Genomic DNA, 71,154 nt, shown 5'->3' with positions numbered 1-71,154 from the left:
GTTGATTTCTCTGCTTCATCTGAAAACAAGTAGTAAAATTTCTTTGCCCAACCTGATGCACTTGCTTATGGAAAGGTACATATTGAATGGCTGGAACAAAGTTTTGTGTATACACTGTTTCGCATAGTTTCTTGCTATCCTTGCTGCAACTGACTACTTGTTTTCAGACTCCTGAAGAGCTGCTGAGGGGTTGTTTGAATACGATCGTTGGATCCGGAGGGGGTTTCTGCAAATACTGCAGGATTGACTTGATCCTGAAGGGTTTGGTACTTTGGTAAGACGGTCACCAACCACTCCCACTTTACATCTTCTCTGCTATCCGCTATCTCCAGTAGCTCTCATGTCACGTCTCTAACATTATTTTTTATTTCAAACTTTGTTTTATAAGCAATGATATCTACAATGTAGAATTAGTATTTTATATTATCTGTTGAAAAAAAACCTTAGACAGTATGCTGGAACTCTCTTATTTCAGGTTATAGCTGGAATGGAAAAATGGTGGAAGCAGAGGGGCTCTTCAATAAGATGCCTGCAAGGAATTCAGTTTCATGGAATACAATGATTTCTGGCTATGCAGAAAATCGACGATTTGGTGATGCACTAAATTATTTTTATGCAATGTTGGCTTCAGGACATATTCCAGGGGAAATCACCTTGTCAAGTGTTCTGCTTGCATGTGCAAACTTGTGCTCTTTAGAGATGGGCAGGATGGTTCATGCTGAGATTGTCAAGCTTGGAATCGAAGATAACATCTTTATGGGGACTGCTCTCTGTGACATGTTGTGACACTACAAAAATCATTAAATAAAATAATACATTTGGTTATTAATGAAATAAAAATTTTCTTTTAAGTGTTTGTTATTTATGTGCATTTGGAATGATTTTTGAGATGCTCATTTTAAGTATCATTTCTTGTTAAAAGAAAAGTTCACATAAATAATATAATAAATATTAGCCCAAGAATAAATATTATGTTTATAAATAATTTTTGGATTAATTATTATGATTTTTAAGGTTATTTAAAAATGAATTTCGAATTTAGAAAAAAAAAAACCTAAAGAAACCCTAGCCACCATTTGGCCCAACAGCCGCGCGCCCCCTAACCCTAAGCAGCCGCACCCCTGGCTCCTCCTCTCTCTCTTCCAGCCGCCGCTTCCTCCCAGGCCGCCGTCGGCCTCTGCTTCTCCCTCCACTCCCTCTCCTTCCTCAGCCACCGCCGCCTCTTTCCTGCTCTTCCACGCGCGCCGCCAAGCTCTCCCCTCCCCTGTCTTTCTCTCTCCTCTTTCTTCTTGCTCTTCGCAGCCCGCGCCCAGGCGCTTCACCGAGCAGCGGCCGAGCCCAACCAGGCGCCGCGACCCTGCACCGACCGGTGCCCAGGCGATCCCGACCGAAGAACGGAGCCCGACGCGACCCGGCAGCCGCGCCCTGCAGCCGCCCCGGCCTCGCGCAGGACCGCGCCATGCGCGCCCGACCCGACTGATGAGCCGCCCAGCCGCGACACCGCCCGACCAGGACCTAGACCGACGCTCGACCGTCCGTTTCCCCTTCGCTAATGGAGTTTATTGCCGCCATTACCTCCCTATGATGAATGCCATAAATGATCGATTGAAGACACCGTCGTGCCACTCCCTCCCCTCGGCGCCCCTCTCTCTCCCTCCCATCATCTATAAAAGCCGACGCCGAGTTTCTCCCTTCTCCCTCCCACAGTCGAGTCCTTCTTTCTCCCTACCCCAAGCTCGCCCCCTCTCTCCCCTTCGCTCGCGCTCGCCGGAGTCGACGCCACCAAGCCGTCGCTCTGCTCACGCACACCCGCTGTCAAAACCCTGCCCGCGCGCAGTAGCACCACCGCTCATCATCGTGAAGTTCGTCGCCGGACCATCGGCGCCCGTTTGTCGTTCTACGGAGCTCTGCCCGTGCCTACGCTCGCCGGAGCAGCGCCCTGCTCGCTATCGTGCCTCGTCGGAGACGTGTCCAAACCCCGTCAAACCTCGTCGTTTCCTGCCCGTCGAGCCGTTCACCGTCATCCGTTTATCCCAAGGTTGATGACAAACTCAAAACATTAATTTATTTTCTAAAGCATGTGTTGAATTTATAAATTTGTGAATTATTATTGTAATATTATGAGGATGCGATTTGGCGATTCGGGCATGATTTTAGAGATTCCGATGTATACGTGTAACCAAAATCGAATCCCGCGATAATATTTTAAAATGCGTATGATTTTATAATTCTAAAAATGAGCACGATCACTATTCACTACTTTTGCGATTTTCATACTAGAATTGTTTACAGATTTGTTTTTGCTTTAGTGTGTGAAGCGACAATTGGTTAGTAATGATATAAGTATAATTTTAGTGATATGAGAAATTGAAATAGGAACTAAGCCACGTATTTTCGGACGAATGAAAAATGTATAGATTTTACTATTCATAATTAATGTATTCATAAGTATAGCACTTAATTACGTAGAATAGTAAAATACTCCTTTATGTCATAATAACCATAATTATGTTATTAAAAGTCTCATTTAGTAATTTACAATCAATTCTTAGAATATTAATGTTATAAGAATTAAGTAAACAATTTTAGCCACGCGTATAGTTTCTATTTAAGAAAGAAAGGAAAAAACTGAAATAATAGAATTTTATTAGGCACTTATACTTTCCTAATAAAGAAAATGATAATATGTTGATAAATATAGGTTTCTTACTAAAGAATTAGAGAATTTATTTCTAACTGTAAAACGACCTTTTAATAGACATCATGATTTTGATTTAATAAGATTCGTTATAGATGTTTAAGTATAGCCGAACTAAATGGTAATATGTCATATAACTTTTCTAATAATGATATAATGGCTTAATTAAGTACTCACATAGTCATAACTAAAACAATAGTTAATAACATACCAATGAATATAATATTCATTTTAAATATCTAAGTCATTTGTTTCTAAACTAAATGTAAAGATAGATAATAGAGTAATTATGTTCTCTCATAACCTAGTTAATTAGATTTATATTTGTTTACAACTGGTTATATAGGCTTAGTTAATCATTTAATCAAAATTAGTTCATATTATTTATATATGTGTCACTTAGTTTTTCCTAAAGAATAAACTAAGGAAATTAGTATTCATGTTCTTTAATAATAATGTTAGTTTGTATACTGTTTCGTATATAGCTTTCTTAATAAAATATAGGACATGTACTTTCTAATAAAAATAAAATATAATTGTTTGTTCATTGTCTTTTACATAAAAGTTCATTAGTGCATATATATCATAACTTTTCATAAAATAGGTATTTAATAATAATGATCTTTTCATATAAAACCTATTTATACTAATATCTTAATTTGTCATAAGTGATTGGTTAACAGTTATAATATGCTCCATAATGCTTCTAAAATTAATAATGTGATTAGTAGTCCATTAACCCTAGATATATAACTTATATCTATTCTAAAGGTTAAAAAAATGTTTAATATCGTTATAACGTGTTTTATCGTTTTATAAATCCTTTATCTTAGACGTATCACATATGACGTTTTATAAAAGATTAATTTGGTGAACCTAATATTTGTATAGTTTAATTAAGACATTTTAAGCTCATGTCTTGTTTTATAAAGTATAGATCACACATTATTAAAAGAATACCCTCTTATTATAACCATGACTTGCGACGTATTTGAAAAGCGAACGCTCTTTTCGTTAGGCTTTCTTTTAGCTTTACATATGGTGAATGTTGTATGTTATTGAGTGGTGTTTGTTCTTGTTTGTTTGTGTGATATTCAGTGGTTGATCTAGTAGTTAAGAATCAAGATCTATTCCTATCCACGGAAGAACCTCAAGTTTTCAATAAGCAAGGCAAGTGGACTTCTCCCTCTGCATACTCTGTTTGATCCCAAATAATACATTTAATAAAGTTTATTATTTTGGATATATATGCATAATTTGACGGGTTACCTATTTAGATAACCTTTCCAACCTTATTCCTTGATCAAACCTGGGAATTATACTTTACCTTCGTAGCTATGCTATTGCTACAACTTAACTTTATGCAGTCACTCCTGTTTATGATATTAATGTTCCAAATGGTAAGTTTACATTATTGTTGTTAACCCGATGGTTAAACAAGATTATTGCATATTAATTGGAACATGGAGTGACCACCCGGGAAAACAGTGCTACCATGAGAACTATCATGGCTCTGGTCTTGGCTAAATAACTAGGGAAGTCTTATGTTGGGTGCTGGTCGTGGTCGACCGGAACGGGGGCATCTGGCAAGCGCTTATAGTTCCGGCTCAGGCAGATTGGATACGGGCATAGTTCCTAAAGCTTTACCCTGTAGTCTGGACTATAAGTTGGTTACGGTAGGTGTGCCTTATGCAGTTTGACCATTTCCAGCATTTGCGTAATGAGGACTCTAGGGAGAAGCCTCGTAGTGAGACCCTGGCCATTCACCTCGGAAGTGAATACGGGTCTAGCTAACCCGGGCAAGAAGGGAATCGCGACTCATGGGTAAAGATGCGCCACCTCTGCAGAGTGTAAAACTGATATATCAGCCGTGCTCACGGTTAAGAGCAGCCTGGACTCCTCACATGATAATTGAACTTGAAGATGGAAATAAATCGAGATCCGATGATCTACCAATGGTTTGCTTAAGTGGTTTCACTTAAGTGTTTTTGACACTCTCATACTTTTGTTTAATGGGAATACGTGGGATTCACACTTATTAGTAAGACAGGTGTTGTTAATAAAATATTGACCAACTAAAATGCTTACTGCTCAACCTTAGCCTCACCTTGTTAAACCTGCATTAGTTTTTCCCCCACTTGCTGAGCCCCGACCATAAGTGAGCTCACCCTTGCTTAATTTTGATCAGAAGTTTGCAGATGAAGATATGATGCTGAACTCCATGGATGCTAGTCTAGTGATACCCCCGGTCATCTTCCTGTGGATGGATGTCCTTGTTTCGCTGTACTTTGATGAATAAAGGTTAAGACATTATGCCTGTTCGAAGTGTAATATGTTAATATAATCGTTATTTACGCTTTTATGCATTGTTCTTTTGATATATTACACTTGTGACGTCAACATATGTGTGGAAATAGATCCTGGCACACATATGCTATGCACCCGGCTCTGTCCTTTGGAATCGGGTGTGACAGAAGTGGTATCAGAGGAATGTGACCGTAGGTCGCTAGATTAGTTAGAAATGGAAAGCCCAGTCAGTCATTCAAAACTTGACTTAATTGTCTCCATAAAAACTTACTTTATACAAAAACTCGTCTCTTTTATATTCAACCCTTCTTGTCTGATTTTTGGTCTATTCGAAGGTTCTAATGAGAAGCATTGCAAGATGATCAAGCTAGGATTGCGAAACTTGAAGCGAAGTTTGCCAGAAGAAACCTTTTCGAAGCTATCAACGATGCCCTATTCCCTGTCTTATCCTCACTCCGCAAGAAGTTTTGTTAAGGATCCTTTGGATCTATTACCAGACTTCTTGGTTAGGTTGATAGGATTGTTCTTATAGTATTAAGATTTTCGACTAGATCGGTAATGGCGATAATATATTATATTATAAGTGGTTTTCTAATCCCTAATATTGCTATATAACCCTTGACTTCTTATACTTTTGTTTTCTTGCCATTGTATTGTCATCCTTGGACAATATCTACCTTGATATATTAAACTTTGCCTCTCTACTTTTCTCCTTGATAATGCTTTCTCCCTATTGAATTATTATACTTTTGCTTTTGTGCCATTGTATTGCCACCCTTGCGCAATATCTACCTTGATATATTAAACCTTTGCCTCTCTACTTTTCTCCTTGATAACGTTTTCTCCCTAACTCACTTCATATCCTTGGTTGTATCATATATCCTGACTTTAATAGTTTGTGATTATCTTATTTCACTATTGGCCACCAACAAATATGTCTTGTCTAACTCCTTGATAATTCTTACCCAACTCCTTGATGTTATAATATCTTTCTTATTCCAAACCTCGTCTCACCTTTTGTTTTGGTTGAATGAGTAGAATTGGATTGTGTTGTGCTGGTATGCTTGAGTTCATTGTCCTTTGTGTTCATGTTTGATTTGCTTCTTTGAAATGATTGTTGGTGTATTGTGTGACTTTTGTCCACAATGGCATCAATTAGCTAGAAAAAAAACCTTAGATAAATGGGTTTTCTCTGCTCTCTATAATCTGTCTTTACTCAACCCTTTCGTCCCTTCCATTTTCCCATACCCATACAGATGTCAGACCCTGGAATGTCAACTACAAGTGATGTCATTAAGTGCAAAGAATGCGGTGTGTTGGCAAGTCAAAACAGCACTATAAATGAAACAGCTGATGAACAAACCTTCAAGACACAAAAGGATGAACAACCAAACCAAAAGACAAGTGACCTTGGAACATGTTGTTGTTGTGAGTACTATGGAATTCCTTGTCGCCAGATCAGTACAAACGAAAGTGAAACTACAAAACAGAAGAACCAGATTTTGTTTTCTGGTATAAAAAGACAATGGTCTCCCCAAGAACAACTAATAGCAGATGCACTATCAGACGATGAACTGTCAGGTATTCCGAAAAGGAAACATCACAAGGATGCCCAGCCCCTAGAAGAAACACAAGAGTATTACATTGATGGATGGACTATTACTTGCACACAGTTTCAGCCTCGTCGTCGCATCAGATCCAAGAAACAAAAAGGGAAACATGGAAAAAGCCAAGAAATAACTTCAAGAAAAGCTTGCTATCAATGTGGACGTGAAGGTCATTACTTCCGTAACTGTCCTGAGAAAAGTTCACTACAGATCACCTCCGAGATGAAGTTATCTCAGTCTCCAGACAAAGAATATGAACAAAAATGCACAGAAACTTCTATCGATATCATGAAGACAACTCGATCAAGTAACTTATCAAGTCGTGCTTGCTTTGGCTGTGGTGATATCGGCCATCTTGTTAATGGTTGTCCTAAGAAGGATGTGGAGATCAATAAGGTCCAAAAGAAAAGACAACACCCTCAAACCCATGCATCAACGAAGAATAAACAACGGGAAGATACCATAGGAAAGATAAGTTATGCAGTGACAGGAACCATTCCATATGATGATGCAGTAATTTTTGGAACACTAGTCATTCACACAACCATCGCCACCGTGTTGTATGATCCTTGTACAACACATTCTCTTATCAGTGCCCAGTTTGCAACAAAGTACGGTATCTTTAAGTGCCCCTTGAGATCAAGCAAGACCATCAGTGCACCCGAAGGAAAAATGCTAGTAAACTACATATGTCCAAAAGTAAGTGTTAAAATCAACGGGATAGATTTTCCAGCTGATCTCCTAGTGATAGAACCAATGAGAAAGGATGTGATTCTTGGAAAGAATTGGTTACAAAGAACTAAGGCAGTAATCCAACATACTGAGAGAACCATGTGTTTGGAAACCCCATCCGGAGAAATAATAGTAGTTGAAGACAATCGACCTCCAGTCCTGAAGATTGGTACATCTGACAAGGAAGAATAATATATCATTTAGCTAGAAGGAGTATGTCTCACAAAAAAATGTCAAGGTGTTGCCCCTTTCAAGATTTGTAATAGTGCTAAGTGATATATGAATAAATTTGGAGAATCTTTCACACCTACGGTGTTTTGCCTCTTTATAAGGAAATAAAGTATGTTGTCATCTGCTGTATGCAAACATTGTGATGCTCTATTCTAGTTACCCTAAAGTCCCGCTCAAGTCTTTGTCTCAATTTGTGCTCAAAGAAATACTGTTGGATCAAAAAGATGATTTGGATATCATGCTCTGTAATTTATAAGGTTCAAAAGGATCTATGTTAAGGATTATAACACATTGTACGCTCTTGTGGTATGACGAAGCTAGGAGAAATATGAAACCACCCTTGTTCCTTAACTAATCTTATCTTGGAAATCAAAAAGTTGTGTTCGCCCTTTATCTTCATATCGTACAAGCCTCTTATGTAATCTTGTCTCACTATCTCTTTTACTCTCTAACCAGATGATGAACCTCAATGGAAATGAAGTAAATGATGTCAACAACAATATTCCTACCTTAACAACTATGAACGAGAAAAATGAGTCACAGAGGTATTCGATGAATGGAATGAAGAACAACAAAAGGAATAGAAAAATGTTTGGATACATGATTAGTCCACCTCAAGCGAAAGCCACGAAACATATGGATACCCAAACAGAAGAATCAAGTCAGGCTCAGCTACATGAGATACAGACACCCAATGAACCCTCACCCCCTGTTGGTCAAGCAAAGTTGACTCGTAAAGAACTCAAAGCAAGAGGTGCTTGCTACTACTGCAAAAATGAAGGACATATTATTCGTGAATGCCCCAAGAAGCGTCTAGACCGACTAGAGAAGAAAGCTGCCAAGCATGATCTAAGCAATAGTTCAGAAGACCAACCATTTTATAAGTACGATGATGAAGGTCGCTTGATTAGTATACATTTTGGAGCAAAGAAGTAAGAAGGTTCCTTAAGTTTGGAGGAGTTGAATGAGAACTAAGAACCTACAAATAAACCATGTATCTCCTTTGCTTTCGTGCTAGCCTTTCTTAATCTCGAGGACGAGATTCTTTTTAAGAGGGGTAGATTTGTGACACTACAAAAATCATTAAATAAAATAATACATTTGGTTATTAATGAAATAAAAATTTTCTTTTAAGTGTTTGTTATTTATGTGCATTTGGAATGATTTTTGAGATGCTCATTTTAAGTATCATTTCTTGTTAAAAGAAAAGTTCACATAAATAATATAATAAATATTAGCCCAAGAATAAATATTATGTTTATAAATAATTTTTGGATTAATTATTATGATTTTTAAGGTTATTTAAAAATGAATTTCGAATTTAGAAAAAAAAAACCTAAAGAAACCCTAGCCACCATTTGGCCCAAAAGGCCCAACAGCCGCGCGCCCCCTAACCCTAAGCAGCCGCACCCCTGGCTCCTCCTCTCTCTCTTCCAGCCGCCGCTTCCTCCCAGGCCGCCGTCGGCCTCTGCTTCTCCCTCCACTCCCTCTCCTTCCTCAGCCACCGCCGCCTCTTTCCTGCTCTTCCACGCGCGCCGCCAAGCTCTCCCCTCCCCTGTCTTTCTCTCTCCTCTTTCTTCTTGCTCTTCACAGCCCGCGCCCAGGCGCTTCACCGAGCAGCGGCCGAGCCCAGCCAGGCGCCGCGACCCTGCACCGACCGGTGCCCAGGCGATCCCGACCGAAGAACGGAGCCCGACGCGACCCGGCAGCCGCGCCCTGCAGCCGCCCCGGCCTCGCGCAGGACCGCGCCATGCGCGCCCGACCCGACTGACGAGCCGCCCAGCCGCGACACCGCCCGACCAGGACCCAGACCGACGCTCGACCGTCCGTTTCCCCTTCGCTAATGGAGTTTATTGCCGCCATTACCTCCCTATGATGAATGCCATAAATGATCGATTGAAGACACCGTCGTGCCACTCCCTCCCCTCGGCGCCCCTCTCTCTCCCTCCCATCATCTATAAAAGCCGACGCCGAGTTTCTCCCTTCTCCCTCCCACAGTCGAGTCCTTCTTTCTCCCTACCCCAAGCTCGCCCCCTCTCTCCCCTTCGCTCGCGCTCGCCGGAGTCGACGCCACCAAGCCGTCGCTCTGCTCACGCACACCCGCTGTCAAAACCCTGCCCGCGCGCAGTAGCACCACCGATCGTCATCGTGAAGTTCGTCGCCGGACCATCGGCGCCCGTTTGTCGTTCTACGGAGCTCTGCCCGTGCCTACGCTCGCCGGAGCAGCGCCCTGCTCGCTATCGTGCCTCGTCGGAGACGTGTCCAAACCCCGTCAAACCTCGTTGTTTCCTGCCCGTCGAGCCGTTCACCGTCATCCGTTTATCCCAAGGTTGATGACAAACTCAAAACATTAATTTATTTTCTAAAGCATGTGTTGAATTTATAAATTTGTGAATTATTATTGTAATATTATGAGGATGCGATTTGGCGATTCGGGTATGATTTTAGAGATTCCGATGTATACGTGTAACCAAAATCGAATCCCGCGATAATATTTTAAAATGCGTATGATTTTATAATTCTAAAAATGAGCACGATCACTATTCACTACTTTTGCGATTTTCATACTAGAATTGTTTACAGATTTGTTTTTGCTTTAGTGTGTGAAGCGACAATTGGTTAGTAATGATATAAGTATAATTTTAGTGATATAAGAAATTGAAATAGGAACTAAGCCACGTATTTTCGGACGAATGAAAAATGTATAGATTTTACTATTCATAATTAATGTATTCATAAGTATAGCACTTAATTACGTAGAATAGTAAAATACTCCTTTATGTCATAATAACCATAATTATGTTATTAAAAGTCTCATTTAGTAATTTACAATCAATTCTTAGAATATTAATGTTATAAGAATTAAGTAAACAATTTTAGCCACGCGTATAGTTTCTATTTAAGAAAGAAAGGAGAAAACTGAAATAATAGAATTTTATTAGGCACTTATACTTTCCTAATAAAGAAAATGATAATATGTTGATAAATATAGGTTTCTTACTAAAGAATTAGAGAATTTATTTCTAACTGTAAAACGACCTTTTAATAGACATCATGATTTTGATTTAATAAGATTCGTTATAGATGTTTAAGTATAGCCGAACTAAATGGTAATATGTCATATAACTTTTCTAATAATGATATAATGGCTTAATTAAGTACTCACATAGTCATAACTAAAACAATAGTTAATAACATACCAATGAATATAATATTCATTTTAAATATCTAAGTCATTTGTTTCTAAACTAAATGTAAAGATAGATAATAGAGTAATTATGTTCTCTCATAACCTAGTTAATTAGATTTATATTTGTTTACAACTGGTTATATAGGCTTAGTTAATCATTTAATCAAAATTAGTTCATATTATTTATATATGTGTCACTTAGTTTTTCCTAAAGAATAAACTAAGGAAATTAGTATTCATGTTCTTTAATAATAATGTTAGTTTGTATACTGTTTCGTATATAGCTTTCTTAATAAAATATAGGACATGTACTTTCTAATAAAAATAAAATATAATTGTTTGTTCATTGTCTTTTACATAAAAGTTCATTAGTGCATATATATCATAACTTTTCATAAAATAGGTATTTAATAATAATGATCTTTTCATATAAAACCTATTTATACTAATATCTTAATTTGTCATAAGTGATTGGTTAACAGTTATAATATGCTCCATAATGCTTCTAAAATTAATAATGTGATTAGTAGTCCATTAACCCTAGATATATAACTTATATCTATTCTAAAGGTTAAAAAAATGTTTAATATCGTTATAACGTGTTTTATCGTTTTATAAATCCTTTATCTTAGACGTATCACATATGACGTTTTATAAAAGATTAATTTGGTGAACCTAATATTTGTATAGTTTAATTAAGACATTTTAAGCTCATGTCTTGTTTTATAAAGTATAGATCACACATTATTAAAAGAATACCCTCTTATTATAACCATGACTTGCGACGTATTTGAAAAGCGAACGCTCTTTTCGTTAGGCTTTCTTTTAGCTTTACATATGGTGAATGTTGTATGTTATTGAGTGGTGTTTGTTCTTGTTTGTTTGTGTGATATTCAGTGGTTGATCTAGTAGTTAAGAATCAAGATCTATTCCTATCCACGGAAGAACCTCAAGTTTTCAATAAGCAAGGCAAGTGGACTTCTCCCTCTGCATACTCTGTTTGATCCCAAATAATACATTTAATAAAGTTTATTCTTTTGGATATATATGCATAATTTGACGGGTTACCTATTTAGATAACCTTTCCAACCTTATTCCTTGATCAAACCTGGGAATTATACTTTACCTTCGTAGCTATGCTATTGCTACAACTTAACTTTATGCAGTCACTCCTGTTTATGATATTAATGTTCCAAATGGTAAGTTTACATTATTGTTGTTAACCCGATGGTTAAACAAGATTATTGCATATTAATTGGAACATGGAGTGACCACCCGGGAAAACAGTGCTACCATGAGAACTATCATGGCTCTGGTCTTGGCTAAATAACTAGGGAAGTCTTATGTTGGGTGCTGGTCGTGGTCGACCGGAACGGAGGCATCTGGCAAGCGCTTATAGTTCCGGCTCAGGCAGATTGGATACGGGCATAGTTCCTAAAGCTTTACCCTGTAGTCTGGACTATAAGTTGGTTACGGTAGGTGTGCCTTATGCAGTTTGACCATTTCCAGCATTTGCGTAATGAGGACTCTAGGGAGAAGCCTCGTAGTGAGACCCTGGCCATTCACCTCGGAAGTGAATACGGGTCTAGCTAACCCGGGCAAGAAGGGAATCGCGACTCATGGGTAAAGATGCGCCACCTCTGCAGAGTGTAAAACTGATATATCAGCCGTGCTCACGGTTAAGAGCAGCCTGGACTCCTCACATGATAATTGAACTTGAAGATGGAAATAAATCGAGATCCGATGATCTACCAATGGTTTGCTTAAGTGGTTTCACTTAAGTGTTTTTGACACTCTCATACTTTTGTTTAATGGGAATACGTGGGATTCACACTTATTAGTAAGACAGGTGTTGTTAATAAAATATTGACCAACTAAAATGCTTACTGCTCAACCTTAGCCTCACCTTGTTAAACCTGCATTAGTTTTTCCCCCACTTGCTGAGCCCCGACCATAAGTGAGCTCACCCTTGCTTAATTTTGATCAGAAGTTTGCAGATGAAGATATGATGCTGAACTCCATGGATGCTAGTCTAGTGATACCCCCGGTCATCTTCCTGTGGATGGATGTCCTTGTTTCGCTGTACTTTGATGAATAAAGGTTAAGACATTATGCCTGTTCGAAGTGTAATATGTTAATATAATCGTTATTTACGCTTTTATGCATTGTTCTTTTGATATATTACACTTGTGACGTCAACATATGTGTGGAAATAGATCCTGGCACACATATGCTATGCACCCGGCTCTATCCTTTGGAATCGGGTGTGACACATGTATGCCAAGTCAGGGGATTTGGATAGCTCCAGGAGGGTGTTCTATCAAATGCCTGAGAAAAATAATATCACATGGACTGCCATGGTTCAGGGACTTGCAGAAAATGGCTTTGCTGAAGAGTCTATTTCGTTGTTTGAGGATATGATTGTCGGGGACCATAATTAGGGGTACCCTCAAGACGCCTAATTCTCAGCTGGTAACCCCCATCAGCATAAAGCTGCAAAGGCCTGATGGGTACGATTAAGTCAGGGGTCAGTCCACACGAGTGACTCGATCACGCTTCACCCGAGCCTAGCCTCGGCCAAAGGCAGCCGACCTCGAGAGACTTCCGTCTCGCCCGAGGCCCCCCTTTTTTATGGCGGACACATCACCGGCTCGCCCGAGGCCTTGGCTTCGCTCAGAAGCAACCTTGACTAAATCGCCACACCGACTGACCAAATTGCAGGGGCATTTAACGCAAAGGGGGCCTGACACCTCTATCCTGACACGCGCCCCCGGCAGAGCCGAAGTGACCGCCGTCACTCCACCGCTCCACTGGCCAGACTGACAGAAGGACAGCGCCGCCTGCGCCACTCCGACTGCAGTGCCACTCGACAGAGTGAGTCTGACAGGCAGTCAGGCCTTGCCAAAGGCGCCACAGCGAACTCCGCTCCGCCCGACCCCAGGGCTCGGACTCGGGCTAAGACCCGGAAGACGGCGAACTCCGCTCCGCCCGACCCCAGGGCTCGGACTCGGGCTAAGACCCGGAAGACGGTGAACTCTGCTCCGCCCGACCCCAGGGCTCGGACTCGGGCTAAGACCCGGAAGACGGTGAACTCCGCTCCGCCCGACCCCAGGGCTCGGACTCGGGCTAAGACCCGGAAGACGGCGAACTCCGCTTCGCCCGACCCCAGGGCTCGGACTCGGGCTAAGACCCGGAAGACGGTGAACTCCGCTCCGCCCGACCCTAGGGCTCGGACTCGGGCTAAGACCCGGAAGACGGCGAACTCCGCTCCGCCCGACCCCAGGGCTCGGACTCGGGCTAAGACCCGGAAGACGGCGAACTCCGCTCCGCCCGACCCCAGGGCTCGGACTCGGGCTAAGACCCGGAAGACGACAAAACTCCGCCTCGCCCGACCCCAGGGCTCGGACTCCGCCCTGGCCTCGGCCGAACGACTTCCGTCTCGCCCGACCCCTTGGATCGGGCTCGGCCACGGCAACAAAAGGCAGACTCAACCTCGGCTTCGGAGGAACCCCCACGTCGCCCTGTCTAGGGCACAGACCGCCACGTCGACAGGAGGCGCCATCATCATCCCACCCCGAACCGACTCGGGTCACGGAGAACAAGACCGGCGTCTCATCCGGCCAGCTCCGCCAGAGGGGCAATGATGGCGCTCCACAAGCTCTATGACGACGGCGGCCCCCAGCTCTCTTACGGAAGCAGGACGACGTCAGCAGGGACTCGACCGCTCCAACAGCTGTCCCTCCATCAGGCTCCGCCGCACCTCCGACGGCCACGACATCACGCCAGCAGGATGCCCAGATCTCTCCGGCTGCCACATTGGCATGTACCTAGGACGCTAGCTTTCCCTCCGCTAGACACGTAGCACTCTGCTACATCCCCATTGTACACCTGGATCCTCTCCTTACGACTATAAAAGGGAGGACCAGGGCCTTCTCAGAGAAGGTTGGCCGCGCGGGACCGAGGACGGGACAGGCGCTCTCTTGGGGCCACTCGCTTCCCTCACCCGCGTGGACGCTTGTAACCCCCCTACTGCAAGCGCACCCGACCTGGGCGCGGGACGAACACGAAGGCCGCGGGACTTCCACCTCTCTCACGCTCGACTCCGGCCACCTCGCCTCTCCCCCCTTCGCGCTCGCCCACGCGCTCGACCCATCTGGGCTGGGGCACGCAGCACACTCACTCGTCGGCTTAGGGACCCCCCTGTCTCGAAACGCCGACAGTTGGCGCGCCAGGTAGGGGCACGCTGCGTGCTGACGAACAGCTCCCCGTCAAGCTCCAGATGGGCAGTCTCCAGCAACCTCTCCGGCCCGGGACGGTGCTTCGTTTCGGGACTCTCGAGTTCATGTCCTTCGACGGCAGCTACGACATGACACTTCTTCCACCGCCGCGCGACTACGACAATGGCGGCCGACAACCCGCCCGCCGGCGGCGGAATCGACGACATCTTCGCCGCGTGGTGGAAGAGCAACATTCGGGCTCGCTCCGTTTTCTCCCCCGCCAACGGAGGAGGAGGCGGAGCCGTCAAGGCCAGGCGGGAGGCCGCGCTTTGTCGGCCGTCGAGCGAATCGACGCCCCCGACGCCCCGACGGAAGGCACGCCGAACGTCGACCTCGCGTTCGAGACGGAGGCAAGCGTCGTCCCCCCGCGGCACGCTGACCTTGAGCAAGAAGACGACGCCGGCGCGCTCGCGGAAAGCCTGCAGGACGTCGCCCTCGAACCAGAGATGACGGCGCAACCAGTCCCCGATGTGACTACGTCGCTCCTCGTCGACCAAAAGGTAACGACTAACTCCCATCTTGCGTCATTTCGACTCGGCCTCAACCCGCCAAACGACCTCGTTTTGGCGGGCGCTCTCATTGAGGCGAGTGCAACCCCACTGAGGTTCTGTATGCGGTCGCCTTGGGACCGACTGACGGACGTCTCGACCTACGGGCCCTCTGGGTCCGAGGAAGATGACGATCCCAGCATCGGTTGGGATTTCTCCGGACTTGGCAACCCCAGTGCCGTGCGGGACTTCATGACCGCATGTGACTACTGCCTATCCGACTGTTCCGATGGAAGCCGCAGCCTTGGCGACGAGAGCTGCGGCCCAAGCCGCGAATGTTTCCACATCGAGCTAGGGGATCCCACCGGAGGCAACCATCTTGGCATGCCGGAAGATGGTGATCTCCCTAGGCCGGTGCCTCGCGCCGACATCCCACGGGAGCTAGCTGTGGTCCCCGCTCCGGCGGGGGGTTACGACCCACAACTCGAGCAAGTCCGCGAGGCGCAGGCCAGGCTCAACGAGGGAACAGGAGCGCTTGAGCCGATCCGTCGGGACGCCGGACAGGCATGGGTGGGCCAACCCCTGGCCGGAGAAATACGTCATCTGCCCCAAGGTCTCCAGCACCGCGTCGCCAACGATGTCAGGATCAGGCCGCCGCCCACATCCAGCGGGGTCGGTCAGAACCTGGCAACCGCAGCAATGCTCATCCGCGCGATGCCGGAGCCGTCAACCACCGAGGGTCGGCGAATCCAGGGAGAACTCAAGAATCTCCTGGAAGGCGCTGCGGCCCGGCGGGCCGAGAGCACTGCATCCCGGAGGCAAGGATATCCCTCGGAACCTCATGTCGCGACTTCTCGATTCATGCGGGAAGCCTCGGTCTACACCGGGCGCACGCGCAACACCGCGCCTGCGGCCCCGGGCCACCTCGGCAACAAGCACCATCGACGCGACCGTCGGGCTCACCTCGACGAAAGGGTGCGCCGAGGCTACCACCCCAGGCATGGGGGGCGCTACGACAGCGGGGAGGATCGGAGTCCCTCGCCCGAACCACCCGGTCCGCAGGCCTTCAGTCGGGCCATCCGACGGGCGCCATTCCCGACCCGGTTCCGACCCCCGACTACTATCACGAAGTACTCGGGGGAAACGAGACCGGAACTGTGGCTCGCGGACTACCGCCTTGCCTGCCAACTGGGTGGAACGGACGACGACAACCTCATCATCCGCAACCTCCCCCTGTTCCTCTCCGACACTGCTCGCGCCTGGTTGGAGCACCTGCCTCCGGGGCAGATTTCCAACTGGGACGACTTGGTCCAAGCCTTCACTGGCAATTTCCAGGGCACATACGTGCGCCCCGGGAATTCCTGGGACCTTCGAAGCTGCCGGCAACAGCCGGGGGAGTCGCTCCGGGACTACATCCGGCGATTCTCGAAGCAGCGCACCGAGCTGCCCAACAGCACCGACTCGGATGTCATCGGCGCGTTCCTCGCCGGCACCACTTGCCGCGACCTGGTGAGCAAGCTGGGTCGCAAAACCCCCACCAGGGCGAGCGAGCTGATGGACATCGCCACCAAGTTCGCCTCTGGCCAGGAGGCGGTCGAGGCTATCTTCCGAAAGGACAAGCAGCCCCAGGGCCGCCCATCGGAAGAGGCTCCCGAGGCGTCTGCTCCGCGCGGCGCCAAGAAGAAAGGCAAGAAGAAGTCGCAATCGAAACGCGACGCCGCCGACGCGGACCTTGTCGCCGCCGCCGAGTATAAGAACCCTCGGAAGCCCCCCGGAGGTGCAAACCTCTTCGACAAGATGCTCAAGGAGCCGTGCCCCTACCATCAGGGGCCCGTCAAGCACACCCTCGAGGAGTGCGTTATGCTTCGGCGTCATTTCCACAGGGCCGGGCCACCCGCCGAGGGTGGCAGGGCCCGCGACGACGACAAGAACGAAGATCACCCAGCAGGGGAGTTCCCCGAGGTCCGCGACTGCTTCATGATCTATGGAGGGCATGCGGCGAATACCTCGGCTCGGCACCGCAAGCAAGAGCGCCGGGAGGTCTGCTCAGTGAAGGTGGCGGCGCCAGTCTACCTAGACTGGTCCGACAAGCCCATCACTTTCAACCGGGCCGACCACCCCGACCATGTGCCGAGCCCGGGGAAATACCCGCTCGTCGTCGACCCCGTTGTCGGCGATGTCAGGCTCACCAAGGTCCTGATGGACGGGGGCAGCTGCCTCAACATCATCTACGCCGAGACCCTCAAGCTCCTGCGCGTCGATCCGTCCTCCGTCCGAGCAGACGCTGCGCCCTTCCACGGGATCGTCCCTGGGAAGCGCGTCCAGCCCCTCGGGCGACTCGACCTCCCAGTCTGCTTCGGGACGCCCTCCAACTTCCGAAGGGAGACCCTGACGTTCGAAGTGGTCGGGTTCCGAGGAACCTACCACGCCGTGCTAGGGAGGCCATGCTACGCGAAGTTCATGGCCGTCCCCAACTACACCTACCTGAAGCTCAAGATGCCGGGCCCCAACGGGGTCATCACCGTCGGCCCCACGTACAAACACGCGTTCGAATGCGACGTGGAGTGCGTGGAGTACGCCGAGGCCCTCGCCGAGTCCGAGGCCCTCATCGCCGACCTGGAGAACCTCTCCAAGGAGGTTCCGGACGTGAAGCGCCATGCCGGCAACTTCGAGCCAGCGGAGACGGTCAAGGCCGTCCCCCTCGACCCCAGTGGCGACACCACCAAGCAGATCCGGATCGGTTCCGGGCTCGACCCCAAATAGGAAGCAGTGCTCGTCGACTTTCTCCGCGCAAACGTCGACGTCTTTGCGTGGAGTCCCTCGGACATGCCCGGCATACCGAGGGATGTCGCCGAGCACTCGCTGGATATTCGGGCCGGAGCCCGACCCGTCAGGCAGCCCCTGCGCCGATTCGACGAGGAGAAGCGCAGAGCGATCGGCGAAGAGATCCACAAGCTAATGGCGGCAGGGTTCATCAAAGAGGTATTCCATCCCGAATGGCTTGCCAACCCTGTGCTTGTGAGGAAGAAAGGGGGGAAATGGCGGATGTGTGTAGACTACACTGGTCTCAATAAAGCATGTCCGAAGGTTCCCTACCCTCTGCCTCGCATCGACCAAATCGTGGATTCCACTGCTGGGTGCGAAACCCTGTCCTTCCTCGATGCCTACTCAGGGTATCACCAGATCCGGATGAAAGAGTCCGACCAGCTCGCGACTTCTTTCATCACGCCGTTCGGCATGTACTGCTATGTCACCATGCCGTTCGGCTTGAGGAATGCAGGCGCAACGTACCAGCGGTGCATGAACCATGTGTTCGGCGAACACATCGGTCGCACAGTCGAGGCCTACGTCGATGACATCGTAGTCAAGACACGGAAGGCTTCCGACCTCCTCTCCGACCTTGAAGTGACATTCCGGTGTCTCAAGGCGAAATGAGTCAAGCTTAACCCTGAGAAGTGTGTCTTCGGGGTGCCCCGAGGCATGCTCCTAGGGTTCATCGTCTCCGAGCGAGGCATCGAAGCCAACCCGGAGAAGATTGCGGCCATCACCAGCATGGGACCCATCAAGGACTTAAAAGGGGTACAGAGGGTCATGGGATGCCTCGCGGCCCTGAGCCGCTTCATCTCACGCCTCGGCGAAAGAGGTCTGCCTCTGTACCGCCTCTTAAGGAAGGCCGAATGTTTCGCTTGGACCCCCGAGGCCGAAGAAGCCCTCGGCAACCTGAAGGCGCTCCTTACAAAGGCGCCTGTCTTGGTGCCGCCGGCGGACGGAGAAGCCCTCTTGGTCTACGTCGCCGCGACCTCTCAGGTGGTCAGCGCCGCGATTGTGGTCGAAAGGCAGGAGGAAGGGCATACATTGCCCGTTCAGAGGCCGGTCTACTTCATCAGCGAAGTGCTGTCCGAGACCAAGATCCGCTACCCACAAGTTCAAAAGCTGCTGTATGCTGTGATCCTGACAAGGCGGAAGCTACGACACTACTTCGAGTCCCATCCGGTAACTGTGGTGTCATCCTTCCCCCTGGGGGAGATCATCCAGTGCCGAGAGGCCTCGGGCAGGATCGCAAAGTGGGCGGTGGAGATCATGGGCGAAACGATCTCGTTCGCCCCTCGGAAGGCCATCAAGTCCCAAGTGTTGGCGGACTTCGTGGCCGAATGGGTCGACACCCAACTGCCAACGACTCCGATCCAACCGGAGCTCTGGACCATGTTTTTCGACGGGTCGCTGATGAAGACGGGGGCCGGCGCGGGCCTGCTCTTCATCTCGCCCCTCGGAAAGCACTTGCGCTACGTGCTGCGCCTCCACTTCCCGGCGTCCAACAATGTGGCCGAGTACGAAGCTTTGGTCAACGGATTGCAGATCGCCATCGAGCTAGGGGTTAGACGCCTCGACGCTCGCGGTGATTCGCAGCTCGTCATCGACCAAGTCATGAAGAACTCCCACTGCCGCGACCCGAAGATGGAGGCCTACTGCGACGAGGTTCGGCGCCTGGAAGACAAGTTCTTCGGGCTCGAGCTCAACCACATCGCTCGGCGCTACAACGAAACCGCAGACGAGCTGGCTAAGATAGCCTCGGGGCGAACGACAGTCCCTCCGGACGTCTTCTCCCGGGATCTGCATCAACCCTCCGTCAAGCTCGACAACGCGCCCGAGCCCGAGGTACCCTCGGCTCAGCCCGAGGTACCCTCGGCTCAGCCCGAGGCACCCTCGGCCCAGCCCGAGGTACCCTCGGCCCCCGAGGGCGGGGCACTGAACGTCGAGGAAGGGCAGAGCGGGGCCACGCCAGACCAAGATTGGCAGGCCCCGTACCTGCAATATCTCCGTCGAGGAGAGCTACCCCTCGACCAGGTCGAGGCTCGGCGGGTAGCGCGACGCGCCAAGTCATTCGTCTTGCTGGGCGACGAAGAGGAGCTCTACCATCGCAGCCCCTTGGGCATCCTCCAGCGATGCGTCTCCATCGCCGAAGGTCGGGAACTGCTGCAAGAAGTACACTCGGGGGCTTGCGGCCACCACGCGGCACCCCGAGCCCTTGTCGGAAATGCTTTCCGGCAAGGCTTCTACTGGCCAACGGCGGTGGCTGACGCCACTAGAATTGTCCGCACCTGCGAAGGGTGCCAATTCTATGCGAAGCGGACACACCTGCCCGCTCAGGCTCTGCAGACAATACCCATCACCTGGCCCTTCGCTGTATGGGGTCTGGACCTCGTCGGTCCCTTGCAGAAGGCGCCCGGGGGCTACACGCACCTGCTGGTCGCCATCGACAAATTCTCCAAGTGGATCGAGGTCCGACCTCTGAACAGCATCAGGTCCGAACAGGCGGTGGCATTCTTCACCAACATCATCCATCGCTTCGGGGTCCCGAACTCCATCATCACCGACAACGGCACCCAGTTCACCGGCAAAAAATTCTTGGATTTTTGCGAGGATCACCATATCCGGGTGGACTGGGCCGCCGTGGCTCATCCCATGTCGAATGGGCAAGTAGAGCGTGCCAATGGCATGATTCTACAAGGGCTCAAGCCTCGGATCTACAACGACCTCAACAAGTTCGGCAAGCGATGGATGAAGGAACTCCCCTCGGTGGTCTGGAGCCTAAGGACGACGCCGAGTCGTGCCACGGGCTTCACGCCGTTTTTCCTGGTCTACGGGGCTGAAGCTATCTTGCCCACTGACCTGGAATACGGCTCCCCGAGGGCGAGGGCCTACAACGAACAAAGCAACCAAGCTAGCCGAGAGGAATCGCTGGACCAGCTGGAGGAAGCTCGGGACAGGGCCTTGCTACACTCGGCGCGGTACCAACAGTCCCTGCGACGCTACCACGCCCGAGGGGTCCGGTCCCGAGAACTCCAGGTGGGCGACCTGGTGCTTCGGCTGCGACAAGACGCTCGAGGGAGGCACAAGCTCACGCCCCCCTGGGAAGGGCCATTCGTCATCGCCAAAGTTCTGAAGCCCGGAACATACAAGCTGGCCAACAATCAAGGCGAGATCTACGGCAACGCTTGGAACATTAAACAGCTACGTCGCTTCTACCCTTAAGATGTTTTCAAGTTGTTCATATACCTCGCACCTACGCAAAGTTTAGTCGTCAAGGAAGGGTCGGCCTAGCCTCGGCAAAGCCCGACCCTCCCTCGGGGGCTAAAAGGGGGGAGACCCCCTCTACGTCAAATTTTTCCTCGAAAAAGGATCTCTTTTTAGCAGGATTTCTTTCGTGCTTCTTGACTACTTCGGAAAGCGGATCCTGGAAACGACGAGGTACACGTAAGCAGCCAAGGCTGACCGAGCCGAGGGACTCCTACGCCTCCGGGATACGGATACCTCACTCGTCCCTTTCTGCGATAAGTAACTTGCGCTCGGATAAAGCGACTCCGTGGACCGAACGAGTCATCACGTTCGGAAGCTCTCCTGCCGAAGCAGTCCTTCAAGCTCTCTCGACTAAGTCGGGGACAGGGCCTCATGGACGGGTGAAAGTACGCATAAGCGGCAAGGCCGACCGAGCCGAGGGACTCCCACGCCTCTGGGATACGGATACCTCACTCGTCCCTTCCGCGAAAAGCAACTCTCGCTCACACAAACATCCCTGTTACCGACAGAGTCCAGATGCTCGAGACAGGAGGAAAAAAGACGCAGCTTCGCAAGCGCAGCGAGGGTGTGTTCTTCTGGCCTCGGCGGCCGCAGAAAGCACACGCTACAAGATGATCGGGTCCTGCAGGCTCGAGTCTTCACGCCGAAGGAAGCCGTAGCACCCTCGGCATCGACGACGTCTTCAGCAAAGCCCGACCCAGCCTCGGGCAGCGCCGCGGTCCAGGGACTCCTCCGGGAATCCGGCCCGAGCAGGCGGCTCAACCGGTTACCCCTGGGGCCTCGGTCAACCGGCTTCCAAGGGCGCCAGCCCGACCCGAGGCCTCGGCTGATCGACTTTGGCGTCGGCTCCGCTAACGGGCGACGTGGCTAGGCTCCGGCCAACCAGGTTCCCATTCTCGAGCCAACTCCGCCTCTGTTCATACTGGTATCACTACCCCTGGCCTCGGTCCACCGAAGGGCAGCCGAGGGGTCTCTTTAACTAAGCTAGAGGAGCCCCAGACAACAAGGCCGAACGGGCCGAGGGATTCCTACGCCTCCGGGATACGGATACCTCACCCGTCACCTTGACACGGGGCAACTCATGCTTGGTAAAGCGGTTCAGATAATCAACAGGCGAGACTTAGTGCTCGAGAATGAGGAAAAAACACGGCTCCGTGCCAAAACTATATACACGTTCAGGCCTCGACAGCCGCAATGAACGAAGCACACTGGCATCCAAGGTGCCATCACCAACGGGACTCCGGTTCCGTCCCCGAGGGTACGAGCGACCTCGGGCCTGCGGGGCGACGACCTCTGCGGCGGCAGCCATGGCCCCAGGTGAACGCAGTCACCGGAAGGCTCTTGTTCGCGGTCCCACTCCAGGGATGCGAACAAGCCATCAAAGCCAAAGAGCGGGCCGCTCCCAAGCACTCCGGTAGATCCTCGCTGCCGTCCTCGCCCCGAATGCGAGGGGGAAGACGGAACGTTGCATCCTAGCTGGACAGCAACAGTTCGCCTTCCCCGGCATGACTGGAGGACGACTCCGTCGCAGCGCGGGAGGACGATTGGCACCACCAGAAGCTAGAAGAGGAGGTGGTTCGCCGACCCGCACGCGAGGTAGAGCCCCGGCTCGCCTCGGCCCCCGCCCCAGCGAGGATGACGAACACACCCGATGCTGAGGGCGGGATCACAGCCTGGTCTGCCTCTCCCCATCCAGGAGCTGGAGGTCACCGTCTTGGGTGGCCACCGGCGGAAGGGAGCAACCAGGCTGCCTGATGAAAATCCTTGAAGCCGAACGATGGCTGAAAGGTACCAACTCCCATGGAGTTACGTTCCTCCAACGAGGAGGCGGAAAGGCGGCGGATACCCCCCATCCGGGGGCTTGGAAGATGGGAAGACACGACGCTTAAGGGAGGAAGAAGACATGGTTGCCTTACGAAAGGAGTCTCCCTCCTTTTAAAGGCAACTCTCCCTACGTGCGCCCCCAGGCGCCGCGGGCTGAGACTTCTCCAGCACGCTCCAAGGCCCTCCTCTGTGACTCGGGGGCTGGGTCCCGCATGTCATGCAAACCGGCTCAGGGCAGAAGAAGCCAAACCGCCGCGCGTGGTGCGCACGACCGTCCAGCGGTTACAGGCGACCCCCCATTTTCGCCCAGACCAACGGGCAGAAGGGGCGGGCAGCCATGCAGGCGGCATGCAACCGCGCCAGATGGACGCGCTTCTCCGACTTCTGACACGCCAGCTTGGGAACCTAGGCCCACGCGTCGAGCAACCGGCGCGCCAGTTGCTGCATGCAAGCAACCGCACCGCCACTTGTGCCACCATCGCGCCTCTTCGGTTGCGAAGCCTATGCCACGACTCGAGGCGACCCAACAGCGCCAGACTGGCGCGTCGGTCAAAGCGACCGAAAGTGGGCCGGCAGTAATGGCGGTGGCAGGCGGGCGGGCGCAGCGGTCACGTCGTCAGCCAGGCTCACGTCCCATCCTGAGACAGCAAGAGAGCCTCCTCTCACGGCGTGAAGACGGTGCACCCGTGACCCGTTCCTCGAACGGATCGCACGCGTGCAACGGCCGCCCCGCCAACCACTCGCCCCGTCGCATTAACTCCGCGGCGAAACACGCGGCGCCCCTGAAGGGAGGAGCGCGCGACGCTTCACCTTCGCCGTAATAACCGCGTCAGAAAAGGTACGCCACGTCGTCCGATTTCGTATCCTTTTCCGTTTTCCTCTTTCTCTATCTCTTGCAACAGGGACCGGGAAAGGGGGACACCCCGAAAGGGATCCTTCTCCGCGAAGGAACCGGGCTCCGAGCCCCCCATTACTGATCAGGGGTTCGAAGGCTGGCCCCCCAAGGGTTCAACAGTCGCCTCAGGTCGCGTGGGCCCGACACCCACTACTGGTCAGGGGTTCGAAGGCCGGCCCCCCGAAGGGCTCCATGGCCGCCTCAGGCTACTCGGGCTCCGCGCCCATTACTGATCAGGGGTTCGAAGGCTGGCCCCCGAAGGGTTCACAGTCGCCTCAGACACCGAGCGAGGGATGACCAGGGGTACGTTCGATACATAACTGAGGCTCGGGCTGCGCTCCCGAGGTACCCTAGGACATTTCCGAGACCAGCGGGAACGATCTTGTAACGGAATCCCATCGGAGGGAGGCATCGAGCCCTCGGACCCCGTCGCCAGGGGACCGGGTCCGGCAAATCACCCGCAGGTACTTTTGGGCGTGCCTCTGGGCCCCTAGCCGACCCCCAACGAACGGGGCACGGACGTCCACTCGGATTACCCGCCTGCAGCTCACCGGAGACACCATGTTCGGTGCCCATCGAGGGTAACATGGCGCACTCCCCCCCTCCTCCTTGCGGAAAGGCGACGTAGGGGCGTATGTAAAAAGTCGAGTCTGTCCCTGATCGTCCTCTCGCCCTGTGCAGAGGCTCGGGGGCTGCTCTCGCAAAAACCGGCTCCGGCCAAATCGTTGACAGCGTCAACATACCAGCCCGAGAGCTTGGGCCCCGACCGTGCACCCGGGCTACGGCCAGTTCGCATGAGGGAACGACCAGACCAGCCGAAGCGTTAAGCGAAGCATTAAGACCTCGAAGGAGTGTAACCACTCCTCCGAGGCCTCGGGGGCTACACCCGGCGGGTGCGCTCGCGCGCACCCACCGGAACGAAATGCAACCGAGAAAGGCTGGTCCCCTTGCAAAAAAGTGCGACAAAAGCCTCCAAGCGAGTGCTAACACTCCCTTCGAGGCTCGGGGGCTACTGTCGGGGACCATAATTAGGGGTACCCTCAAGACGCCTAATTCTCAGCTGGTAACCCCCATCAGCATAAAGCTGCAAAGGCCTGATGGGTACGATTAAGTCAGGGGTCAGTCCACACGAGTGACTCGATCACGCTTCACCCGAGCCTAGCCTCGGCCAAAGGCAGCCGACCTCGAGAGACTTCCGTCTCGCCCGAGGCCCCCCTTTTTTATGGCGGACACATCACCGGCTCGCCCGAGGCCTTGGCTTCGCTCAGAAGCAACCTTGACTAAATCGCCACACCGACTGACCAAATTGCAGGGGCATTTAACGCAAAGGGGGCCTGACACCTCTATCCTGACACTCGCCCCCGGCAGAGCCGAAGTGACCGCCGTCACTCCACCGCTCCACTGGCCAGACTGACAGAAGGACAGCGCCGCCTGCGCCACTCCGACTGCAGTGCCACTCGACAGAGTGAGTCTGACAGGCAGTCAGGCCTTGCCAAAGGCGCCACAGCGAACTCCGCTCCGCCCGACCCCAGGGCTCGGACTCGGGCTAAGACCCGGAAGACGGCGAACTCCGCTCCGCCCGACCCCAGGGCTCGGACTCGGGCTAAGACCCGGAAGACAGTGAACTCCGCTCCGCCCGACCCCAGGGCTCGGACTCGGGCTAAGACCCGGAAGACGGTGAACTCCGCTCCGCCCGACCCCAGGGCTCGGACTCGGGCTAAGACCCGGAAGACGGCGAACTCCGCTCCGCCCGACCCCAGGGCTCGGACTCGAGCTAAGACCCGGAAGACGGTGAACTCCGCTCCGCCCGACCCCAGGGCTCGGACTCGGGCTAAGACCCGGAAGACGGCGAACTCCGCTCCGCCCGACCCCAGGGCTCGGACTCGGGCTAAGACCCGGAAGACGGCGAACTCCGCTCCGCCCGACCCCAGGGCTCGGACTCGGGCTAAGACCCGGAAGACGACAAAACTCCGCCTCGCTCGACCCCAGGGCTCGGACTCCGCCCTGGCCTCGGCCGAACGACTTCCGCCTCGCCCGACCCCTTGGATCGGGCTCGGCCACGGCAACAAAAGGCAGACTCAACCTCGGCTTCGGAGGAACCCCCACGTCGCCCTGTCTAGGGCACAGACCGCCACGTCGACAGGAGGCGCCATCATCATCCCACCCCGAACCGACTCGGGTCACGGAGAACAAGACCGGCGTCTCATCCGGCCAGCTCCGCCAGAGGGGCAATGATGGCGCTCCACAAGCTCTATGACGACGGCGGCCCCCAGCTCTCTTACGGAAGCAGGACGACGTCAGCAGGGACTCGACCGCTCCAACAGCTGTCCCTCCATCAGGCTCCGCCGCACCTCCGACGGCCACGACATCACGCCAGCAGGATGCCCAGATCTCTCCGGCTGCCACATTGGCATGTACCTAGGACGCTAGCTTTCCCTCCGCTAGACACGTAGCACTCTGCTACATCCCCATTGTACACCTGGATCCTCTCCTTACGACTATAAAAGGGAGGACCAGGGCCTTCTCAGAGAAGGTTGGCCGCGCGGGACCGAGGACGGGACAGGCGCTCTCTTGGGGCCACTCGCTTCCCTCACCCGCGTGGACGCTTGTAACCCCCCTACTGCAAGCGCACCCGACCTGGGCGCGGGACGAACACGAAGGCCGCGGGACTTCCACCTCTCTCACGCTCGACTCCGGCCACCTCGCCTCTCCCCCCTTCACGCTCGCCCACGCGCTCGACCCATCTGGGCTGGGGCACGCAGCACACTCACTCGTCGGCTTAGGGACCCCCCTGTCTCGAAACGCCGACAATGATAGAAAATGGAATAGCACCAAACGAACATACATTTCTAGCTATTCTATTTGCTTGTTCCCACTGTGGTTTGGTGGAGCAAGCCATACATTATTTTGAAACAATGCAGGAACATGGCATCCCACCTAAAAGTAAACACTACACTTGCATGGTTGATGTCCTAGCTAGAGCTGGCTGTTTGCCAGAAGCCGAAGAGCTTCTCATGAAGGTTTCAAGTGAATTAGACACAAGTTCATGGTCATCTCTTCTGAGTGCTTGCAGCACTTACAGGAACAAAGAGATTGGTGAGAGGGCAGCAAAGAAACTTCATGAGTTGGAAAAGGATAATACAGCAGGCTATGTGCTACTCTCAAACATGTATGCATCTGTGGTAAATGGAAAGATGCTGCTGAGACGAGGATACTGATGCAAGGGGCTAGCCTTAAGAAAGATGCTGGGTGCAGCTGGTTGCAATTAAGGGGACAATATCATGCCTTCTTTTCTTGGAAAGAGAAGCATCCTTTATCATTGGAAATTTATGAGATCTTGGATTTGCCGATGTTGGAACTTACTACTTGAATTTATTGTGATGGTTAGTTAGCAGTGGGACAGTTCTGACTTCTGAGCATATGAGGACTATTGCATCTTCTCAGTTTTCAGGAAGGTAAAGTAGCAGAACAGAGTTGATGGACAATTAATTTCTTGAATGTGGGTTCTCCTGATGCAGTGGCTTGCACAACATTCAACGATATCTCCTCCAAACAAAAGCAATCAACAGATTATGTTGGTAGGTCATGAATGCTTTCATGCTGGAGCATTGTGCTCTGAAGTTCTGCAATTAGAGTACACTTATTTTGAACATTATTGTCATGATGCTTTATTTTACCCAGTCCCTGAAATTTCTGGCAACACAGAACTTTATGTAAACCAGCTTTAGAAGAACATTTGAGATACTACAGCTTCTATTTCCAAAAGTTTGAATCTGTCTACACACAAAGTGAAGATTACAGTTGTGATGATTCAGAGGATGTAAATATACAAAATGGGCTGGTTTCACTGACACACGATCATATGACCCTGGTTTGGTGCTATGGTTCTCTTTTGAGTTGAGTTCCAAAAAATCTTATCCCTCATCCGGTTGTGACTGCTCACTTATTACTTCAATTAAACTGGTGTGTAAGTATTACACTTAAAGATATATATATGTGTGTGTGTCTTCTGATTGAGCCCCCTCGGTTATCCTTATGAACAGACTTTTAAGGGCAACCGGCCATCACTAAGTTTGCTTCTGCCTACACTATCCGCATATGAGGTTGGACATGTTAGCCACAACTCAAGAGGACATTATCAATACATCATTTATGCAAGTCGTTCAATCCTCAACAGGATTTTGTGCTCATTTGGGGAATTAACAGTAACTATACTCTTCAGCTTTTATCCATCTATGAGCACCGGATTGCAGTTCAGGGCTTCATATGGGGAATTAACTCATTTGATCAGTGGGGAGTGGAGCTAGGGAAGGTATGTGCATGATGTTCGTCTTGTTCAGTTACATGAACTGGGCCACCATTCTGCAAGTTCTAATGAAAGAACTTATATTGTGCCTTCATCCCCACACATCATCGTCAAGTTCTAATGAAAGAACCCTGAACCTACCTTTTTAAGCTTTTTTGTAAAAAAAATCAGTGGTGGGAAAGGAACACTTGAAGTTTCTGAAACGTATAGCTTTAACCAACATTTAATATAAGAAGTTAAGATGGACCCTTTCGGATAATCTGCGCTGTTTATATGCTAGATTCACAGATGCGGCTCTTACTTGGTCGTGTTATTTGACTTTTGCCGATTTGTTTTGTTATCATTGTTGCAGCCTGTAAAGAGTACTGTTACTATATGTGGTGATATTCATGGACAATTTCATGATCTTGCTGAACTCTTCCGAATTGCTCAGAATCAATCAAAACAGTACATGATATACAATTTAAAAATGGATCCTCGCTAACTGAGTACATGGTATACAATTTAAAAATACCTCAGCTGCAAGCATACCTTGGTCGCCGCAGCAGCCGGTTGAGCAATAGCAGTTCCTATCCGTCGGCGGGGCAAACAAATTCACCTTCGTCCTTCCTCTCCAGCGGCACAATGTCGGGGCAATGAAGTGGCGCGGGGCTTGATGGCGGCGGATGTCTGCGGCTTATTCGTGGCCGCGAGGGGTATTGAGATAGGGGGCGAATCGCGCGCGTGCGTAGCGAGGGGTATTGAGATTGGGGGCGGATGGTTGCGGCTGGGGTGTGGTTAGTGAGGGCACGGCGCACAGGTTGTTCCGCGGGCGTAGGGAAGTGGCTGTTCCACGCCATGGATGGCGACGTGGGTGCGAAATCCGCGGTGGTCGTGGGGATTCCCAGCAAAATCGCGACGGTCGTGGGGGATCCGAGGCGGTTAGGTGCCAAGATGCGATGCGCGGGATGCGCGGGAGGGGGATTTCGCGGCGGCTGCGGCGGCGCGCGGGCTTGTGGGAGGCAGTTGCGGGAGGGCGTTGCGGTCGATGGAGAGGGACTTCGCGGCGGCAGCTGCGACCAGCGGGCGTGCGGGAGGCCGTGGCAGGCGCTGGCGGGAGTGCGGGAGTGGGCAGCTGCCGCGGGCGTGGGGTGCGTGAGTTGCGGGCGTGCGTTGCGGTCGCTGGAGAGGGACTTCGCGGCGGCAGCTGTGGCCAGCGGGCGTGCGGGAGGCCGTGGCACGGGTCGCTGGCGCGTGCGGGAGCGGGCGCTGCCGCGGGCGTGCGTTGCAAGAGTGGGAGCAGTCTACACTGTCCCCCTTAATAGTTAGTAGAGATTCTATTGTACTTGTTGTTAACATCACCGATCTTCGACTCCGTTCATGGCATCCACAGCATCTATCGACTCTCAACTCATGCAAGCGCTCGAATCCCAGACACGGGCGCTGTTGTCCGAACTGGACAAGCGTCTTCGCGCCATCGATTCCAAGTGGGAATCTCGTGTTGCAGTCCTCGAAGTCCAGGTTGCAGACTCCATGCGTCGCCTGGACTCGCTCCCCAAGGAGATCCGCGATGGGGTGGATTCGCAGCTGGCGACGGCCGACAAAGCTGTGGATGACCGGATCCGCCATCTTAAGGCAACCACCCTCACTCGTGTCGCGGCGTTAGCGTCGAGGACCCACGTCTTCGAGCTGTGACGACTACGGATCGAGTCCTCGATCGGCGGGATCTACACGGACATGGAGGTCATTTGTTCCGAGATCGAGTAGATCGGGGTCCAGGTGTCGTCTTGCCTTCATCCCAGCGATGGCGGCACGCCTGGCATCCTCGGTACACCCGGATAGGTGATGGGTCGCTCTCCTGTTATCTTCAACAACACTGATGGCTCACGTTTTGGGCCTAGCCCTGGGATCTTCAACCGGGACAGTGGTAATGGGTATAATCCACCCAATTTCTGCTGCTCGGTCACGGGTGCGTGGAACAGTCCCTCTCCTCCTTCCTTTGCTTTTCCTGCTACTAGTGATCCTCATGCTCATGGAGACCTAAACTGACATCTGGGGGGATTACCAAAACTTTCGTTTCCAAAATTTGATGGTACCAGTCCCAAGTTGTGGCAAAAGCGGTGTGAGGACTAGGACTATTTTGAGATGTATGCCACAGAACCAGTTGTTTGGGTTAAGGTAGCATCAATGAACTTTGAAGGAGTAGCTAAGCTCTGGTTTCAGTCCATTGAACCACGAATCTCTTCCTGGTCATGGTGACTGTTTTGTCAGGCTGTACACGAACGCTTTGGGCGTGAACAACGTGAACTGGTGATACGCAAGCTTTTCCACATCCGTCAGACCACCTCTGTCCAGGACTATGTAGATCGTTTCTGTGAATTGGTTGACGTACTTGTGACTTATGAACACACTACCGACCCATTATATTACATTATGAAGCTTATTGATGGCCTGCGCGATGATATTAAATATGTTATCCTAGTACAACATCCTGGATATCTGGATACTACCTGCGCTTTGGCTTTGTTGCAGGAGGAGGCTGATACGTCCAGGCGTCGTGATTTTCGCAGCTCGGATGGTGCTCTGGTTGGGCGTTCATATCCGAAGCTTCCTATTCCTATCACTGTTCCCAGGTGGGACAAATCATTGGGAGGGGAGACTAGTGTTGTTAAATCTGCAATCCACACTGGTTCTTCGTCTGACAGTAATGTAGCTTTTTTTTTGAGAGAACAGGAGGGGGGAGCCCCTACTGAAAATTTTATTATAACTAGAAAAAAGCAGTGTTTAGAACATACAGGTAGACATATTACAGAAGGTTAGGGTGAGTTACTACTGCCATTGCTGAAGCCAGTCAGGGATGACGCAATCAAATCTACTCTGAGCTCTATGAGTGACCGACAGTAATGTAGCTTCCCTCCGCGCTTACCGTCGTGCCCGAGGTCTATGCCAGTATTGTGCTGAAAATGGAAGAAGGGCCACAAATGTGCTCAGACTGTACAGCTACATGCTATCCAAGAATTGTGGGACATGTTAGCACCTGAAGTTCCTGAATCAGAAGGAGAAATTGAGGATTCCACTGAGCAATTCATGATGTTACTTTCCCAAGAAGCATTTTCTGAAAAGGCTACAACATCTACATTCCGACTTCAAGGTTGTATTCAAGGCCTACCATTGTTGATTCATCTGGATTTTGGAAGCTCTCACTCATTTTTGAATGCTGCTCTCAGTTCTTCCTTGCATGGTGTTTCTTCCCTGCATCAACCACTGTCTGTTCGGGTTGCTAATGGTAATATTTTACACTGTACGAGTCAGCTATCTAAGGCAGTCTGGTCTGTCCAGAATATGCAGTTCTAGTCGGATCTCAAGCTTCTCCATCTTTCTTGCTATGATTTGATCATGGGTATGGATTGGCTTGCACTACACAGTCCCATGCATGTTGATTGGAAACATAAATGGTTGTCTCTCTCATATCAGGATCAGCCAATTGTTATATATGGTCTGCAACCTTTGGCCCCTTCTAGCTCTCTGTTGGAGATCACGCAACAGGAAACTCTAACAGTTACATCACCACAACTGTGTACTCTGTCCGAAGCTGAAGTACTTCTGGTAGCGGTTCACCAGATTTTGTGCACATTTTAGTCACTGTTTGAGGAACCGACCAGTCTTTTACCAAGCAGGTTTTGTGACCACACTATTCCCTTAATTGCAGGTGCCCGCCCTGTTAATATCTGGCCCTACCGGTTCTCTCCTGCCATGAAGGATGAAGTGGAAACTCAAGTATACGATATGTTACGCAGTGGGCTCATACAACCAAGCTCCAGTGCATTTTGTTCTCCAGTCATCTTAGTCAAAAAGAAGGATCAGACTTGGCGCTTCTATGTTGACTATAGACATTTAAATGCACTCACTGTTAAGCCAAGTACCCAGTTCCTGTTATCGATGAGCTATTGGATTAATTGTTTGGAGCTTCCTGGTTTTCCATATTGGATTTGCGAGCAAGATTCCATCAGATACTGCTCAAGTTGGAGGAAGAACATAAGACTGCATACCAAACGCACATGGGACACTACGAATTCTGTGTCATGGCATTTGCTCACTAGTGCTCTAGGCACGTTTCAAAGGGCCATGAATCATACACTAGCTCCGCTCTTACGCAAGTGTGTTCTGGTGTTCTTCGACAACATTTTGATTTATAGTGTCAATTGGGAGGATCACCTTCGTGTCACACCCGGATTTAAGGGGCAAACCCGGGCGCGAATCAAATATGTTGGGATCAAGTCTCACACATATGATGACTCATGGTACAGAAACGAATATCACATCTTTAATATATAATGGAGTTCTGTACAAAAATAGTTAAATAATTACATCATACGAAGACAACGATCCAACAACCAAAGTTGACTTGGAGACGACGGTCTAAACCTCTCACAAACTCATTGCGACATCCTTCATGTTCCTCATCTTGTAGTATCTGTCCTTGACCTACGGGGATGTGAGTACAACAAGGGTGAGCTCACATACGTTCATCGCTCAATAAGTTGTAGGGGAATAATATGCATGAGTATACTTGGAGGGGCTCATGTGAAGTGTAAGGCTTACCAAAGAAAATGGTTAAAGCTGAGCATTGTTTTTAAAGTTGGCCAAAGTTTTATTAGCAGTTACTAAGTATAAGTAGATACCAACCCAATTAAATAAGAGATCATAATTAATAATAAAACCCACAATGCCAATGCATATGGCAGATTAAGTTTAGTTTCATAAGTTAATCATGCGAGAGTCCTGAGTCGCTCTTGACCGTGAGCAGGACTGATATACCAGTTTTACACTTTGCAGAGGCTGCACATCTTTACCTACAAAACGTGTTTCCCGATTAGTCAGGGTTAGCTAGACCCTTAGACACTTCCAAGGTGAATGGCTAGGGATCCACTGCGAGGTCATTCGAAAGTTCCATTATTAGTTCGAGAATACCCGTTACAGATTCAAGAAGAAGGAAGCATAGGAATCTCTCGTCCGAAAAGCCATCGCAGTAGTTCGACCCGAGGACCTCCCTATACTCTGCAGTGACGCCTCCTCGCTTGCCCCTTTCGGGTAAGCTAATCTCTCCCTAGTTTTCCTAATTACTTGGCCAAGGGTGTCCCATTCTACCCTTGTGGTAGCACTGTTATCTCAAGTTAAGCTCCATGTTCCAATTAACACAATAATCTTGTCATAAACAATAATTAAAACAACAGCAAAATTGGAACATGATAATAATTCATATGTAACTTTAATCTCAAAACCAGGTAGAGCAATAGCAAGTCTACCCAATAGTTCATTTGTCTGCAAGGTGTGGGGTAAACAAAACTAGTGAAACCTATTGGGTCCCATCAAATTAACCTAAGCATGTCGATTATCCGAGAACATTATTAGGTAAAGAAGAGTGATCAAGGGCATGAAAGTCGCCTCGAGGGGGTGAATAGGCGAAACCTAAAAATTATATCTTTAAACCCGGAATTGATCCCTCGATTAGTGGTTAGAACAAGATGAACAATTATCAGAGTATAAAACTAAGTCCTTTGCTTGCAAAGAGTATTGCTTTCAAAGAATGTGGAATTAACAAAAGGCAACTCAACTAAAATGTTTATGGAGAATGAAGCAAGAGGGCTTAGATAAGAAGAGGAAATTCGCAAGTTCTTTCTTGCAAGGTGTTGCATCTATATATGAGAATTTAACCCGAAGCAATACAAAGCAGTAACAACAAAGAATAGTGCAAGAGAACTTAGAGAGGGAGAAGACAAACAAATCACAAGCAATAAACACAAGTGACCCGGGTGATTTGTTTTACCGAGATTCGGTTCACCAAGAACCTAATCCCTGTTGAGGAGTCCACTAAGGACGGGTCTTTTTCAACCCTTTCCCTCTCTCCAATGGTTATCAAGACCGACGAGTGTTCCTTCTTCTTTGTCAACAAAAGACCGAAGTCTCCGCAAGGCCAACCGCAAAGATAAGGGGCTCTTGCTAGCTTTACAATAAATGGGAGTCGAAACTCCACGCTCAAATGATCACAAGTGGTAGCACACACTTTCTCTCAATGATTCTCACAAGCCACTATCACTAAACACACGAGTAGCTCTTTCTTGCTTGATCTCTCTTTTGTGGCACTTGTGAGGCTTTGATGTGTATGGAATACCCAACTCTTGTGTATGAGATAGATCAATGAATGGAGGCGGTTGGGATGGCTTGGATATGTCTACTATATGCCTTGATATGTTGCTTAGGCTCCCACACCTTGAAATGACCGGTTGGCATGGTATTTATAGGCCCCAACCTCATTTCTAGCGGTTGGACAGAAAACAGTAGCTTTCTATCGACAGACGCACCAGACAGTCCGGTGCACACCAGATAGAGCACTGTTCACTGTTCGGTGTCTGCCACATCAGCCGACCGTTGGGGTCTGTAGCAGTCGATCGTTGGATCTGACCGTTACCCAGGCTGTCCGGTGCACATCGAACAGTCTGGTGCTACAGCCTGAGGTTCCTGTCTATGGGCCCCTCTGCGCAGACTGTCTGGTTATCCCACCGGACAGTCTGGTGCACACCGGATATGCACTATTCGCTGCCCGGTGCCCAAGCCACGTTAGTCGACCGTTGAGGTCTGCGGCAGTCGACCGTTGGATCCAACCGTTGCTAGATTGTTTGGTGCACACCGGACAGTTCGGTGCCACAACCTGAAAGCCCCCGTTGTGGGCCTCTCTGCGCAGAATACCCGGTGTCCCATCGGATAGTTCGGTGCGCACCGGACATGTTGTTGTTCACTGTCCGGTGCACCACCAGTGTGCTGGTTGACTGCCTTTTTTCTTGGATTTCTTCGCTGATTCTTTTGGGCTTCTTTTGTTCTTGAGTCTTGGACTTCTCTGTTTCTTTTTATGTCTTCTTTTGAAGTGTTGCATCCCTATTACCTTATTCCAACCATCTTTGCATCCTGTGAACCCTATTTGATTGAAACTGAGCTAATTGTGACTTAGAAACTAAATTGTTGATCTTATGAACCTGTGAATCAGAGACTAGGCAAACTAATTAGTCTGAATGGTTGTGAAGGTCATCAAGCACTAGAATGTAAGAAATGGTTTAAGGTCATTTCCCTTTCAGAGCACAACTTGCCTTATACTTGTGATAACCTTTTAGTCCAAATGCTACACCAAAAGTTGGGCCTCAAGATTCATAGTCACCTCGCCTATACTCGTAGCAATACATACAATCAAGCAAATAATGGATATGGCAACATTACACCAAAGCATAAGAACAAACTGCGTAAAAATATTCTACGCGTCGCTACAAGATCATAGGTCCGAGAACCATTAAAATCGGAACTAAACAAAGCATTTATGGATAAAATGATATTTTAGAAACAATAAATCTAATAGATGAGATCTAACAGATATTGCATTTAAACCAAGCAGGTATTAAATTAAAATATTTTAGTTGAACGATTATTTATAAAATGTGTAGGTTAGAACTATAAATTAGATTAACAATATTATCTAGTTAATTAACATTAATTAAATAAGTAATTAACTAATTAAAACAATGTTATTATTACGTACGCCAAATTAATATGAACATAGCACAACTTAGACTAAAATAAATTATTTTATCCAAAAGATATCATATTTTTAATAAATTAGTAGGGTCACACAAAAATAAGTGATATGAGTTAGATCGGGTCACATAAAGAATTAATGGGCATGGGATCTAGATGTGGCCATATTCTACCTTCCTCCCATCTTTCGACATCAACAGGGCGGCGGTGCAGAGCCTGCACGACGGTGAAGCTCCGACGATCACCCGCCCCACGCTCTAGTGCCCTACCACATGATCGTCCACGCACTAAACACGTACGGAGTACTGCCAATAAATGGGGATGCAACTAACCAGCAGTCGCGCAGTCGTGGCCTCCATCCTTGGCGAGGCTGAGAACCCACTACGGTGGCACTCGATCTCATCCTTCGTTGATGAACTCGTGGCTATGGCATTAGTTCCCTCGACGCGATGACTCAGGAGGACACGAGAGCAAGGATATATATAAGTGAGTATAGTACTAGGATCTATTCTAGTTGTGCGGAGTTCATTACGATTTCTCCGGAAACAGGGTGCAGTGTTCGTTTCGATCCTATCGACATGCTTGGGTTAGACTCATGGCTAGGGACACAACTGACCTAGGGCGTGCAAGAGGCCACGAGAAATTCGGGCTATAGAGGCGCAACCACCCATCGAAACAAAAGTCAAGGTAGGGAGGGGTCCTAGAAGACGGCTTCGAGCTGAACTCCGCAGGTTGAAGACTCCTGTCATCATGGCCCCACCCGGTCTAGAAGATGAGTACGACAGATTGAGCCCACCTGTCACCAGCCGCACGATCGTGTGGACGCGTGAGGCTCGTTTTGGGTTTTGGCTAATGCCATCATAGATGTCATGCCGACATCACATGCGGCAAGGGAATAAAAAAAGAAAATCAATAGGAGAAGAGACATGGAGGGGAATGGGCTGCGGTAGCAATTCTTGATGTGTGGGCTGGTGAGCTTCTTTCCCTATTTTTTTTATTTTTCTTATTTATATTTTCACTTCTAATTTCAGTTTTCAGATTTCAATCCAAATTTGGTTTTCAAAATCAAACTTAAATACAAATGCACAAACAAAAAGGACTCAACATGAATGCAAGGTACTAAATCTTTTAATTATTTATTTGGGCCTATTGATTTAAATATGCCATACACACACGTCATTCATCTTAATAAAATTTCAATTTGAATGTGGAGTCTAGTTAAAAGTTCATTTAAAAATTATGTATTTATTACTTATTTAATTCAAGAGCTAATATTGTCTACTTTTATGAAGAATTATTTTAATTTTAAATCTTCTTTATAGAAGGATTATAAACACATATTTCATCAATTACCAATTCAAGATGACCCTATTTTATTTCTTTCGGAGTTTCAAATAACATTTCCCATTTCAATGCCTTAAGTATAAATTTTAGATTACAAAAAAATACTAATACCATTTATCTATTTCAGAGAATGTTTTTATAAAAATATATTTTAATCTAGAACTTTTGGAAGAATTTCTCTAAATGTTATAATATAATTTTAGAGTGTTACACTTCGTCACTTACAGCAAGTGTTTGAGCTGTTGGCGCAAGATCAATGGAAAGTAAAATTATCCAAGTGCTCGTTTGCACAAAACAGAGTCTCATATCTAGGCCGTATTGTCAGTGCTGAGGGGGTGGCAGTAGACCCTGCAAAAATTCAGGTGATCGCACAGTGGCTTACACCAACATGTGTTAAGGAGTTGAGGAGCTTCTTGGGATTGGCCGGGTATTACCGGAAATCCATCCGGCACTTTGGCATTATTTGTCAACCCCTTCACGCCCTGTTGAGGAAAGGTGCACTGTTTTTGTGGATGGAGGACCATTCTACAGCCTTTCAGACACTAAAACAGGCCCTAATGTCAGCCACGGTTCTTGCTCTTCCAGATTTCTCCACTCAGTTTACTATTGAGAGTGATGACAGCTCTAGTGGTGTGGGTGTTGTCCTTGTGCAGAAAGGTCACCCTTGGCCTTATTAAGCAAAGCATTAGGCCCTAAATCCTGTGGCTTGTCAGCTTATGAGAAGGAGTTTATGGCTATTCTGGTGGCTGTGCAACCGTGGCGTCAATACTTGCAGAATGGGGAGTTCCTGATCCTTATTGATCATCAAAGCCTTTCTCAGTTAAATGAACAGAGGCTGCATACTCCCTGGCAACACAAGGTTTTCACCAAGCTTTTAGGACTCCAGTATAAAATTGTCTATCGGCAAGGTCATACCAACTACCTACATGAACCTATCCCGTCGCCTTGAACCTGAATTCAATGATGTTTCTGAAATGATCCCTCAATGGTTAATTGATGTACATAACAACTACCTACATGACCCAGATGCTCAGTCCTTGCTGACTAAAGTCGCTATAGATCCTTCGGCTGTCCCCAACTTTACCCTTACCGACAGCTTGCTTCGTTACAAAGGTCGCATTTGGGGGGAACGACCCAGTTCTCCAACATCGATTGCTGGCCGCCCTTCATACTTCGCCAGTCGGCGGCTATTCAGCCATTCCGGTCACATACACTCGTTTGAAACATCTTTTTGCTTGGAAGCATATGAAAGCAGTTGTACAAGAGTTCGTGCACAATTGCCAGACATGTTTGCAAGCTAAACCAGACCGGTCTGCCTTCCCTGGGAAACTTCAACCATTGTCGGTTCCGTCCATGGCCTGGGAAACAATCATTATGGATTTTGTTGAAGGCTTGCCAGTTTCTGGTCCTGCTAATTGCATTATCGTTGTGGTGGATAAGTTTACTTAATATGCTCACTTCATTCCTCTATCCCATCCTTACACAGCTAGCTCAGTTGCTCAGGTGTTCATGACTCGTGTGTACAGGTTGCATGGTCTTCCAGCTTCCATTGTTTCACATAGGGATCCAGTCTTCACCAGCACATTTTGGCAACAACTCTTCAAGCTGATTGGAACCGAATTAAAACTCAGTTCCTCTTACCTCTCCCAAACTGATGGCCAAACGAAACGCGTCAACCAATGCTTGGAAACCTTTCTCCGATGTTTCGTCAGTGCATGTCCCAAGAAGCGGAAAGACTGGCTACCAGCAGCTGAGTTTTGTTATAATACTAGTATGCGCTCCGCTTTGCGTTGTTCGCCATTTGAGGCTAAGCCTCGAACTCTCGGTATTACATTGCATGATGTAGTTCCTGATAATTTGTCATCTTGGTTACATGAACGATCCATTATGCAGGAATTCTTACATCAACATCTCGTTCGTGCTTTCCCTTTGCGCCTGCTTGGGGACAAGCAGGTTCTCCAGAGGCCGGGAGTGTCAGGGATGCCAAAGTGCTGGACAAGCAACAGGAAGGAAGACATTGTAACTGAAGGACGCGAGCGTCGTATTCGTTGCAAGAATCCCCGTGTGTGTGGGCCCGAGTGGATGTAACCTGTTGTCGCGGGTTGGACTGTGTGGGCCAGTGTGTCGTGGGGTTGTAAGGCATATATGAGAGAGAGGTGACGTGCCTTGAAGAGGAATTAAGCAAAACCTGAACTATGAAATAATACAACTCTCCTTCTGTGCTCCTGTACCTGTTCTTCTCTACTCTTCTCTGTTATTACCAGGCCCGTGCCAAGGGGTGTGCGAGCTGTTCGCTCGTACAGGGCCCCGCAAAATCTAGGGCCCCAAATATGTAAGTCTGTAATATATTTATATAATAGAAAATATACATTAGAGCATCTCCAAGACTATTTCTAAATTTCACTCTCTAAATTATTATTTTGAACATTACTTTGTATATCCTTTAATCTCTAACAACTTTTTTATATCTTATTTTTATTTTTAGAGTCATTCACGTTTTCTATCTTTGGCTAGCGAGAAAAATAGAATCAAAGATGATTACTTTTGGATAGCCATTTAAATAAACTGGTAGAAGGTATTTTTATATCAATTAGAAAGAATACATAGTCTTTTGAAGTTGTTCTTAGTCTCTAATTCTTTACTCATACGTCTATTTTATGACTGTGAGACGTGAGCACAACCCATATATGTGCAGTATGACGTTTCGTTCACCGACGGTCAATAACCTCCACTAATAAAAGAGGCCTCATTTCAGAATTTATACAGGGCCTCAAATTTTACCGGCACGGCCCTGGTTATTACATTGTACTGGTTGTTAACAGTGTGGCGTTCGCGACCAAGAGCGAGGTCGAGGACGGCTACCGCTGGCGCAAGTACGGCCAGAAGGCCGTCAAGAACAGCACCTACCCAATGTACGTACCGTACGTGTCTGCCTTGCCTCGTCGCACCACGCATGTATGTATGCTACGGCACACGCGCTGCCCATGCACGCTCAGGAGTCAGGAACACAAAGATACGCATGCAGGAGCTACTACCGGTGCACGGCGGCGCGGTGCGGGGTCAAGAAGCGCGCAGCTGGACCCCTCCACGGTCATCACCACGTACGAGGAGCAGCACACGCACCCGAGCCCCGTCGTCGGCCTCCGCCTCGGGGGCGGCGGCGCGCTAATTCCGCCTGCGGCTCGCCGCTGCAGTGCCTTGGCAGCGACAGCGGCACCTTTCTGCCGCTCCTTCCCGGAGCCATGGTGGGTGGCGGTGGCCAGCTGTCGTCATCGTCGTCGCTCCTCTCGATGCGGCGGCGGCCGGCGGCCTTTTCTTCTCCAAGAGCCGCAGCATTATCACCGCCTCATCCTTCGCAGCTACCGGCTGTGCACGCGTATGGCGGCGTGCTGGACTTCGTTCCTTCCATTCCGCGATAGATGAGTATATACTCCCTCCAGGGCAGTAAAGGTAGTCGTTTAGGACATGATTGTGCATACCAAGGAGTGATTAATTATCATAGAGTTTTCCCTGTTTGCCCCTATTAAATAGGGATATGGGTGCATTAACGTCACTAAAACAATCAGGCTTGATTGGTTGCTGCAGCAGTTCCAAAGCATTCTAGACTGGAGGTCTCAAGTTCAATTCCTCTTAAATGCATCTTTTTTTGTGCAATTACTAGGGGCAACAACGTCCAAATCCCAGATCCACGCGCGCTATGACTTCTTTTTGTAGACGCTCGGTCACGCGCAGGATGACTTCTTTTACTGCACCGGAGGGAGTATATATATATATATATATATATATATATACACACACGTCGCCTAGTTTTCCTGGCCAACTACCTTAGCTAGCCATATAGCATCGCTTGAGCCGAATTCTAAAGTATTTATGGAGTGTTTGGTTTGAGGGATGATATAGTCCATCATCTTCTCACTCCTCACTTTTTTGTTTGGTTTGTAAAATGGAGTGAGCTAATTCATCACCACCTCATTCCTCATAGTTAGTTGTTTAGTATTAATATGTGGAATAAAATCATCCCACCAAATTTGAGGAATAGACCTATGATGCACCACTTCATTTTGGATAGAGCGATTCATCAAACCAAACACCTCATTACTGCTGGAATTAGATATCAGAGTGCTTGCTCAAAAAAACGAAGTCCTGCGTGCGTGCATGAAGGTAGAAGGTGATATTTTGGTCGCGTTCAATAGTTGGCACAAGTCAATGTCTTCTTTGGGTTATACATAGGGACATACAGAAAAATGATCTAAATGGTACGTAACAGCACTGTCTAAATTAAAGGACGTAACCCCAAGCCAGCAAATTTGGAATGAAGCAAAATCCAGCAATGATTATGTACCATATTGTGTGTGTGTGTGAGAGAGAGAGTTTGGCTCTATGTATGACTCTCTAATGACAAGCAACCTTCGTGTTTTTATAGAAAACGATATGCCATACAAGTGCATCCAACAGAAGACAACTGTTACAATTCAGTTCAGAACTTCAGATATAACAAATCACTGCACGATCAGTAGCGAAACATGACAGCTCAGGTTAACACCACCTAACAGCGACACACAGAGGCAAGCATGCAAAATGAAAACTGAGCTCGAACGCGGCCGCATGCATGCATACAGAAGATCACTGGAACACGTTTCTTCAATGCCTGCCTCGGGATTTCGCCCTGCTGGCCTCCTCTGGGGTCGACGGGAACAGCTCCACGTACCTCGTCCCAATGGTCATCTTATCCTTGCACATGGCCGTCTTCGCGACTTCAGCTGTCGGAAACTCAACGAAGGCTTCACCCGTGGCCTTCCCATCGGAGCGGTAGGCGATATGCACGTTCTCCTCTGCCAGCTCGTACTCCAGGAAGAACTTGATGATGTCCTCAGTGGTGGCAGAGTAGGGAAGCCCGCGGAGCTTCAGAACCTCTGTGTACTCCATGCTGCCCTTATCTTCAGACGGCTTCCTAGGCCTCGGAGGAGGCGGGGAGCGGCGGTACTCCGGCTCGAAATAACCGCCCTGGTTCACCTCATTGGCTATTGCACAGTAGTACTCGTGCTTCTTGCACCTGAACACCTCGACATACCTCCGCCCCATGTTCTGCCTGTCGCGGTGCAGCGCAAACTCTGCCTGCATGGCTGTTGGGAAGACTACAAAAGCCTCGCCGGTGAAGCGCCCGTTCTTGTTAACCAGGAGGCAGTCCACTATGTCCAGCCCCACAAAGAACTTGCAGACGTCAATGTCGTTGCAATCAAAGGGGAGGCCTCGCAGCCGGACACATGGGAAGCTTTGGATACCGGTGCTAGACCCTGCACCAGCTAGGTTGCTGTTAAAGGGCTGGTAGAAGCCGCCGCCGGCACCGCTGGCGCTGCTTCCCATAGCCCCAAAATAGGGAGCACCTGGTTCCATCATCCTGGCCCTCTTTGAGACATCCAGTGGGCTCCCTGCGTTCACTGCGAAGTAGGGATTCGATTCCATCATCATTCGCGTCCTCTTTGATCCCTCGTACCCATCCGAACCCCCCCAGCCTCCCATCATTGCCCTTCAGATAATCCAGAGTCCCAAAAAAGAGAAAAAAGAAAGGAGAACAACCCCCATCTCTCAATCCCAATTTCAAATAATAACCTGAATGTAAATATAACTGCGGAGGAAAGAAATAATAATAGGATTGACAGAAAGGATACTAAACAAGCAAAGCGCAGTGAAATTTGTGCCCCAATAAAGTTACTGTTGGCAACATATAAGTAAAGGCAATTTTTTATCAATGACTGGGGAGTTTTCTCTGAGCACTTAAGTTCATGTTTCAGTGCATCAGAATATCAATGCTGACTCTGTAGCTAAAATTTCCTAGGATAATATATTTGTTCGTTGGGAATGTATCGTGTGTTCACATAGTCTCTACGATCATATGAACACTTAAAATCTGGTGTGTCTATAAGCAATCCAACGGCGATCGATAACTTTTATTTACCCCCTCGTATCTTAGCTTTGATGACAATTGTCCATTTATCACCTCTCAATCTCTCACCTTAACGTTGGATTGCTCATAAACGCACCAGATTTAAAATGCAAATATGAGCACGAAGGTTTCATGAGCATAAAATATGTCCCCTTGTTCGTTTTACATGATTACATCAGTTCACCATACAGCGGTTCTAAAGGGGAACCCAACAGAGATTTGTCACTGGATGAAGAGCAAGACAAAGAAAAATGTCAAAGCTGTGTATGCAATGTGTGACAGTAGAGTAGACTGGATGCAAGTATTAATCGAGGACCACATGCTGTGTGGTAACAGAGTAGAATGAATGGCAGTATTATGTCATCAATTGTCTATAATAATATTTTTCGATACGAATAAAATCCTGCCAACTAATCAACCGGTACACAATAAATCTACCCAGCACAGAATCGTGCTGGGGTGTTTCGGTGCCCGGTAATTTCCCATGAGCACTCTTATCTTATAGGACGAATCGCATAGAGCGGCAGATCGTTGGAGCACCACACCACCAGGGGCGGATACCGCTGTGGATTCCCAGTTTCCCACCCACCACGCGAAAGACAAACCTAACGAACGAAGCTTCGACGAGCCGGATGGACTGTTTCGGGTCCCGGAGAAAAAGGTTGGTACTAGGGTTCAGGGTCAGGGGGAAGGAAGATTCTACGGCGGAATTGAAGGGGGAAGAGAGAGGTGCAGGTGCAGCCGAAGCGTACCTGTATCTGGACGGAGACGTGTTCATCTGAGTGGGTCGGCGACCGGCGCGGTGGCGGAGGCGGGGGGCGAGTTCCCCGTTGCGGTCAGGAGAGAGTTGGCGTCGGCCTCAGGCGGCTAGGGTTACTAGGGCACTCGGACGGGAGAGGACGATGAGGACCCTTTTGGGAAGGAAACGGGAAGGCCGCGACTCGGACTCGCGGGCTTGATGGGCCTTCAGCCAATCCCGAGGTGGGCTGTGCAGGCCTCGACGGCTTCTTGAAGGCCGAGGATCAGGAGAAGTTACTGTGCAAACGACAGCAGTGAACAGGCCCAACAAAACCTATTCCTCTTGTTGTATCAGTATTACTCGCGGTTAGACACGCTTTGTATTCCTATTCACTTGGTTCTAAACTATAACTATAAGTTTTTTTAGCTTATGTATACATAAATATACTGTTTTTACTATATATCCAAACACATGTGTATCTTAGTGCATAATAAAAATTATATAAAATACGAAAACGTCCTGTGTTTTTGATTTAAAATAGAGGAAGTACGTATTGGGATTAAAAAAGTGTGGATATGAAAGATGAGTCAGAGGGTGACGCTCCTTTTTTTTTTTTGGCGGTCGATTACGTATTCCATTCCATCGCGGCAAGGCGGTGAAAGACGAGGAAGACGGGACGGTGACGCCCCTTCCTTTTGGCGGGAACTCCGGCTCCACCTGCATGCCAAGTCAACCGCGATAGAGAGCCACCTACCAGCACGCCCACCTCACAGCTCACGTTACTATCGCCGCCGTGCACACGCCACAGAGCTTGGCTTTTGGCCATCTTCCCCACCTGCCCAGGGGCGGTCCCTTCACACCCGTAAACCCACCTCCGTTCCCTATCCCAATTCATCCGTTCCAGGTTTCCAACGCTCAGTGGAATGGAAGCCTCCACCCCGTGCTTGCGCTTTTAATTTCCTTCCCCCACGCGCACTAAGCGCACCACCACCGCTTACCATGAGTGGGAGTTGCACTAGCTAATCGCTAGCCACTCCATAGTTAGCATTTAGCACTGCCTGCCTGTCCGGTGCCCGGCCATGTCGTCGTCGTTGTCGCTGCGCCGTCTCTGCTTCGTGCTGCCGATGGACGCCGACGAGGCCGTCCCACCGGCGTCCCACCCGGAGGGGCCGGCGCGGCGCAGCCCGGCTAGGGTGGCGTCCCTGGAACTCGAGACGGCCGGGTCGTACGCCCGCACCACGGCCGTCCGCCTGTTGTCGTGCCTCCGCCGCTGGCGGCCCCGGCCCTGCTGCCGCGGCGCCGGCCGGTGGCACGACGACTCTTCGGAAAAGGCGGCGGCGTTCGAGGACATCGCCGGCGTGGTCGACGACGTCGCCGGCAGGAAGCAGCTCGCGGGCGGCGGGCCCAGGATATTCAGCTACTCGGAGCTCTACATCGGGACGCGCGGGTTCAGCGACGCGGAGGTACTCGGCAGCGGGGGATTCGGCCGGGTGTACCGCGCCGTTCTGCCCAGCGACGGCACCACGGTGGCCGTCAAGTGCGTCGCAGCCAGCAGCGCGGGCGCCCGCAGCGACAAGTCGTTCCTGGCCGAGCTCGCGGCCGTGGCCAGGCTGCGGCATCGCAACCTGGTGCGCCTCCGCGGCTGGTGCGTGCGCGCCGGGGAGGAGCTCATGCTAGTCTACGACTACATGCCCAACCGCAGCCTCGACCGCCTGCTCTTCGCGCCGCCCAAGGCCGCGGCCCCGGCCTCGGCTCCGCGGCTCAGCTGGGACCGCCGCCGCCGCATCGTCGCCGGGCTCGCCGCCGCGCTCTTCTACCTTCACGAGCAGCTGGACACGCAGATCATCCACCGCGACGTCAAGACCAGCAACGTCATGCTCGACTCCGAGTACAACGCACGGCTCGGCGACTTCGGCCTCGCCCGCTGGCTCGAGCACGCGGTGGGCGCCGACGACGCCCTGAACCCGCTGCACCCGGAGGCGTCGCCACCGTCCCTGCGCCTGTCGTCGTCATCTGCCTCGGCCGCGGTCTCGGCCAACTACCAATTCCGGCTCATGGACACCAGCCGCATCGGCGGGACCATCGGGTACCTGCCGCCTGAGAGCTTCCATCGCCGGGCCGCCGGCGGCACCGCCAAGTCCGACGTCTTCAGCTTCGGCATCGTGCTCCTGGAGGTGGCCACGGGGCGGCGCGCCGTCGACCTGGCGTACCCCGACGACCAGATCTTCATGCTCGACTGGGTGCGGCGGCTGTCGGACGAGGGCAAGCTGCTCAACGCCGCGGACGCGAAGCTGCCGGACGGCGCCTCTGCGCTGTTCGACGTCGCGCGGCTCATGCACCTCGGTCTCCTCTGCTCGCTGCACGACCCCAGGGCGCGTCCGACCATGAGGTGGGTGGTAGAGAACCTCTCCGACGGCTGCTCTGCTGGCGACCTCCCGCGTCTGCCGTCGTTCGTGGCGCTCCCCAAGTACATCTCTCTCACCTCGTCGTCGGCCTCCGACTCCGGCGCCACGACCGTCACCACCGACAGGAGCACGGCGGCGACGTCTCTAACCAATTCCAACCCCGTCTACGACACCGCGGCCGCGGACACCATCTACCACACCGCGGAAGACGGGAGGACGACCGGTTCCAGGTCCGCGTCCGCTGACTCCGGCCGGCGGTCGTCGTCTCGGCTAGCGCCCGTGGCGATCCCGCACGTGGACACGCCGCGCGAGATACCCTACAAGGAGATCGTCGCCATCACCAACGACTTCTCCGAGTCGCAGGTGGTCGCGGAGCTGGACTTCGGGACAGGGTACGAGGGCTTCCTGGACACCGGCCACGGCCGCGTCCACGTCCTCGTGAAGCGCCTCGGCATGAAGACGTGCCCGGCGCTGCGCGTCCGGTTCGCCAGGGAGCTATGCAACGTGGCCAAGCTCCGGCACAGGAACCTCGTGCAGCTGCGCGGGTGGTGCACGGACCACGGCGAGATGCTCGTCGTCTACGACTACTCCCCGGGGAGCCTCCTGAGCCACCACCTGCTCCGGCGGCGCGACTGCGGCGCGGTCCTCCCGTGGCGGCAGCGGTACAGCATCGTCAGGGCGCTGGCGTCGGCCGTCCTGTACCTCCACGAGGAGTGGGACGAGCAGGTGATCCACCGCAGCATCACGTCGTCGGCGGTGTTCCTGGACCCCGACATGAACCCGCGGCTCGGGAGCTTCGCGCTCGCCGAGTTCCTGTCGAGGAACGAGCGCCACGGCGGCGGGCACCACGTGGTGGTCACCGCCAGCTCGGCCCGGGGCATCTTCGGCTACATGTCGCCGGAGTACATGGACACGGGCGAGGCGACCACCATGGCCGACGTCTACAGCTTCGGCGTGGTGGTGCTGGAGGTGGTGACCGGCACAATGGCCGTGGACGGGAGGCTGCCGGAGGTCCTCCTCGTTAGGAAGGTCCAGCTCCTTGAGCAGCAGGACCGGCCGGTGGAGGCCCTGGCGGACCGGCGGCTGGACGGCAAGTTTGACCGTAGGGAGCTCGTGCGGCTGGCTCGGCTCGGCATGGCGTGCACCCGGTCAGACCCGGCGGCGCGGCCGAGCATGAGGAAGATCGCGAGCATTCTGGACGGCAACGAAGACGTGCTGGACAAGCTGGAGCAGAGGAAGGAGAGCACGGAGGACTGGCAGAGGAGGAACGCGACCAATCTTGCTCTAGTGAGGAGATTCCAGGCTCTTGGCATACACTGAAAAGTTTGAAACAGAGGAAAGTACTAGTGATTCAGCTTTTGTTGTTCTTCTGTATATAGAGAATTTTAATTTCTTCTGTGAGTTTTTGTGGGGATATGGCCAAAACTTCCTGGTGTAAATAATACTTGCTTTAATTTAGGTTTAATGTTGAGCAGTTACAACTAACAACAATGACCTTTGCCAAATTCTATCATCAGTAGGGGTGCATAATAACTGACTTAACGGGCCAACTGCACCATTTATGGAGCTTTCTTTAAATTTGGTATATCCCTGGGCTGTTGAAGATCAAACTTCAAGACAAACATAAAGCAATCCAAGTTATGTAAATTTAGCATTCTAAATTATAGAGAAAGTTACTATAACACTTGAGTAAAAAATGTTTATGCTCCAACATTGGTTGGTAATTTTTTAAGTTGTCAATGTAAAAAAAAGACATACTTTCTATTTTAAATCGAGTTGATGGCATAAATTTATACCAATAACCTTCCTTAACGTTTTGGGAGGTCGGAGTTGTCGATGGACCAGATGATTGCAACAACAGCACACACTATCCACGGACGCCCTCGCAACTACGGCATGGAGGCAGCACAGGAGGTGCTCTAGCGACACCTTGGCACAAGAGGTTATCTAGCGGTGGCAGATAAAGAGACGGCGAAACCGTAGTCAGAGTATGCTTATCGCAATATCTTAGCAAAAACATTTATTTCAAGAGTCCCAACAAGATGATAAATGTAGGGATCAAATTAGATTTGGTCAGGAGTTTGTAAATTTAGAAATCTGTTTTACATAACTGTTGGAGAAGAGTTTTCTTATAAACTTCTTAAATTTAAATCTATATTTATAAAGTTGTTTACATAACTCCTGCCTAACTCGTGCGTAACTCCTGCGGATGCTCATAATGAGCCAAGCTAAAGTCAAAATTCACCAAAAACTAGGTCATTTTTATTTTATTTTAAATAAGTCCATTCAAAATATGCATTATGTCTGGATTTTGAGTGAGCATTCCATGCCTATGATGATTATAGAATGTATCTGCTGATGGGCGTTTTCTCCTGAGGGATATCCTAAGGGCCCCTTTGGCAGGGCTCTGGCTTCTCCAAAAACGGCTTTGGCTCTGGCTCACAAGGTGAAGCCACTTCTTTAGATGAGCCAAAGCCATTCTGAAAAATCATTTGGCAAAACGGCTTATAGGTTGTTTTTCAGAAAGACCCTTGTATAGTTTACTGGTCGATCTCTCCTGTACGTGGCTAGGGATTGAGGGCAGGACCAAAAAAAAATAATTTGGACTGGTGGGATGGCTATTGTGCAAAAATGACGTGAGCTGAAGCCGGGTGAGCCACTTTTTTTGGCTCATGCCCTCTAGTTCATTTTGGAAAAGCACTTCACTGGTGAAGCCATTTGAAAAAGAGGTGTTTGGCACAACTTTTGCATGAGCCAGAGCCGAAGCTGAAAAATAAGCCCTACCAAAGGGGCCCTAAATGAGGCTATTTACCTCTTAGGTGTGGTTTGATCTTTTGAATCGAATTCTATTTTCTAATAATTATAATTTAGACACAGATCAATTAAGCTAATATAATTCTATATATCATATATTTGTATGCTATTGTTAGCTACATGAGAGAGATATTTTTATGCTATATTTCTACTATATGGAAGTGAGCCAGAGAAGGTGTTATAAGTTGTAGAAACATATACTATTGACATATAAAATCAATTTTCATCGTCTCATCCTATAAATTTAGGATAGACCTATATCTAAACTTTAGAAAGCAGTGAAATGTCAAATTTCAAACTAAATAACCTACTCTATTAAATAATTTTCAATCCCTTCAAAATAAAGAGATCCAAACGGAGAAATTTTAGTCTATTCAGTTGATAGAACATCTGGTGTGTTTCCGCGATGAATATGTTCATTTGTAGCAATCTGTATTTTTTTAATGCCGGCTCTAAAACTCTGCTATATTTCTTTTATGGAAATAATAGAAATAGAGGAATTCTCTTATTAAAAAAAGCTCGTTCAAAATAATTTTGAAAAATAGGAATTAAACGAGTTCTTTTTTATCTAGACAATTTAGTACTTTTGACGGAGTTGAATCCCTGTTTGGGAGAAGGGGAATGGAAAGAATTAGAGCTACAATTCTCTTGCTTTTCCATCCATTTCATTCTCCTTGCTTCCACTCGAAACATGCTCTAATTGTTTGTGTTTGCAAAGTTGAAAGCTCACACCAACAGCTTACATGGGAAAAGTCCACGAAAGCTCGGATTCTGAGCAAGAACGTCACAACACTAGAATCTTCTCGTAGCGCAAAAGAACAGAAGCTATCACATGGAACTAGACTATCAGCTTGCGTCCAGAAGATTTCCAGCCAACTCGTCGTTGTCTTGATCTTGTCGTGTTGTATCTCAAGGACGGAGCTGATGCGTAGACGATCGACTTGTATGTGACAGTTGCATTAAATACGGGTGTTTTCTGTTTTGTGCCTAAAATAAGCGTACATCTTATCAACAAATAAATAATCCCAATATTGATTAAATTTTATAGCCGAGCTCCACTCAACATGCCATTCGTCAGACAACAACCAAACCAGCAACATCGTCATCCACCATATTTTTTGCAATGTAGTCAAACCATCGACCCGGATGAACAAGAGAAAAGTAGCATACTAGGAAATATTCATGGTTCAATCAATGGTAGTGTTGCGTTTGAGTAATAACGAAGTATAATCGACCATCTTTTCACTCTTTATTTTTGTATTCTCTTCTCCTGTATTTTAGACGTCTGATTTTTTTTTTGGTTATTGTTGTTTAGGCAATAGGTATGTATGTTTGACCATAAAAGGTTATAAATGATTTCTTATGTGTTGTTCTTTTAGTTGTAATAACCGATTGTGTTCAAGATTTTGTAGATTAAAATCGTATAAAAAATCCAGGCACCTAAGGGCTAAGGTGTAGCATCTCCTCTTCTCTTCTTATTTAGTTTGCAGAATAAAATAAGCTCAACTATCGGCTTATTGCTTACGAGCTGTCAATTAGTGCTAAATATGAGAGAAATACATATATATATTCCGCTCGATCTGCGCAATAGATTTAACGTGTTCATCTCATGACAAGAATATGGTTCTTCAAACCAAACACCTTCTGGAATCTCGACGATGGCACACTATACGACCGTCGAAATATCAATTGATAGAGCCGTGTGTTGTTCTGCTTATTATTGTTCAAGGTTGACACTTCTTTTGGACGGAGGCAGACTGATGCGTGGTTTGATTTAAGAATGTTTGGTCATTTACTGTTTTTGGGCGGAACTACGGAAGGGCCGAAGGGGTATGCAAGTTTGGGCAAAGATTTTAAAGAAAAAAATGGGTGGAAAATAGTGGAGAATGACGTAGGGGGTGTTTGGTTTATAGGGACTAACTTTTAGTCCCTCTAATTTATACCATTTTAGGCCATAAATTGCTAAAAACGGAAACTAAAACTCTATCTTAGTTTCCGTATTTAACAATTTAAAGACTAAAATATAATAAAATGGATGGACTAAAAATTAGTCCCTAGAAACCAAACACGCCCGTAGTTACACCAGACCGAGTAAAGGGGTTGACATATCATGGACGCCGTTGTTTTTTGTTATTACGTTCTCATTTCGAGATAGAGATGACCTCTGCCGTTACATCACATAGCTATTAGAATAATGTCCAGTTCAATATACGTCTTCGTCAAAACATCCATAGAGTCACTGAACTCTCTAAAAGGTCCATGTTAACAAAGTTATCTTTTTATAATGGTCATCGAAAGAAAGTTGCTCACCTAAGCATATGAAGAACTGTGTTTTTTTTCCTTGGGAAGACGTTGAACTGTGCTTGAACTAACTACTCCAAGATTTTCTTCGAGTCCAGTCCACTAGACTGCATTTAGTTCTTGCGTGAGAGACGGGATTTGAAGTTAGGTAGGTTGCGCCAAGTATCCAAGATTGTCTCGTTCCATGATTTAGGTGATGGAACCTACTACCAACTCGCGGTGGTATCTGCTGCCATTGCATTAACCCAAGCTGCGTCAGGCGCGTGAGAGGCGGCGCCGGGCGCGACGACCACCGCCACGGGCGGCATAGCGGACTGCGCGCGTCGGCACCACCACCCAGCGTTTGAGCCGTACCTAGCGCCTACCACAGTCCACCGATCGAGCCCGGTACGCACATGCAGGAGTAGGACGAACATTTGGGAGAAGAAAGGGCCCTGCACCTCTGCCTTTATATATTCTTCTTTTCAAGGAAGAGGAAAAGCCCGTCGTTTTTTGTACAGCACCAAACTACCTATGGTACAACACGACACGGTGCGGTTCTACAGGATAACTCTTACACGAGGTTGCATCAACATCGGCTGGCGAGTAGTAGTTGCTACAGCTTCCAAAAGAATGCGCTGATTGCCTACTTGTTGTATACATACAGCAGAGTGTTTTGAACCAACAAAGAGATCAAAAAATCGGATTTCTGTATATGCAGCCTCTGGCAATTGAATCTCTCAGTTCCCCGTATATGTTCAAATCCTACCAAGCAAAAGGGAATCCAGGCCAGAGCTGGAAACATCCTATCAAGCAAACACTTTACAAGAAACCTTCTACTATCGAGATTGCTTGGTGTATGTTCATCCCTGCAGATGCAATAAGCTGTGCTTGGTTGCATGAGTTACAGAGAGATTACTGCAAACACTGTAAGTTTCGGGTGTTTACCTATACAACAGGAATCTTCAGAAGAATAAGTGAGCAGAGATACAGGCACACAGAGATGGCGATCCCAGCAACGAAATTTTGGTACAGACGGCTATTATCCCTACTGGGGATAAAAGCCGACTTCAAGACATTCGTGATCTCAAACACACGGTATGATAGCTGCATTTAGATAATGAAATGAGTATCCTTTTTTATGATTGTTCAATGAAACGGTTTTCTTTCCTGGTAAGTAATGAGATGGGTTTGAAGTTGGCAACTTACAAGAAGATAGATCGCCGTAGTAAGCATGAAGTTAAGCATAGGATATTCTGGTATGAAACAAAGAAGCCATTTTGGCTGTCCATTTGGCATGCTAGACCTGCAAAAGAAGCTTGGTCACAGTGTGGCAAAGCGAAGGTATTTTAGCAGCATTTTTAGTTCAGTTGAATAGACTACTGCTATATATATATATGAGAGAGAGAGAAAAGATCAGAGTTGATCTTATATCCAACATGATATAGGAATATATGTTATTTACCCCAAGGCTAGTGAATTGGAAGTACCTTCAATAACTAGGGGAAAAACATATGTAGCAGTAACACAAGAGTCATACCTAAGCCAAATATGGATCTGAGAGATATAAGTCTCTAGTGTAATCTTGCCAAGCCATCTGTCACAAATATATATATTAATACTTAGTGATCAAGTAAGCCAAGAAAACACAAGAACAATGTAGGTAGTATAAGTTGTAATGCTTACGCGAAAAGGACCAAAGAGGCACTCCTCAACTGCTGGGAGCAATTGCGCAGGCAGATATAAACACTGTAAGAAACACAGTTCATTGTCAACTGCAACGAAGCATATTGCTGGCAAGTGCCACATCAATCATATATACATGTTAACATTTCTTATACGCACGTTATAGGGATCCATGAGGTGTAGGGATGGTACTTGTTGTATGTAACTTTGTCTAGCTTGTATATGTATTCATACCACAGAAAGCCAGTCTAGAAAAAGAAACACAACACCTGGTTAGTACAGTGTTATCAACACATTGGTGGAAAGTACTTGATTTAAAGAAATTAAAACTAGTTGACACCACAACAAAGGTACGAGATGGTATCATGGTAGAACTTACCATCAATGAAAGAGTAACAATGGTTCCCTTGATTGATAATCTAACCTTAGTCTCAGATTCTTCCAGCTTCTCCATCCATCTTTCAACCTGTTTAGGATAAAAGGTTCCACGTTAGATTAACATGGTCTGAACAAACGCAATGCTTAAGGTATAGAGAGATTGAGGAAGATATATATAGACATAACCAATGGCATACGGTCTGAGAGGGTGATCAGGGTAATATAGGCATAGAGATCCACATCTGAAATACTTACATTAGGATGGAAGTAAGCATAAATCATTCCAATAATCCATATGTATCGATCGAGGCCAGATCGGAAATGCCATTCATGTAGCAGGGGTAAGTGTGCCTTGGATGGTGATGGATCTTTATAACCTGAACATAAGATAATTAAGGTTTAGTCTTGAACTCCTTACCATGACTGAAAACAAAATTATAACAATATAACATACCTAGTAGAAACGTAAAGGGGGCCCACAATAGTTCGAATACCCCCGGAATTTCCCATATCAAAATTACAGACAAGAAGCAGCAGGCAATCTTAATAGCCATGACTGATGGTATCTCATTGTATTTGTTAAACAGACCAAGTGATCCATATACCATAAGAGTAAATAGTGTGTGCATTGGGCAGATATAATATAGCATGATATCATTGTCAAGGACAATGCAACAGAATACCACAAAGAAATTTAGTCTCCACATCATCTGCATGGAAAGTATAGTTATTGATCTAGTGTTTAAAAAGTGGTAACAAGAAATACAGGAGACTAAACTCATTAGGACATAGCAGAATATAAGGTTGATGAGGTAGCTTAGGCACCTGAGCAAATCTTGCAATACTAAAATCTTTCTTGATATAGTAATACGAGAAATTCCCAAATCCAGTCATCCAGACATAGCAAGCAATGAACACACGGATTGCATTGTATATCTCCGAAGCAGCAAAATAGTGGTACATCAGAAATAATACCTGGAAATACAGAATGAATAATTAGTACATTCTTGCAACCAGAATGGATTAACACCAATACCTGTGTAAGACAGAAGCCAAAAGGGAATGCAAAAACGCTACTGCAGTAAGTACATTTTGGTGGCATTTAGTTGTTGAAAGCTTGAATATACAAGCGAGAAGAAAACTATTGCAGTAGTTGTCACAATAAAAGTGTTTGATCGATATAAGGCAATAGACTTTTAAGTAAATTCTTTGTACATAACGGCATATTGTGATTAAGGATAGAAGGAACTCAATAACAATGGTTACACTATCTGTATAACAGAAGATGCAAATTTACTAAACAAAAAGGCAGAAGAAGCAGCATGCATGTCGTACAAATATCAATGCCTAGTGGGTGCATTTTACATGTCATCAATCATACTCGCCATATCTAAAAATCTTTAATGATACCTAAGCATCACAACATCAAAAAAAAATCACTAACCTGCATCCACCCTTTCCATTCCTCAGTCTGGTGGCGATTAAGATAGAGTATGGACTTCCCTGAAAATGCTGATTTTTCATGATGCTTCTTAAGTGAAGTAAGCGCTGATGCTATGATGAGAAGAATGTACAGAAACAGGAACAGATCACGGTTGTAGCTCTGTCAAAGAAAAAACAAGGATTACAATGCAAGACATAAAGAACATATAGGAAACAGGTCATAATAGATCATAAAAACAAGAAGTAACAAGGAGCAACTTCAGTGATCAGAAACATTTTATAGTCAAAATTTAGATAACCAACACCTGCTGCAGTTTACATGAATGTGAAGAGTAACTAGCAGGAGCAGCACCATTACCTTCTTGCTTTCTGGAAATATGTTTGTCCGGTCACAAATGTAAAAATAAACCAGAACAACGCCAAATTCAGCCCTGCAAAATGGTTAGACGGCAGTAAAGCATCAGCAGATGATTACATAGCCAGAAGGCTGGGAGTGCATGCCATTATTATTAATAAATAATCTTACATGGCTCTCAGTACAGCACGGTTTTCAAGCAGAAAAGACTCGTCCATAGTTATAAACCTACAGTTCACAACCACAGATATAACGATATTTCACAAATCACAGGTGTATATGAGCTATAATCCTAATGTGGCTTGTGCCGGTATTTAAACGGTACCGTAACAAATTTGCTTTGGTAGACAGATTCCTGAACTTTGTAGATGGTGATTTCAACTGCCCTCCTTCAAGTAATACCGACTTGTCATCCTCCTTGATGGTTCCGTTGGCGTCTGAATGGCTGCAGAAGACAAAACAATGCAAGAGCAGGGCGACATCAGAACACTGCCTTTTCAATTTCTTGAGGGTGTATCTACTGCCTGCCTGATCTTGAATAGTCCGGAGCAGCAGTATGCGGTTGGCCATAAACATTTACGAGTTAAGATCATTTACGATACGAATCTGTAGTCCTAGCGCTGATGTGGAACTAGAGTCTGTGAAGAGAAGTCTTACATTTTGCCATGAGACAAAGATCTCCTGTATTCAAGGACTTCAGAGTAGATCCACGCGATGAGGACAGGGAATAGGCCTAGCAAAAACGACACCTGCAGGAAAGCAAAACATTGAGTTCCACGAGTCCATGGTACCACTACCATGGGTCCATCAGTCCATGAGAAATAAGCTTAGGGGTCGTGTGCAGGTATTGCTTAGCGGGCACTAAATTCTCCCTCGAACCCTGGAGCTACCTTAAACCATGGCATTAATGCAGAAGCTACTAGTTCGCGTCAATCCACTACCAACGTGCACAGCAGGCGCCTGCTTGAGTTGAGGAGAGCATCCACGTGCACCGGTGCACGAACTATTCAAATTGCGCTCGCGCAGGCGCGCAGCTACTCCCGAAGCAAAGCGAAGCGAGACAAGCTACGAAGTAGCATGGCTCTGCCCGGTCCCCACCCCTGGCGCTAAGCAAGCAAAACGAACGAAAGGAACTTGCGCGGCGCGCGCACCTGTCCGGGCGTGACGGGGCCGAAGACCTCCATTCCGGCGGCCACCCCCGAGCCGAGATCGCGATCCTCCCCCGCGACCGATCAGCCCAGATCCAGGGACGCCGCACCGACCGGAGGCCGGAGGGACGTGCGTGCGGCGCGGCGCTCGGGTGGGCGGGCGGGTGGGAAGAGGCGACAGCGATGGGGGTGTGGGATTTATATGCGCGCGCAATGGCGAGCGGGTGGGGAGGGGAGAGGAGAGTATCCTGGTGTGTAGGAGCTGTCTGGTGTTGCTGGGGGTCGGGGTGTGGAGGAGATCTGAAGCAACCGGAACAGGGCGGAGACGGTGGCCGGTCGCGGTCCGTGTCGGGCGGGGAAAATGATGGGGCCGGGAAGGAAGCCAAGGAAGGGGAAACCGGAAAAAGGCAGCGCGGGCTGCTGTGGCCTGACGTGGGAGGGTGGGTGGGTTGTTGTTGGGTTGACGGGATCGTGGTGGGTGCATTTGCCGTTTGGTAACGCTCGCTCGCTTTTCATTAGTCCTTTTCCCCGCGTTTTGGCTGAGGTTTTCAGAGACCCGTGTCGGTGTCCAGCGGCGAACCAAGAATATTGTTAGGGACTTAGGGTCACTAGGATCAACTTTATCGTATAATACAATATTTTTTAAACTTTAACAGTATTTTACTAAAAGGTTTTTAAATTTTATTGGGATCAACTGATCCCAACAAACACATTCGCCCCTATCGGTGTGGTGGTGCTACTGTATTTGGCGTGTGTTGCTGCTTTTCATGTTGGTTCCTGTCGGTACCCTGAAACATGGGTGCCCCTTACTACAGTGTAAAAGCACGGTGCCCATGTGGCTTTTCTAGTCGCGTGGTAAACAGCACCCGACCCCACCACGTGGACGGCTCCCGGGTCGCCACGTGGCCAGAGAAGACAATCCTCCAAGGTATAAACAGTGGATCCGGACTCCATGGGAAAGTATCGGACCCCTGCATATACAGACCGGACCTCCGGGCAAGGTCCAGGACCTCCACGGGTACAAAACCGGACCCCTGGGACGGGTCCCGGACCCCTCTGCGTGGGGTCCGAGCCACTCACGGCAGGGTCCCGAGATTCTCGGACAAAGAATTCTCGGGCCTTAGTTAAGGCCAGGCGGGGGTCCGGAGCCGAGGCGTGTCCGAACCATACCGTGTACGCTTCTGCTTCCCGCTCAGGCGGAGACCCGATGCTGCCACGTGGCCCACTGCCCGTGACGTAAGCCAGCGGGTGGAGCCTGACGTAAGGCCTCTGAGCCACGCGTCCTCTGCATTTATTGCGGATAAGGCGTGCCGCCTGTCAAACTGGCAGGTGATGTGCCGCCTCAGCATTTAATGAGCCATGTCACTCCACTGGCAGGCGATGTGCCGCCTCAGCATTAAATATGCCCTGTCCACTCCGTTGACGGGTGGCGACCAAACCATCCTGCAGGCGGCGTGCCTGTCCATTCCGTTGGTAGGCAGTACGCCCGTGTTGTGGCATACATTGTGCTCATCATGGCTCGCGCGTCACCGAGGAAGCAGCCGCGAGATATTAACACTGTATGCGCTACAGACATTATGGCGCTCGGAGTTTACCCTGGCGTTACAGGCATTAGTTGCTTCCTTCCATTTGTCCCTGGGCCCACATGTCGGGGCTCAGTATCCTTGTACGTGCCCCCCTTGAGCTATAAAAGGGAGCGCACACGGCGTTACAAGGCAGGCTAACTCAGACCCACACACACACACTCAAACTCACAAGTTCATACAAGCTCTCAAGCTCAATACATCACACAGTGGAGTAGGGTATTACGCTCCGGCGGCCCGAACCACTCTAAACCCTTGTGTGTTCTTGTGTTCTTCCTGACTCCATCTAACATGCAAAACGCTTAGGCCCCTCCTCATCTTAGGATTTAGAGCGGGTGCGTTCCGTCGCCTGGCCGGAGAATTTCCTCTCCGACATTTGGCGCGCCAGGTAGGGGCTTAGGCTTTAGGTTTTTACTTGTTCTTCTGCTCGACATCATGGTCCACATCGTCGAGCACCAAGATTTTGTGCCCGAGGACTTCATGCTGGAGGAGGAGGCTGCATCTTCCACACCGCGGGCCACCAACCTCCCTGCGCCTGGTGCAGCGCTGCGGTGCACTCTGCGCGGCAGCACACTCCCACGCAAACGTCCAGGGCATCTAGGGCAGCGCCTGGGGCGCTGTCCGCGGCCAGAGAGTTGCTGCTCCACCCTCCTAGCTCCATGGCCTCGCCGGGGGCCATGAAGCAGTGGTGTGACGACGTCGACCGTCTGCTCGGCATGGCGCATGAAAGTCGCTTAGAGGGGTGTAGCATCCCAAAAATTCAAATCCTGAAATTTTCTCAAACTCGCTCTAAATTCAAAATGAATTTCAAATTTCATTTCAAAATGTTTGTTTGCGAGTTGATATCAACAAATAAAGTATAGTGGTCTATATTCTCTCTAAAATCCTCCTCAAAATATCCTACAAATATTTCCCTAGTGATCCCCCTCAAATTGTTTACAGAAATACTGCCCAGATATTTCCCTAGTGATCCTCTTCAAGTTCTTTCCAGAAATACTGCCCAAATATTCCACCGATATATCTCCAGGTATTTTCCTCTTGAGAAATACCTTCAGAATCATTTTTCAAGTCCCTACAAATATTTTCTTCATAACTTTCCTCATGCTCGTACGTATACGTATGCCTCCAGTGTCATACGGTGAGCTCTACAAGCAAATCTCACTTATACAAGGCAAATACATGCTAACCTCCCACTAATCATCTCATCCTCCCACTAATCCTCTCATCCCTCCCCCTAATCCCCCCACCATGGCTATAAATAGAGGGGCAAGGGCCTCCTCTCATCCCACCCCAAGCCATTTCATGGCAACTCTCTTCCCCCCCACACCCACTCCATGTTCCACACAAGCACACACTAGCACAAGGATCGTTCGATCGTTCTTCGATCGTTCGTCCCCTGTTCTTAGTTTGTTCGTTCGTTCGTCCGATCATTCGATCGTTCGTCCGATCGTTCATGGTTCGTTCGTCCGTTCGTCCGATCGTTCGTCCGTTCGTTCGTCCAAATAATCTTTGTCCTGCCGTTATGCTGCCAAAATTATGATCGTTCGTTCGTTCGATCATTCGATCGTTCATCGTTCGTTCATAGTTCCTATTCATCGTTCATCGTTCGTTCATGGTCCCTATTCATCGTTCTTCCAGATAATCTTTGTCCTGCCGTTATGCTGCCGAAATTCCGATCGTTCGTTCGTCCGTTCGTTCATAGTTCCTATTCATCGTTCATCGTTCGTTCATAGTTCCTATTCATCGTTCATCGTTCGTTCATACGACTATTCACCATCACTATTCACCGTCACTATTCATCATTACTATCCACTGACACTATTCACCATCGTTACTATTCAGTGCTACTATTCATCATCGTTACTATTCATCATCGTTACTACTCATCGATGATATCTAGTAACTTTTTCGTCGTCACTATTCATCGTTACTATTCATCGAATAGCCGATCACCCCAAATTTCAACTACTCATACATCATGTTGTCCAGTCCACCTAAGACCAGCCAGACCCATATTCCAGTCATACAAACTCCGGTGATTGTGATTTTCCTTCCAGTAGGGAACTTCCCATCTGGTCACCCATCCCAGGTTTCTCCAAGTTGAGCACGCTTAACTTTAAGATTCCTTCGAACCAGGCTCCCAAACTCAGATTCCAATAATTCTTGTTTCTAAATTCTTATCAAATTATTCCCTATCCAACCATGTCATCTCTTAAGCATGGTCCATATTCCCGAAAACTCCCAAAATACTCTTGTCCCATATTCTGCCTATAACTCTCCTGTTCATACTAAGTCAGACGATTCATTCGTCACTATTCTCACCAACAGTGAACTTCACTGTGCTACACCACATACACCCAGCTATAAATACACCCAACTACCCTCTCCCTCTCCACACACGCTCAACACCCTCAGCCAAGGCAAACACCCCACCCACTCAGTTACTCCGCTCTACCGGCTACACGCATAGTGTCGCTTCGCCTCCAGTCCACCCTCCTGGTAAGCACCTCCGCTCCACCACTAGTAATATCTCAACACCACATGACACAGATTCTACTCAATACTCTACCCATCCATATATCGCTATTCTGACCACTATACTAAATATTTGTTGGTATACTTGTTGGTTTGTATGTTTGCTTGTTCATGTTGCATAGTTATCGGAGCGTTCATGTCGTCTCGTGGAGGCCAGATCCGCAAGTCTACGCTAGGCGGTGGAGCCAGAAGCCAGTTCCGCGAGCTCTCCTTCCCCCTTCGCCAAATAAGCACGACAAGCTCACTGGATCCCTTTGATGCATAAATTACCTATGTTTTACAACCACAACCCTCAGCCTGTTATTTTATGCATAATATGATTTTGAGACAAGTTATTATGGCCACCCAGCTGCTTGCCGCAATCAATCCCTGATATAATTGTTACAAATGATTTGAGGAAAGGTGTGAGTTTTGAAAAGAAAATGCTTTTCAAAATGTGTTTGATGAAGGGTTTTCACCCTTATCACCTTTGAGTAGGGATGATCAAGGACTCCCTGGTTTAGGGGAGGGCCTAAGGTGTTGGCTCAGCTGGTTTAGGCGTGAGCAGAAGGATTATCCCCTCATATAAGGATCGGTTTGTCATCTTCACTACCTGTACTCTTTAATAGTACAACCACTCGAGACTGTGTGGGCAGTCACTCAATCTGAACTCGTACGGTCCAACCCCAGGGTTATGAAGGCTGGGGAGCACTGGGAGGATAAGGAGGGGGAAAGTTTTTTCCGGTTTGGACATGGTGGTGGCCTGACTCCTTCCGGTATAACCATTAAGGTTAGGACGTGCGGGGAAAGAAAGAGATCCGGATTCGGGTCTCACTCACTACAAGAAACTGATAAATATTCATGGGTAAAATTAAGAACGTGGGTACCCACGTTCTTACTTGAGTTAAGTTCATGGGTTTGTTGAAGAACGTGAGTACTCACGTTCTTAGTTTAAATTCGTGCGTCCTAGATAAAACCGTCAAACATATAGTATTAAAAACGTGGGTACCTATGTTCTTAATTTAAGTTCGTGGGCCACGTCAACACCGTCGAACTTAACCCAAACTAAATCCCTAGCGACCCACGCCTTTCTCTTCTATCCTGCCTACGCGCGCGCTGCCGGTCCCCGCTCCTCCACAGCGCCGCCGCCAGCCCACGCGCCCGCCGCCACCGCTCCTCCACCGCGCGCCGCCGCCAAACCTCATATTCCCCTCCTCCTTGTTGTAGTTGTAGCTGTAGCTTTCACCCCACTCCCTCCACAGCACCGCGCCTCCCTCCCCTCCTTCCCCAAATCCTCCTCCCCTCCCCAATTGGGCCAATAGCCCGCTCCGCTTCCAGTCGCGGCGTCGGTAGGGGAAGAAGCTTCGCTCCCGTGCCGCAGATCGGGAGAGGAGCTCCCCGCTCCCGCCTCGTCGGCCGCTTCCTCGCTGTCGGTCTCTCTGGGAGGCGTCTCCATCGCCGGCGATGATATGCTTCATCTGCATCGGGTCGGTGGCGTAGGATGAGGAGCCCAGGAAGCCCGCCACCGTGGGCGCCGGCAAGGACGCCGCGCCGGATCGCGCAGTGGCCCGCGTCGGATCAGGTACGGCGGCTGGACCTGGAGCTAGATCTCGAACCCGTCCCCTCCCTCTCGCACACGTAAAGACATGGAGCCCGCAGCCGAGGATGCCGCAGCCGCTGCACCGGACTCGTGGGAGACGGCCGAAATAGACGGGCCCATGAGCCGACTCATCCTCTCCGCGCAACGTGTGTCATCTTCGCCGGACTTCGCTGACGACCACGATCCGCCCCAGCCACCGCCCACACTGCAGTTTGTACCCTTTATTGTTGCTGATCACAAAATCATAGACTCTATCTACAATCCTTTTACATAAATGTACTTTGGTGCATCGTACTTGGCATGGTTGTCTCAGTACGAAGGAAGGTTAGCTGTATGACTGAATCTTCTGAAAATCTAGATTTACCTTGGTACATATCTGAAATTTACTACGAGTCGACACATTCTTTTTCAGGGAGCAAAGCTACGAATTCATTGTCCAAGCTTACCTTGGGGGACCAGAGAATGTTAGTCTTCAGGAGACTGGACCGTTTTGGAACCAATTCCTAGAGTCATTAACACAATATCAAGATCCAAAGAAGTATGCTTGTGCTTTTTGTTTGACAGTTTGCTTAACTTTTTTAACGAATCTTTTGTTATTTGTAATGAAATTTGTGACTCATCAAACTTGTGTAGCTGAGTAGTAGCTAGCCAAGAGGGTGCTAAGGAGTAACGTAGACATATAAATTGTCTAATATTTCATCTCATCCGACAATCATATGATGTTCCCTGCGAAATGCTTATGGACAGGTTAGTAGGATGTATAGATTCTTTGTTTCATATATTCTGTGGTAAATCAGATTAGCTAAAAATAGAGTACTTTTGAAGGCATAAATACTCCTATTTTTGCGGTAAAATGACGTTGAGTCTGATTTGTAGGGATTGTTTGAGGGCCTAAAGGCGTATAAGAAAACTGATGGATCCATCCTATTATTTCGCCCAGAGGAAAATGCTAAAAGGATGCGAACAGGTGCTGAGAGGATGTGCATGCCTGCACCTTCTGTCGAGCAGTTTATTGATGCAGTAAAACAAACCGTTCTAGAAAATAAGAGACGGGTAAATTCACTGGATTGATACAAAGTTAGGCTACTTTTGTAGTGCTATGCCCATTACTTATGATCATGATTTAATTGGTCAATAAATATCTTATGCTTTCAAATTCCTCCTACTGGTAAAGGTTCTCTGTATATTAGGCCCTTACTTATGGGAAGTGGGGCTGTTCTTGGTCTTACACCTGCTCCTGAGTATACATTCATTATATTTGTCTCTCCTGTTGGAAACTACTTTAAGGTTGGTACTGGTTGTTTTAAAATTCTGTTTCCACTATTTTTGTAAAATACTTTTTAAAATAAATGACCATTAGATTAGAAATTGACCTTTTTCCCTATAAATCATGTGCTATGTGCCACATGGCCTTGTGCTGTGGAATTAAAGTTATGCTGCAACTAGAATTATGGTTATTGTTGTGCCGTTATTGGTTATGTTAAATCAGCCTATGGAGCTGTTGGATGTTGATGCATGATGTGTCAAGATAAAAGTTATTTGTTGAATATATTCACTGGTGTCTGCAGGAAGGTTTAGCACCAATAAATTTGATAGTTGAAGACAAGTTCCATCGTGCTACTCCTGGTGGTACTAGGGGTGTGAAGACCATAGGAAATTATGCTTCGGTAATTTATCTATTCTACTTTGGTGCACAAGTTATTGAAGCTACACCACTTAATTTCTGCAACGCTGCCCTGATACTGTTGTTGCCTATTTACATACTAATCTAGCTACTTTTTAGCTTCAAATATTCAAATTGCAAAAAAGCCAACAAGGTGATTGAATATAACGTGGTATAAGCACAATTCTTGATAATAAAAAAATCTTTGGTGGATTAGCAGCTATTATGTGTCCGTTCCCTTGTGTGGTTAACATTAGATGTTTTCAGTGCTTTCCAGTATTGCTAAATATTACTACATGCCTTTCATTGACAAACTGACAGCATCAGATAGAATGCAAGAGTGGGTTATGGAGCATCTCCCTCCTTCCATATGCTTCCACAATGTACATCATCATCGGTCCTTCTATCAGAAACAGTTCGATACTCATAGTCTACCGCTAAGCACTCTGTAATTCGATTGTAGTTTGGTAGTGTGCTGTTAAGTCTTGGTTGTAAGTTGCATTTTTTTAAAAAAATCTTCTTTTGTTGAATTTTCAGAGCGAGCAAGTAAATGCAGCCATAAAAGCTGAATCCTTGTTTTGTGATAGTATTGTCTGTACGACCCTTGCAATTGAGTATTTTCTGGTACTCGTTTGACTTATGTTGTACTGGATATATGGTTGATCTGTAGGTTGCCACTGTACAGTGTTGTTCCTATTCCGCTTTTTGTTGCGTGGGTGATGCACCATGATTTTATGTTGAGCAGTAAAAACTAAATATAATTATTTTGTGGTAGTGGTATAGAAAATTCTGGAGTAGGCCTCATTCGGTTTGAAATGCTTTAGTGTAGTTCGCAGATGGAAGCATAGCCCCGAAGTCCAGTTATATTAGAACATCACTGATTGATTATTTAGAGTGTCCAAATTGATAAGCTAAGAGAAACACAAAGAATATTAAAACTAGTGCTGCATGGACATCTAATATGGCCCAAAGATGAGCTGGCTGATGAGTTTGGCACACTTGCATGTATGACTGTCATCTATGTGGTGGACTGAGCTTCAATGTGGACATGTACATGGAATTCGAATTTTATACTAAATGATTGTGAGTTTATTTCCTTTTAATGATTATGACATTTTCCATCCTAAGGCCTAAGGGCATACTCGTGCCTTTGTCTCTTGTATGCTTTATTTTCTTTGTTTGTGGTTTCTCCTAATATGGCTTCTGTTAGGAACCACCGAACTACATCGTGTTCTTGAGTATTTAGCATGCTTGTAGCCTTGTAATTGATGTTGAACCGGATGTGGAATCTGAGAAAGAAGTTGATAATAAACTGGAGGATGAGATGCACGAGGATGAAGGTTTACCTTCTTTTCTGATTACTCAATCAACTATGTTTCCAAGTTACTGAAGTGATTTCTGATATTATGTTTTATTTGTAGATGATAAACGATATTCACCTGAGCCTATACCTCAATAGACAGATAACCAATTTGAAGAGGAAGATGGATCCTTTTCTCCACAGCTAATGCATGGCAACGAAGATGAAGATGCAATTGATCATGAAGAAGACAAAGCTGAGCTGGTAGAGTTCTATGTTTCTATTTTCTAATAATATTAGTTTAGAAACATGATTGGAAGTTCAGAACTGTAACAGTTATTCGTTCAAGTGCAGTTAATTGAGTAGTTTAATTGTCAAGTACAGATTGTTAGTAAGTGGACTCCAAATTATGCATTTCTGTAATTTTATGTTTGTCTAATTTTTTATTTCTGTAATTTTTATTTTTTTTCTGAAAAAGGGATAAGAACGTGGGTACCCACGTTCTTAAAGTTAAGAACGTGGGTACCGTCGAACTTAATGTGAGACCCACGCAGGCCACATAAGTTCGACGGCCACGCGTCCTCGTCGAACTTAACAGTAAGAACGTGGGTACCGTCGAACTTACTTCTCTAAATTCGACGGTCCCCGTCGAACTTAAAAACGCACGTTCTTAACGTTAAGTTCGACGGTACCCATGTTCTTAAAGTTAAGAACGTGGGGGCCGTCGAACTTACTTCTCTAAGTTCGTCCAAAAATTACCGTCGGCTATATTCGTCGGTACACCCACGTTCTTACGGTAAGTTCGACGGCTTATTACATTAAGTTCGACGGTTTGTCACCCACGTTCTTTAACCAGTTTCTTGTAGTGACTAGCTATGAGATCGCAGAGCGGGACTAGTGGGTAAAGTGTACACCTCTGCGCAGAGTTTGAAAACCTATTCGAATAGTCTGTGTCCACAGGAATGGACGAGTCTGGTATGGTATGGCAATTAATGTTTTGTTTTCCAAAAAAAGGGTGCGTTTGAGAAAAGTGGTTTTTAAAAGGTTCGACGGTTGAGCCGTGAGCTATGGTGGACGGGAAGTCCAGTAGCTGTTTTTGGAAATGAAAACCAGTGGGAAACTGCTGAGATACCTGAATGGTGTAGTCCAGGGGATTTTGTTATAATACTGAAAAACTTCCTGCTCCTTTTGGAGAGGATGCGCTTTGCAAAAGTACAAAATGTTTTTCAAAACAACCCTGCATAAAATATTGCTGTTTCTGCAAAATATATTCTGAGCTCCACATATTCCATGCATTATATCTGATTTCCCCATTCCGCGGGTGAAGGTGGGCTGCTGAGTACGTTTGTACTCACCCTTGCTTATTTGTTGTTTTTCAGAAAAAGGAGATCGGGTAAGAGTTACGACTGTTCCCAGCCTTGCCTGTGGCTGTTGGACCGCTGATTTGCTTCGCTGCGTATATCGGGCTGCTTCAGCCCCACTCTGATGATATGTCCTGAGTTGTGGACCAACTCTTAAAGTTGATCGCCACCTTTATAGGTTTGTCTCGTTTAAGCAGATTTGGTATCATCTGATGTATAAATGTGTTTACTAGCCTCCTGGGACTAGTAATTGTATCACATTTGAGTCCCAGAGGATTGGGGACGCTTCAGGTGGTATCGGAGCTGTTAGGTTGGCCGCAGGACGTAACCCTTAACCTGATCAAAAGTTTTTGAGTCAAAACTATTTTCTTAAAAAAATTCTTGCTCTCATCCCTTCATTTCAAAAATGTTTTCCCCCTTTCCTTCTCTCAGAAGTCAGATGGAGGTTCAGTGCAAAACCAGCTTTTGCTAGAATGAAGATGGTTTCCCCAAGTTGCTGAGAGCATGTACAGTCCGCCTCGGAATCTGGAGCCAGCCAGAGTATGATGGTCGTGAATTCATCGAGCATGGCACAGAGAAGTGTGTCGTGACTGTATACATTGGATCCAGTCCGCACCATGTGGAATGGAGTGTCACTGCTGCTGGACACAGATTCAAAGACACCTGCCAAGTCGTTGCTCGCAAGGCATTGAGGGCCCTGTGTCAGATCTATGAAGAAGAAGTGGCCGACACCCCGCTCAGATTCTTTCCGCCCTTTCAGAGAGACCGTCCAGTTTGGATGGCCAGGATGCGTGCATTGGAAGGGAAGCAGCTGCTTGAGGACGACCCCACAGTTATGTACCTCACTGCATACCTGCTCACCCTGGATGCCTAGTATGATTTCTTGGCTCGGCACCACCGTCAGATGATTGCCCGAGTAGAAGATGCAAAGAAGCTCAACCATAAGCTGCATGTGGATCTCACCTCAGCTCAAGCCCGTGTAGCTGCCTTGGAAAGTCGTGAAGTCATTGCTGTGGAAGCCCTAAAGCAAGCCAAGGATGAGCACGTCCAGGAGTTGATGGAGGCCTAATTGGTAACCCATAACCAACGTAGGGCACTACGGATCCAAGAGCCTGCTTCATCCAACCCAGTTCAATCTATGAGAGTTGAAGATCCCCAGATTCTTGAAGGTCACCCGGTCTCTATCAGAGGAGAGAAGAAGACTTGGGAACTCCCAGAAGGAGCCATAGTGTTGGAAGGAATTCCAGTCTTCCCTCAGGCTATGAATAAGCAAGAGCACCCCGAGTCCTCTCAAGATCCCCCTCTAGAGTTGTTTGAGCCCTTCTCCGTGAAGAAGATTCTAGCACCGCCCCGTGAAATCAAGGAAGAAGCTGCAAGCACCCCGCCAGCACCGCCGCCCTCTGAGGAGCTACAAGAGCCAGTCCCGCTTGAAGAAGAGTTCGACCCCGTGTTGCCATCTCAGTCGCCGCCAGAAGAAGTCATCAACATCAGCTCCCTCTTGACCCATCCAGGTGATGTCTCAGATTGAAGTTGTGTGCTAGCCCTGCCAGAAGAGAAGCTGCCTGGTCTGAAGTTAGTTATGCCCAATCCTCTGCATGCATTGGGTAGTGAAGTTTTTCTTCACTTTGGCTAGAGCCCTGCGTGTATGAGAGGTAATCGTGTAGACTCGTGTTTTGCAAAACTCTATTTGTGTGGCCCCCTAGGGCATTTCAAAATGAATTTCGCCTGATGTTTTCCTCCCTTTTGAGTGCATATGTGATGCTTTAACGTTAGTGCTCATAAGTCCTGGTTAGCATAGTTCTCAATTCAGGAGCCGAGCAATAATAGTTATGCTTAGCCCCCGAATCTGAGTAGTCTGTGCTTTAGAAAAACTCTATTCTTCCCTTATTCAAAACATTTGATTTGTTTGTGCTTATCATTGATGAGCTTGTGTGTTTTATTTCTTTTTAAGAAAGGTTTTCTCTAAAAACATAGATCACAAATTAGAGCTAATCCTTACCTTATGCTTCCATTCTCATCTTAACCCATCTCAAGAGAAAAAGTGTCTTACCCAAGAAGATACCGGGAAGCTTACCCTTGAAGCCTGGAACAAGCTACAGAAGAAACCAGTCCAGCCGCTCGGTCAAAAGGACCGACCGTGAGAATCAAAGCACTGCCCCTGAGTCAAAGTAAACAGGAAAAGAGGACAAAAGGAGTTATTACCATACAAAGAGGCAAAGATTCTTGGAACCAGAGACCACAAACATCAGGGTCATCGACCCCACCACTCACCCGTGCCCCCGCACGCGTGCCCGCCTCCATGCGCACTAGCACCGCCGCCCACGCCCCCTTTGCAGCGCACTACCGCCGCCCACCCCCTTTTGCAGCGCACCCACCGCCGCCATCATCGCCGGCACTAGGCCCCCCTTCCCCTCCGTCGCACCTGTTGCCACGTAGCACCTACTCCATCACCACTACTCCGCAACCGAACACCCCCGCTCGCCTATAAAACCCCCCACCAGCTCCCTCAACTCCCATCTCGCACAAAGCAAAAACAGCCCCGATAAAATCCCCTCTGCCAAATTGCAAGCAACTCCATTTTCCCACTCCCTCGCCCCTAAGATCACAATGCTTGGTGATTCTTGGGTTGAAGACTGTTGTACATGGTTCAAAGTCTTTGGTTTCCTCCTCTGTATGATGGTAATACTCTTTGATAGAATCCTCCAGTGGGAAGAGCAAAGAGAAAGGAAGGGTCAGTGAAAAGAAGATAGTGAAGAGAAGATAAGAAGAAGGTTCTCCCAAAATCAACCCTGTGTCAGTCATTTCTCTGCAGCCTGCTCAAGCAGCAACATCAGCAGAAGGACCCGTAACGCCCTTGTTATGTGGTACTTCAAGGAGTTCAAATCCCCAAGATTCAAGAGTTCTACCCTCATTCTTTTTAAGTGGGGTAGTGTTCCAGTAAAGTTCCTGCTATGGAGAAAAAGAAGAAGGCATGTAGCAAGCTTGTGGAGGACCAGATCATCAAAGCATATAAGTTTCTGGATAAGAAGTGGTCACCCAAGTTTTGTTGATGAAGCACCAGAAGACCAATCAAGAAAGGAATCCATGTGGGAGTTCGCAAGAGAAAGGTTTGCATGTTGGCATTAATGCTTCCTCAATAAGCTAGCTGCCAAGCGAAAGCCAGAAGCCTGAAGATGATCTTTGAGTAGCCAGAATCAGCGTTTGCAATCAGCAACCAGATGCTCCGCCAGACCAGATCTTGTTGAAGTTCCATCTCCTCGAAGAGTTGCAAAGTGAAGATATGTAGCTGAAGTAAAGCTATACCCATAACCCTTCTAAACCGAATCTCAAGGACGAGATTCCTTTTAAGTGGGGTAGATTTGTAGCATCCCAAAAATTCAAATCCTGAAATTTTCTCAAACTCGCTCTAAATTCAAAATGAATTTCAAATTTCATTTCAAAATGTTTGTTTGCGAGTTGATATCAACAAATAAAGTATAGTGGTCTATATTCTCTCTAAAATCCTCCTCAAAATATCCTACAAATATTTCCCCAGTGATCCCCCTCAAATTGTTTACAGAAATACTGCCCAGATATTTCCCTAGTGATCCTCTTCAAGTTCTTTCCAGAAATACTGCCCAAATATTCCACCGATATATCTCCAGGTATTTTCCTCTTGAGAAATACCTTCAGAATCATTTTTCAAGTCCCTACAAATATTTTCTTCATAACTTTCCTCATGCTCGTACGTATACGTATGCCTCCAGTGTCATACGGTGAGCTCTACAAGCAAATCTCACTTATACAAGGCAAATACATGCTAACCTCCCACTAATCATCTCATCCTCCCACTAATCCTCTCATCCCTCCCCCTAATCCCCCCACCATGGCTATAAATAGAGGGGCAAGGGCCTCCTCTCATCCCACCCCAAGCCATTTTCATGGCAACTCTCTTCCCCCCCACACACACCCACTCCATGTTCCACACAAGCACACACTAGCACAAGGATCGTTCGATCGTTCTTCGATCGTTCGTCCCCTATTCTTAGTTTGTTCGTTCGTTCGTCCGATCGTTCGATCGTTCGTCCGATCGTTCATGGTTCGTTCGTCCGTTCGTCCGATCGTTCGTCCGTTCGTTCGTCCAAATAATCTTTGTCCTGCCGTTATGCTGCCAAAATTATGATCGTTCGTTCGTTCGATCATTCGATCGTTCATCGTTCGTTCATAGTTCCTATTCATCGTTCATCATTCGTTCATGGTCCCTATTCATCGTTCTTCCAGATAATCTTTGTCCTGCCGTTATGCTGCCGAAATTCCGATCGTTCGTTCGTCCGTTCGTTCATAGTTCCTATTCATCGTTCATCGTTCGTTCATAGTTCCTATTCATCGTTCATCGTTCGTTCATACGACTATTCACCATCACTA

General features: G+C 48.1%; 3 protein-coding genes and 2 long non-coding RNA genes across 7 annotated transcripts; 3 read left to right on the top strand and 2 right to left on the bottom strand.

Annotated features, from left to right (window-relative positions):
- The first annotated feature begins 28,361 nt into the window (after positions 1–28,361).
- On the top strand, positions 28,362–28,617 carry LOC109942033 (uncharacterized). The gene is made up of 2 exons (XR_002264713.1): positions 28,362–28,439; positions 28,550–28,617. It is a non-coding gene; the product is annotated as an uncharacterized lncRNA (long non-coding RNA).
- A 1,330-nt stretch (positions 28,618–29,947) lies between these two features.
- Positions 29,948–32,837, top strand: LOC109941556 (uncharacterized). The gene is made up of 2 exons (XR_002264213.3): positions 29,948–30,581; positions 31,145–32,837. It is a non-coding gene; the product is annotated as an uncharacterized lncRNA (long non-coding RNA).
- A 9,086-nt stretch (positions 32,838–41,923) lies between these two features.
- LOC100282455 (uncharacterized) lies at positions 41,924–44,369 on the bottom strand. Of its 2 annotated transcripts, none has more exons than NR_178050.1 (2): positions 44,234–44,369; positions 41,924–42,975 (listed from the first exon to the last, which is right to left on the bottom strand). NR_178050.1 is itself a non-coding variant. In NM_001155365.2 (2 exons), the coding sequence occupies exons 1-2, from the start codon at positions 44,257–44,259 to the stop codon at positions 42,179–42,181; spliced, it is 912 nt and encodes a 303-aa protein (NP_001148837.1). In that variant the 5' UTR covers positions 44,260–44,369; the 3' UTR covers positions 41,924–42,178. The 2 variants fall into 2 exon arrangements, 1 of the variants encoding a protein (NP_001148837.1); NM_001155365.2 differs by having other exon boundaries at positions 41,924–43,064.
- Positions 44,370–45,087: 718 nt separating this feature from the next.
- LOC109941412 (receptor like protein kinase S.2) lies at positions 45,088–47,945 on the top strand. Its single transcript, NM_001412149.1, has one exon. It carries the CDS (start codon positions 45,300–45,302, stop codon positions 47,943–47,945), a length of 2,646 nt encoding a protein of 881 aa, NP_001399078.1. The 5' UTR covers positions 45,088–45,299.
- A 4,210-nt stretch (positions 47,946–52,155) lies between these two features.
- LOC109941464 (protein REDUCED WALL ACETYLATION 3) lies at positions 52,156–57,209 on the bottom strand. Of its 2 annotated transcripts, none has more exons than XM_020542454.2 (16): positions 56,733–57,209; positions 56,239–56,330; positions 55,907–56,026; positions 55,753–55,809; positions 55,585–55,657; positions 55,228–55,386; positions 54,609–54,758; positions 54,238–54,493; positions 54,039–54,160; positions 53,785–53,871; positions 53,565–53,653; positions 53,406–53,468; positions 53,260–53,316; positions 52,929–53,025; positions 52,668–52,826; positions 52,156–52,588 (listed from the first exon to the last, which is right to left on the bottom strand). In XM_020542454.2, the coding sequence occupies exons 1-15, from the start codon at positions 56,763–56,765 to the stop codon at positions 52,668–52,670; spliced, it is 1,614 nt and encodes a 537-aa protein (XP_020398043.1). In that variant the 5' UTR covers positions 56,766–57,209; the 3' UTR covers positions 52,156–52,588. The 2 variants fall into 2 exon arrangements, with proteins under 2 accessions (XP_020398043.1, XP_020398042.1); XM_020542453.2 differs by having other exon boundaries at positions 52,156–52,604; positions 56,733–57,104.
- Between the last annotated feature and the right edge of the window lie 13,945 nt (positions 57,210–71,154).

This window comes from Zea mays, chromosome 8 (genome assembly GCF_902167145.1).
Source record: "Zea mays cultivar B73 chromosome 8, Zm-B73-REFERENCE-NAM-5.0, whole genome shotgun sequence".
NCBI lineage: Eukaryota > Viridiplantae > Streptophyta > Magnoliopsida > Poales > Poaceae > Zea > Zea mays.
The sequence above is the reverse complement of the archived record's forward strand: the minus strand, read 5'-3'. Positions and strand labels throughout refer to the sequence as shown.

Coding starts and splice junctions, on each gene's coding strand:
- LOC100282455 (NM_001155365.2), bottom strand. CDS start 44,259: ATGAACACGTCTCCGTCCAGATACAG. Junction 43,065..44,233: donor ACGTCTCCGTCCAGATACAG/GTACGCTTCGGC, acceptor GATTATCTGAAG/GGCAATGATGGGAGGCTGGG.
- LOC109941464 (XM_020542454.2), bottom strand. CDS start 56,765: ATGGAGGTCTTCGGCCCCGTCACGCCCGGACAG. Junction 55,387..55,584: donor TATTTCCAGAAAGCAAGAAG/GTAATGGTGCTG, acceptor TTTCTTTGACAG/AGCTACAACCGTGATCTGTT. Junction 52,827..52,928: donor CTACGGCGATCTATCTTCTT/GTAAGTTGCCAA, acceptor ATCTAAATGCAG/CTATCATACCGTGTGTTTGA.
- LOC109941412 (NM_001412149.1), top strand. CDS start 45,300: ATGTCGTCGTCGTTGTCGCTGCGCCGTCTCTGCTTCGTGCTGCCGATG.